Source organism: Hipposideros armiger, unplaced genomic scaffold (genome assembly GCF_001890085.2).
Source record: "Hipposideros armiger isolate ML-2016 unplaced genomic scaffold, ASM189008v1 scaffold_48, whole genome shotgun sequence".
Classification (NCBI taxonomy): Eukaryota; Metazoa; Chordata; class Mammalia; order Chiroptera; family Hipposideridae; genus Hipposideros; species Hipposideros armiger.
In genome coordinates this window covers 2,631,213-2,703,301 of record NW_017731398.1, presented here as the reverse complement: position 1 = coordinate 2,703,301, position 72,089 = coordinate 2,631,213, and the positions used below count along the sequence as shown (strand labels likewise).

General features: G+C 45.4%; 1 long non-coding RNA gene across 1 annotated transcript; it reads right to left on the bottom strand.

Annotated features, from left to right (window-relative positions):
• Positions 1-24,277: 24,277 nt before the first annotated feature.
• Positions 24,278-52,781, bottom strand: LOC109381449 (uncharacterized). Its single transcript, XR_002123750.1, has 3 exons — positions 52,711-52,781; positions 38,471-38,563; positions 24,278-24,358 (listed from the first exon to the last, which is right to left on the bottom strand). It is a non-coding gene; the product is annotated as an uncharacterized LOC109381449 (long non-coding RNA).
• Between the last annotated feature and the right edge of the window lie 19,308 nt (positions 52,782-72,089).

The window sequence follows — 72,089 nt, the reverse complement described above, 5'->3', positions numbered from 1 at the left end:
GCCCATCATTCTCTGACAACTCCCTTCAACCAGTAACATCAGGCACCAGGTGTGAGGGGCCCCCAGGCCCAGGCGGCTCATACTGATTTTCCCTGGCCCCTGGCCGGGAGTTGGCACAGCCTCTGCACCGTAACACTCCAGGGACCAGCTCCGAGGGAAGCTCTGGCTGGCTTTGCAGCTAATGGACAACAGCTGGCCAGATGCTGGCAGCAGTCTCACGGTCCTCATGGTTCATCCTGTCCCCGGTAAGCCATCCAGGCCAGCTCCCTCATGGCCTAGGGAACCTCCCAAAGTCCGAGCAGACAGACGGAGTCGGAGGCTTCTGAGGTGGCCAGAAATAGCCACTGCGCCCTGGGAGGGAGAAGTGAGCCTGGACCAGCAGCCTGCACAGCTGCTGTGGGAAGCCCTCAGTATGACCAGCATCACGCCTGGTGCTCTTGGCGGTTTAAGGCTGGAAGCCTTACCAAGGCTCAGAATCAGTCAGCCTGCTCACCTGCGTGGCCCCCAGTGGACCTGTGTTTGGATGAAATGCATACGAGTCTTGGTTCTCCAGCTTATGGGCTGGAACGCTGTGAGAATCTGTTTAGCCCCCTGCACTTCCCTCATCTGTGGAATGGAGGTAATGACCCCTACCTGGCTGGGTAGGTTGAGAACCTAATGAGCTACTACTTTAAGAGCATAACGTGATGCCCTCCCATGGTATTTTTATTATTAATTTTTTGTAATGCAGTGTGCCTCTGAGGCTGTTAAAAAATGCAAAATCTCTTTCCACATGCATGCTTGGGAAGGCTCTATAATTTACATGTTTATCACAGAATTCAGGTGACCTCACTGCCCGGTCCCTCTGCACTCCCATTGCTGCCACTGAAAAGTAAATGACCTTGACCACATCTCTAAAATGGAGGGGCTGGATGAGCTCAGTGGTTCTCACACTTTAGCATGCGTCACGGCCTGCATTTCTAAGGGGTTCTCGGGTGCTGCTGGTGAGGACCACACTGCGAGAACCGCTGGATCCTAAATGTCCCTCGCAGTTCAAATGTTTTATATTGTACATGTTTATATTTTAAATATTTATATTGGGTCGTCAGAAAAGTCATGACACATTTCTGCAATGAAAAACATAGAAAAAAACATGTCCTGACTTTTCCAACAACCCAATAATTTGTGCTTTTAGGATTTTATATGCTGAGTCCATCTGGGGTCTTGACTCGGTGGGTTTTCTAGGAAGGCAGTCAGCTTTTGAATCCTAGCCACTTATAGAGACGGTGTGTACGTGACCTTGAGAAGACTCTTTGCCCTGTTACGACAGTATTCTCATCTGTAGAACAGGGATAATAACAGCACACTACCCTACATAACTTGTGGTAATCATCCCCCTGAACCCTGCCTGCCACAGAACACAGGTTGTGTGCCCAGGCCCACGACGTGGGTCCTGACTGATCACAGCCAGTTACATTTCGCTTTATCAGCGACTGTTGGGGGTTACCTGACACAATTCTATAAAGTCTGTTGGGCCTTCTAGGGAAGCTGTTCACCCCTAATCGGTGATGAGAACTCATCAAAGGGAAAGTCCTTCTTCTCCCCTGTTCTTTTCTCCACTGCTTTCCTGCTTGGGATGCTGTCCTGTGGAGATATGCATAGTGCTAGAGCTGCAGCAATCACCTTGCAACCATGAGGCCATCCATCACTGACTCACCAAGGCGGGCAGAATGGGAAGACAGAAAGGACCTGGGTCATTAAGGGGACCTTTGAGCTGCTGAGCTAACCCTGGGTCCGTCGGCTTCCAGATTCTTGTTCACAAGAGGTCACGCTGCGGAGCAGTTACTACGTTTACGATATGCCAGATATGCTGTCATATCAGATGATACGTGCAGCACATTTTTGCTTAATGCCTGGGGCACAGTACACACTCAATAAATATTAGGTCTGGGCAATGATGCAAGTCCCAAATCTTTTCCTGTGCATAGCATCTTTTCTCATTTTCGGTAAAATTCCTGGGTCAAAGAAACATATGTCCTCCTCTCTCCAGCCCCTGTCAACCACAAATCTACATTCTACCTCTATGGATTTGTCTATTCGGGAACTTTCATATAAATGAAATCATACAATGTAGCCTTTTCTGTCTGGGTTCTTTCACTGAGCATCATATGCTTTAAAGCAGCAGTTCTCAACCTTCCTAATGCCGTGACGCCTCAATACAGTTCCTCATGTTGTGATGACCCCAACCATAAAATTATTTTCGTTGCTACTCTATAACTGTAATTTTGCTACTGTTATGAATCGTAATGTAAATATCTTTTTGTTTTCCGATGGTCTTAGGCGACCCCTGTGAAAGGGTCGTTCGACCCCCAAAGGGGTCGCGACCCACAGGTTGAGAATCGCTGCTTTAAAGGTTCATCCACATTATATAAATATATCAGTATTTCATTCCATTTTATTGTTGAATAATATTCCACTGTATGGACATGTCACATTTTATTTATCCATTCATCAGCTGATGGATATTTGGGTTATTTCTATTTGGGGGCTATGATGAATAATGCTGCTATGAACATTCAAACACACAAGCCTTTTAAAAATTACAGAAAAGGGTTCATTCTACTATTCCCCACAGTTCATTTTTCACTTAAAAATCCATTTTGGAGACCTTTACATATCAGCACATACAGACTGCTGGGTAGAAAAATAAGAGCATAAATGCAATGAGGAGAAGGAATTTATGTGGGGAAAAGCCACCACCTTTTATTTAGGCAAATTTATAGAAGAAAATAGCTATGAAGCAATGACTTTGCAAGCAACCAGAAAAGGGACAGGTGGGTTAGATGCTATTATCATGGTAAATACGGGAGCTTCACCTGACATCCCTAGCCTAATTTCTTACAACAACAACAAAAAAAAGGACAGACTGGATTGACAGGTGAGTCTGCTGGGCTCACGTGACCCTGGCCAGACCTGCCCACAGCACACCATCATTAGAGCTAGCAGCCAGCACCCACTCCCTCCTCCTCCTCTCTTCCCAGCCCAGCCCTGCACCCATCCTCCTAATCTCAGCTGATATAATGTAACCCCTTCAGGTGCCCCATGTCTGAATACCTCCCATTTTCTTTATGAATGAGGCTGTGTAGGTACCCTGCAGCAGCTGCATTTTAATTATAGGTGCAGCCTGGGATGCTCAGAGCCTCAAAAGGATGGGGAGGTGGTAAGAAATGGGAAGAGTGATCTCTACATTTTCCCCTTTGTTACTTGTTATTAAGGTAATGGAAACTGTAGCCTACTGCCTTGAACTGCTCACCCACCCCCAGGCAAACCTCATGCAAAACAATGCAGGATCTTGTCGCTCGTATTATGTTTTTCCTAAGTCAGAACAGGTTGCTATATTTGTAAGAATTCATTACTGAAATATTCCACCTGGCGACCAAATCAGACTGGCAACAGAGGAAGGCTGATTATACAGAAACCCATCTGTCCTCATTAATCTGGGTAATGATGTGCAGAGCCCCAGCCGGGGACCCTGGAAGTTGGCACTGAGGGCCTCTGTGCAGGCGATAGCAGGCGGTGACACGGCTGTACACTGCCTCCCTTTTTGATCTGCAGGAGCTACATCAGAGGTGATGACAGCCCGAGGTCTAAACACAGCCGTGGAGGCAAATCATTAGCTGGTGTCAGAGGAGATGGGACCCATTTTCTACAAAATTCAAGTCCTGTCCCACCTCCCAATGCACAGGGGACTTCATCACTCCCTCCTTCCCCAGCTCTGCCATTGCCACCCACCACCCTTTCTTAGACTTGAGAAAACAATGTATCTTTTTTTAAATGTGGTTTTATAACATTGTGGATGTTTGGAAGTAAAAAAATACAAATCTGCATGCTGCAAACTTTACTATCCCCCTTGCTCATATCCAGACTCTACATCCCGACATGCTGCCATGGGCTGGCAGTGCTGGGATCTGGCGGACATGCACACCTGCCATATGCTCACTTGCTGAGAGACCCCAGCTCCAACTGAGCTTGGAGCGCCCCCTTCCCAATAGCGAAAACGCTGCCTCATAGCTTGCCTGCACCACTTCATCTCATGCCCTGTCGAATCCCAACCCACACCTGGCACCATGAGGGGCAAACCCAAGTGGTTTCAGAGGGAGCAGCTATTCTGTAAAGTATGGATTTGTCCTAATCTCTGATGACCTAGGACCCAATGGACTCTCCTCTTGAATGTCTCATCGGGCCATCAACTCTGCCTGTCTACAGCTGAATTCATTTCCCCACCCCAACATCCGAATGAAGTTCTCCCAACACCCACATTATCTTCTGGCCCCACCATCTTCTCATTCACCTTCTCAGAACTGCAGCCTAACACTCTTCTCCTCCCTTTAAACCACCGTCGCCACTGGATCAGCTCCAAGCTCTGCCCATCATTGGGCCTGCTTCCATTTCCACATCAGCCATTCATTACATCCCATCAAATTAGTGCCCACACTTCTCACTAGGTGTCCATTTATCACTCGCTCCAACCTCCAATACAAGAAAACAAAAACAAGAAATGAGATATTAAAAGATACTAATATTGGAGAGAAAAAGACAAAAGTCATTGTTTTCATGATATGGTTGCTCACTCTAAGTGCAAGACAAGCCACTTAAAAGCTTTTAAGTTAGTAAGAGAGCTCAGTAACACATCAGCCACAAGATAAACAAAAATTGCATATCTGTCTCTACATGTACACATTAAATAGAAAATATAACAAAAAAGATTGCTTCTTCAAAAGAGACAAAAACAGCAATACTTAGGATTAACACTGAACTAGAAGCATGCAAGGCTTATATGGAAACTACAAGCCTTTACCGAAGAAACAAAAGGCTACTATATGTTCTTGGGTAGGAAGAATCATTGTCAAGATGGTAATTTATCCCCCAAAATCAATCCATAAGTTAAATTCAATCCAATAAAAATCACCACCAAAAGCTATCATAGAACCTGACAGTTATATAAAAGTCTATATAAATCTAAGATTCATGGTGAAGAAAAAATATACACAAATAAAGAAAGTTTTGAAAATAAGAATAATTTAGCAGAACTAGCTCTATGAAAATTCAAAATGTATTACAAAATTATAATAATGTATGTCTTTTTGTGTCAGCAGAAAAAGACAGAGAGATAAGGGGTACAAAAATTATGACTCCAGAATCGCTATATGGGAACTTAGGTTATGATCTTTTATGGACAGTGAGGGGGTTAGAGATAGGAAATGAAATAGTCAATAAATTACGGTGGTCTGGGCCAGAGATGACCAGGGTGATGACGGAAACAGAGAGACGTGGACAGGTTGGAGAGGGAGCTGGAGTGACGTTAACAGTTCATGGTCATGGACTCTCACAGGCCCAGGGGTGAGGGAGAGGTGGGAGATGTCCAGAATTACTGCTAGGTTGTGGGCTTGGGTAACTGGACGGGTGGTAGATCCATGCAGTGAGACGGGCAACAAGAGAAGAACCTGCTTGAGAAGAAAAGGTTCGTTGTTGGACATGTGAAATTAGGATAGGTTTGAGACTTCACTGGCAGTGTGTCTGAATTCCATGGGTCCTGGGTAAAGGGAAAATAGGGCAGCAACACAACAATGTGAAGATGTGGGGTCCAGGAGTGGAAGCCCATGAACAGGCACTACACCTTGACTTCAAGGAGTTTGCCCTCCATGGGGAAGAAAGATGCTCATTCGAGGAGTGATAACAGCTTGTTCCTCCACGTGGAGGTGCTTTGTTGGGCTCTCATGGAATCTGTGAGGTCACTGAATCATATAGGACCTATATGAGTCTGAGGTCAGAACCAGGCCACAAGGGTCCCAGGTCGTGTTAGCACAGAAATCAAGATGGTGGAATTACAAGTAACTATTACTATCTTCTTGTTGTTTATCACTTCTAAATTCTCTCTAATGAACTGATATTCTTTTATTAGGAGACTAAAGAATCAGTAGAGATGCATTTTAAAAATTATGCCTTACAGAGAAAGAAAAATGGAAAACTGAAGAGGGTAGATTTTTTTTCTTTCTCATTTCCTTTAACACAGTACTTTGAAGAGTAATAACATTTGGGAAGAAAAACAAGAACGGAGGAGAGCCTGGGGGTCCCTCCAGGACATGCTACAGCTCTGCGAGAGAAGGGAGGAGGGAACAGAAGCCCAGCAGGAAGCGGAGTGAGAAAATTCACTCCCATCCGCTTTCCAAACTTGTGACCAACTACAGGGGACTTCTCATCTCAAACCAAGAGAGCATGCTTTCTTAACGAAAACGTGTTTCAAAAAATTTCAACAACGCTCGTGTTTTGTTCATTAGACTCACCCAATGCAGTTTTCAATTTGGAGTCTTCAGTACTTATCAAGGTCATTGAAACAAACTTCTTCCTTTCCACACCAGTTCTCTCTCTCATTGTTTTTCTTTCCTACCTGTCCCTAATAATAAGGATGCTAAAAAAGAAAAAAATTGGTACTGACTGACTCTGACACCCTGGCCCTGTGGGGTTTGGGCAGGGCTGTCCTGAAGCCGCTGAGCACCCAGTCCCCTCTGGGTCGGGCTCTGTGCCTGTAGCACCTTTCTGAACTGTTCTGGTCCCTGAGCAATCCCTCTCGGTGCCTCTGAGCTGCATTTCAGGTGTGAGCGGCAGGTTCTCTGACACCTGCTTCCCAGGTTTGAGTCCAGTGCCTCACCTCCATGTCCAGCCACCTGAAAGTAGACAACATCACTGGGGAGACATTCAACCCAAGCAAAGCCATCCACACAGCAACACGGACCCAGGCTTTCAAGCTAACATTCCTGGAGACATCATCCCTCCTGGACCAAAAGTGGGGAGGACGGCCTTGGGAAATCAACCACCACATCCATGAATAGCGTGCCATCCTTCCCCAAAAGGGAACCTGGGACCTTTCTTACATGGAAGTTCTCTCCCAAGTCCCTAGAGCCTAAATAAAGCATGTTCAAATCTGGGTTGAGAGACCCGAATGTTTTACAGCAGCACAAAACACAATCCGTGCAGCTGCATTAGCACCTTCCCTCTGATTAGAAATTACCAGAAAGCAACTAATTGTAACACCATTAGAATCATTCCTTCTCTGACCCACATAAACGACACATACAGATATGATTATGTATATACGTATATGCAGCTACAGAGATAAACATTTATCAACAGACTAAAAAAAAAAAACTAAGGAAATTAGTCTCATTTGCTTTTTTCCCCTCTCTAATCAAGATGCATTTTTTGGAGTCTGCATTCAATTCCAATTAAGGGATGCTTTTATATCTTTTATAGAGGAACAACTATATTTAACACCACCATTCACTCTAAATAGTAATTGGATTTTATAAGGTATGAAGCTTTTAAAGCTACCCTGAGCCTTGAAACCTTTTTTTCTGCTGCTCATGAGCCAAGTTGGCACAGCTCAAAGCAGATGCACTGGTGGGAGCTGCCCAGGCCCCAGAAGACCCCTGCTCGCACCTCCCTGCGGGGAGGGCTGAGCCGTACACAGAGAGACGGCAGACTTTCACATCCGGGAAGAGGGCAATTCCTTTTAAAAATGGTAAGTTAATTTGCAGGAATTGGACAACTGTTTTTTTGTTTTTTTTTTAAGAATTCAGAATCAGGCTTTAAACATGATGACTGTAAAGGAGAGACAGGAGAAATATGCAAAAATAACATTATACTGTGGGGAAACTATCAGCCTGGGGGGAAAACTGAGGACTTTTGCAATATCCATGGAGATTCATCATGGTCTCACTTCCCTGTCTGCTTTTGTGGCAACAAGCCAGAATTTCTCCAATGTCACACAGCAATTATCTGTGCAAAACTTCAAATAAGTCAGAATGAAACATCAATTGTGTCTATAGGATGAGTTTTATAAAAAAATCTTTTAAAAAGAACTTTAGGCATCCTCTTCTGGAATGCATGAGCCCACCCTTGTGACAGCCTAGGCATCTGCTACCACCCCCACCACTTTCCTCCACATGGTATTCAAGAGGTGATGGACAAAAACACATCAAAACAGACTTGCTGGATCCTGGGATGATGGCGGAGTGGGAAGCATAGGAAATCTGTCTTCCCACCTAGACAACAACTGCACTGGCAGAATCTAACGGGTGTAATTATTTTGGAGCTCTGGAGTTTATGGAAGACTTGCAACTTCCAGGGGAAGGCTTGGAAGGTAAATTGCCTTTAATTTCTGTCATGTTCAGCTCTTAGCTGACCAGCAGTCATCCATCCTCACGCCAGCCCCATGGCAGGCAGCTGAGCCCCTGTTCCTAGAGCAGCTGGCATGAAGTTATTGGGAGCCAGGGTGGGCAGTAAGGGCCTTGTATCTACATTCTGATTACTGACTGCTGCTTCTGGTCATGAAGGTGCAAACACAGAATCAGGCAGCCATTGTTACATCATTGTAAGTGTTCCCCCCCTCCCCCATCCAGCTTAAGTGACTTCCAGGGGATTTAAAGTGCTGACACATTTTCCCCCCATTCATTTTCCCCTTTTTTTTCCTTTAGGGAACCAGGTATTAAAGACTAAGTTGTTCAAAAACAACTGCATATACAGAGAAAAATTAGAAAGTCACAATCTATTACCAGGGAAATGTTTAGGCTCAGAAAAGACCCAAGAAGACCTTATATGTACAGCTCAGGCTGATCCTCAGCATGGAGACAACCTACAATACATTTTTTTAAGGCAAAACAGAAACAAAAATCAGGAAACCCTGGGGAAGGGGAAGAATCTGACTTCCAGAGTTACCACATTATTAGATTCAAATTTCCAGCTTTCAGTAAAAAATCACAAGGTAACATAGTAACAGGAAAGGATAGCCCAGTCAAAAGAAAGAAAAAAATCAACAAAAACTGTCCCAGAAAAAGACCAGATGACTCACCAACTATAACAAGATATAAAACAGCTATCATAAAAATATTCTGAGACTTAAAGGAAGATGTGGAGAAAGTCAAGAAAAATTATGCATGAACAAAGTGGAAATATTAATAAAAAGATTTTAAAAACCTAAAAAGGGAACAAGAAAGAAATTCTAGAAAGTCTAGAACTGAAAAGTACAGTAATTAAAATGAAAACTTCACCAGAGGGATTCCAAGGCAGGTTTGAGCGGATGGAGGAAAGACTCAGCAAATGTAAAAACAGGACAATTGAAATTATTGAGTCTGAGGAACAAAAAGAAAAAACAACGAAGAAAAGTAAACAGACCCTAAGGGACTTATGGGGCACCATCAAGTGGACCAACAGATGCATTATAGGGGTCCCAGAAGGAGAAAAAAGAGAAAGTGGCAGAGAGATTATTTGAAGAAATAATGGATGAACACTTTCCAAGTTTCATGAAAAACATGAATATACACTTTCAAGAAGCTCAACAAACTCCAAGTATAACGAACTCAAAAGATCTACACTGAGACAAACAGTTGACTACTGAAAGCCAAAGACAAAGAGAGAATCTTGAAAGCAGCAGGAGAGAAGCAACTCGTTACATACAACACATCCTCAACAGGATTACTAGCAGATTCCTCATCAGAGATTTTGGAGGCCAGAAGGCAGTGAGCTGATATAGTCAAAGTCCTGAAAGTAAAACTGTCAACCAAGAATACTGTATCTGGCAAAACTGTTCTTCAAAAGTGAGGAAGTTAAGACATTCCCCCAAAATTCCCAGAAGCTGAGGGAATCTGTTACCACTAGATCTGCCCTGTAAGGAATAGTATCAAAAGAAGTCCTGCAATTTGAAATGAAAGGGCAACAGACAGTCACTTGCAGCCAAATGAAGAACTAAAGGTTGCAGTAAAGGTGAATACACCGGCAATTATAAAAGCTAGTATTACTGTAACAAGAATTATTTTTCTACATGACCTAAGAGACAAATACATAAAAAAGTATTAGTGTGTGTTTTTGGACACACAATGTATAAAGATGTAATTTTATGCATCAACAATTGAAAGGAATGAGGACGAAGCTGTAAAGGACTTTTTGTATGTTACCTCAGTTAAGCAGGTATAAACTCAAATTAGAGTTTTATAAGTTTAAAATATTAAATGTAAGCCCCATTGTATCACAAAGAAAATAGTTACAAAATATATTTAAAAATGAAATAAGGGAATTAAAATGTTTTACTATATGTAATCAACTAAAAGAAGACAGAAATGCAAGGGAAAAAGGAACAAAAAGTTATAAGGCATACAGAAAAGAAATAGAAAAATGATGTTACTTCTTTGTAATTACTTTAAATATAAATTGGATTCAACTTTTAATCAAAAGACAGAAATTGGCAGAATGAATTTAAAAACATCATCCAACTACATGCTGTCTGTAAGAGACTTGTTTTAGGTCTGAATACACAAATAGGTTGAAAATGACAGGATTGGGAAAGCATGTTCCACGCACATGAGAACCAAAAGATAGCAGAGGTGACACAAAATAGACTTTAAATAAAAAACGGTCACAAGAGACAAAGAAAGACATTTTATAGTAACGAAAGTTTCAATACAACAATTATACATATGTATATACCTAATAACAGACCATCAAAATATACTAAGTGAAAACTAACAGAATTGAAGGGAGAAATTGACAATTTTACAATAATAGTTGAAGACTTCAATACCCACTCTCACCAATGGACAGAACAGACATAAGATAAGGAAACAAAGAACTTGGACAACACAACACATCAACTGGATGTAACAGATACATACAGGACACTCTACCCAAGAACAACAAATATACAGTCTTCTCAAGGACACGCAGGGCAGTCTCCAGGATAGAACGTATTTTAGGCCACAGGTTAAGTCTCAATAGAGTTAAGAAAGGTATACATTACACAAAGTTTCTTCTCCAACCACAACAAGATGACGTTAGGAATCAATAACAGAAGGAAAACCGGAAAATTCACAAGTTCGTAGAAATTAAACACACTCTTAACCCGTGGATCAAAGAAGAAATCACAAGGGGAAGTAGAAGACTCAAAAAGTTAAAAAGTAGAACTACCATGTGATCCAGCAATTGCATTTTGGGGTAGTATACTCGTATACCTCAAAGGATTGAAATGTTTCAAAGAGGTATCTCTATACCCATGTTCATAGCATTATTCACAACAGCCAAGAGGCAGGAGCCACCCAAGTGTCCACCGACACACGACTAGATAAAATGTGGTGCATGCATACGATGGAATATTTCCAACCTAAAAAAGAAAGTAAATCCTGACACATGCTACAATATGGACGAGCCTTGAGGACATTATATGCTAATCAGTCACAAAAAGACAAATACTGTGTGATTCCACTTATATGAGGTACCTACGGGAGTCAAATTCATAGAGACAGGAAGTAGAACGGTGGCTGCCAGAGCCCGGGGAGAGGGGGCGATGGGGGCGCTGCTGTTTAATGGGGACAGAGTTTCAGCTGTACAAGATGAAGAGTTCTGAAGATGGTGGTGGTGATGGTTGCACAATAATATGAAATGCACTCGATTCCACTGAGCTGCACACTTAAAAATGGTTCAGGTGGGAAGTTTTGTTACATGTATTTTACTACAATAAAATAATGAAAAAAAAATAGAGTTGCTCATGTTGGGCTAAGCTCACAGAATTTAAGAACACAGTTCCATATCCTGCCCAAACACCACTGACCACTCATTTTCTTTGTTTAGTCTTGATCTGGATTTTATTACCTGGAAGTATCACACCTGAAGGGTATGTGCCCCCCGCCTCCCCATTCATTCTACCAAGGCCCGTTCTCTGTCGAGTATGTTGTTCAGTAGCTAAGAGGGCTGGCCCTTGGAGCTGGGCTGCCCGGCTCTGAATCGTAGCTCTGCAATGCACCAGCTGTGTGATGTTGGGTGACGTACGTACCCTGTGTCCTCAGTTTCCCTATGTGTACAATGGAGATGATAATAGTCCTGCTGTCACAGAACAGGTGTAAGGGTTAAATGTAAAATTGTATGTACAGGGCTGATCAGAATTCCCAGTGCATACTAGGTGCCCAATTATCCACGTTACCATCATTTCTTTAAAACAAGCAATTTCTAAGAAATCTAAGATTAGGTGCCAAAAACCATGAATTCTACGTTCTTCTGTTTTCCGTGGCATCCACCTTGGATTTCATAGTCTTTTAGGTGGTCTCCCTTGCTCCAGTTTGGCCCTTGGCAATCCATTACCTGCTTCCAAGCTAAGGGATCTTTCTGAAAGACAAACCTGACCAGCTCCTTCCCTGCCTAACACTGTTCAGTCACCACTGGCATGAGCAGGCCCAGCCGCTTCTTCAACCCTGTCTCTCGCTGTTTCTTCTCCAAGGCTTCCCCATACTCCAAATGCACTGAGCTGCGTGAGGCTCCCTGAGTCTACGTTTTCATTTCACGCCTCAGTGTTTGTCCACACGGCTCCCTGTCCTGGAAAGTCCTTCCACGCTTGGTCCACCTGGCAAACACCACCCATCCTTTACAGCACAGCTTGCCCGTCACTTTATCATGACGCGTTTCCTGGCCACCTTGGCATGCGCTCACAGCAGCCTGACACTTGAATGCACTTACTTGTCCCCATCTGGAAAGCCTGGTACTTTTCCACTTCATGTTCCAAGTGCCCAGCATGATCCCAGCTCAGAACAGACATCTAATGTGGGATGGATGGACCTACTGTGTGCCAGCAGACAAGGAGGCATAAATCATGGTGTCTGCTCTCAAGGAACTTGGAATTGAATTAAGGTTAGAGAATGATCCCAGCTAGCAGTTCAGAAGGGGATACAATCAATGTGTAGTTAAATGTCTCATAAGGGGTGCAGATATAGTGCAAACTTCAAAATGAGGATGTCATTTGGAATATTTTAGAAACATTAAAATAGCAGCCAGTATCTACTGAGCACACCTACTGGGTGTCAGGGACCATGCTAATTTTGTTAAAGTGATCACGCCGTTTAAGCCTCATTAATTGATTAAAACATCAGTGTGAGCAGACAGAAATCAGACACTAATATTGCACATAATTGCGTTTACACCCGGCAGTTCTTAGTTACCACGTTCATTTTCTCCTCATGTGTGCATGTGTCAATTTGTATTAATTGACCCTGTTACAGAAGAAATGCAGAGAGGCAGAGAGGCAGAGAGGGAGAGAGGGAGAGAGGGAGAGAGGGAGAAAACAAAAGTTATATAATCTTTGGTCCTACAGGAAGACAATGGATTTGAAAGGCAGGCTTCAGATACATGAAATGGGAGGGGAAAAGAATCTTAACTCCAAACGTTCCTTGTTTACCTATCAGAGGCAAGCCCGGGCCACGTGTAGATGATAGTTTACTGTAAACCATGGAACTCAGATATGCAGTCAGAGAAGCCTCTGCCATGAATAAAGGAGTGAATCCCACCCTTCTAGTCCGTGGAATGTCGGAAAGAGCAGGAGGGGGGTTAGACGTGCCAAGGCACACCAGCTGCCCAAGGGTGAAACCTGGGGGAGAGGCCAGGACTGTCCTGTGGGCTTGGAGGAGATCAGGCTGTAGCTGGTGTAGCCTGAGAAAGGCTACGTAGCCAAAGTCCTACATTTAGTCTGACACAGACCAAAATGAGAAGGCAGCTCTGAGCGAGCAAGGGCGGCAAGGCCTCTAAGTCCCCAGCCAGGCAGGGGACCTAGAAGTCCATGTACAACTGTGACTCTACACCCACTGCTGGCAGAAGAGAAAGTCACTACAGCTACTTTGGTAAGCAGGTTAGCAGCTCCTAGTGCAGTTAAACACGTTCGTCCGTATCCTGTGGCCCAGGCCTTCCTCTCCCAGGACTGTGTCCTGAGTAACCCTTACACAGAGGCGCCAGAAGATTATTTGTAGCAGCACTGTTTATAGCAGGGGTAGGCAGACTTTCTCTGTAAAGGGCCAAATAATAACTCTTATCCTTTGCAGGTCATCCAGCCACTGCTCAACTCTGCCCACGCAGCAGGGAAGCAGCCATTGGACAAAAATACATCAACAGATGAACATGGCTGTGTTCCAACAGAATTTTTTTATGGACACTGAAATTTGAATATCATATGTACAATGAAGAAAATGAATGAAATTCACACACCAACATGGATGAAACATAAAAAGAAAATGTTCAGCAAAACAAATAAGCGTGAGCGACTGCCTCACTCGGGAAGAGCGCAATGATAATACCAACATGGGCCAGTGAAGCGACGTCCTCCACAACTAGACTGAAGAACACAAGGACAGCAATTTGTCTATTCCCCTTCCCCCAATTCCCCAGCACTCTTCTCTCCCCCCGATTCCCCAATAAAATCTTAAAAAAAAGAGAGAAAGAAAGAAGCCAAACAGATTGCTATGTTAGCCCAAGTCTTCCAAGAGGCAGACACCACAATGGAATTAAACATGAAAGGATTTTAAATGGCTTATGGGGGGGTGAGGAGGGGAGTCTGGAAAAGCCACCAAGCCACAATGAGGGAGCCCCAGAGAAGGCTGCGGGGGAGCCATGCAGTCTGAGAAAGGTGCTCCAGGAAGTAAGTGCCTGAGCCCAGGCCTTCCACAAGGGGCTGGTCACCGGGATCAGGTCCCTTTGGTCCCTCCCCGCAGTGGGTCAATGTCAGTGAGTGGCAGGTGGAGTTAGCCTTGGCGCGAATACCCCCTGAATTTCGGAGTTTATCAGCGAAACCCTTGTTCACTTCTGCTCCCCACAGAAGGAAGTGTGAGGCACATTCTCGTGGTTGCCAAGATCACACAGGCTATGCATCCCATTTCTATCAAGTTCTAAACCAGGCAAAACTAAACATGGTTTTGTTTGTTGATGTATACATAGGTACTGAAACAGAAAATAAGCAAAAGAACGATAAACATCAGCTCAGGAGGGTGGTTTACTCTGCGGGGGAGGGTGGGGAAGTCACAGGAATTCTGCACCACAGCTCAGCACCCAGGCCCTGGAAATACCTTCCTAAGCTGGACAGAGGGCACTGGGTGCACATTTTCTTATTAGGCGCTAAGCTGCACGTGGAGGTTTCACGTACTCTTTTCTACCGATGGCACACTGCCCAGTAACTTTCACAAAAAAATATCTTGTGCATATCTAAGCAGTAGTGTGTGTAAATATTCCAGCATGCTACAGGTATAAAGGCTTTGTGTTTGGGTGATGCCAACGTTCCAGGTTGTATGTAAAGCCGCCTCATTGACGCTCAATAAAGAACAGCTCTCTTCCTCCTTTCCTTTCTGCAGAAGTCCTCAACACTAGTCTGCGTTTCTTCAAGTTGTTCTAGGAAGTGGTCCTGTTTTCACAGGGGAAGTCAGTCCACGCAATCACGCCATCACTGCTCGAAGGAGTCTCAGCACAGCCCCTCCAGCTTCCCCCTGCCTGCAGAGGTGGGCAGCATGCTGCCGTGTCAGTTTCTGCCACCCTCCAGGTCAGTGCCCACGGGAGGGAAGGGGCCCACCAGGGACAGCAGCCTCCAGTGGGAAAACACTCTGTGTGATTCTGTCCTTCCCGTCAACATTAGCTCCCTCTAAACTTCAGGAGCATGTGCTGTGCTCACAGCACTTCACATTCCCACCAGCATCAGTCACTGCAATTCTCATGAGGAGCTCTGCACTGGGCTAGTATTGTAGATAAGGCTTGAAAGAGAAACGGAGCTAGACACTTCATAATGCTGAGTAGGCATTTTCCACTTTCTAGTTCATTATTGTCCTTCAGTAATTGAATTTAAATTTTAACAAATGCCATTTTTGCTGCTATTGAGATTTTTCTTCTGACCTACGGATATCAAGTCATTATTGCATTCCTTGGCATGCTGTTATTTGGTCATGGTTTCACCTTTATTTACGGGAATGCTGGTCTCACTTTGCTAGTGTTATATTAGACTTTTTGCTTATTTTCATAACTCAAATGGGACTATAATTTTTTTTGTACAGAGGTAGGGCATCATGACAATTCTGTTACCAAGATTATTAATAAAAGAATATGGAAACTTTCCATATATTTCCTTACTCTGTCTCTGGTACATTTGAATGAACCTAACCAATAAAACCATCCATTCGGGACCCCATGTTCATTTTTAAGTGTAAATTTTGGAATCTGTGGAAATGGGTCCTTAGTTATTCTATCTTTCAAACATGTCCACTTCTAATGCAAATTTTTATAGATATATTTTCCTTAAAATTAGTCTATATTTTGAGATGTTCAATTTTATTTTCTTAATTACACAGGTTTCTACAGTTCCCTTTCTCCCGTCACTAGAAAAATTAAAGATTAATTTCTTTTTTTTTTAAGATTTTATTGGGGAATCGAGGAAGAGGAACAGATAAGTTGCTGTCCTTTTGTTCTTCAGTCTAGTTGTGGAGGACGTCGCTTCACTGGCCCATGTTGGTATTATCATTGTGCTCTTCCCAGCTGAGGCAGATCGCTCGCCGACCACTGGACGACCGCTCACAGCAGCTCATGCCCGCTGCCGACCAGCCCCACTGCAGCCTATGCCATAGCCGGCGACTCGCGGCAGCCCAGCTCCAGGTCGAGCTGTTGTTCACCATCTTAGCTATAGAGGGCATAGTGTAACTGGTCCTCATGTGGGATCCAAACCGGGGCCCTGCTGCTCAGAGGTGGCGTCCCAAGCCAACTCCTAACCAATGTGCCACTCAGCCGGCCCAAGATTAATTTATCATTTCCGTAGTTTATTGTATTTTAATATTATTCTCTCCTCCTACTTATATTAGATTTCATTTGCCTTTCCTTCTCTAACTTGGATTGAGCCTCTGATCAATTTCATTCATTTCTCGTTCCTATGATTTACTTACATTTTTTGAGCCATAGCTCTTCCTTTCATCACTGCCTTCATGGCAACTTTATATCTGAGACGGAGAACTCATTTTCACTGTTTTCTAAGATGTTTGAAACCACAAGTTTCGGGTTTTTTTTTAAAGGGGATTTCAATTTTTCCCCATGTGATTGAAGTTTGTGATCGCAGAAAATGGACTATATAATTTCTGCAATTTGAAATGTATTAAGGTTTTCTTTGTATCTAATTACATTTTATAGCTGTTCAATGAACTCTTACCAAAGGGTATTCAACTGTTTGTAAGGTACAAATTCCAATTTGGTCTATTTAATTAAACTTAGTGATGTTATTATCCAGGTTCTCTATATTCTCCCTTAGTTTTGGCTCCTTGATCTTTCAGAGATGTAGGACAATGTGCTGTTAGTCTTTTTCTTCTTCTGGGCTTGAAAATGTTTTCTTCCTGTGCAACCCATACAAAAGTATTTTCTTGTATATGTCAATGACATGTTAGTTATTGCATGTATAATATATCCATATGTCTGCAGGGTGCCTTGTACTTACTGTTAAAATAAAATGACCTCCCATCAATTTTAATGCTTTCACACTTTTAATTCTTAATTATATTTTACTAATTTCACAGTCATTTATTTGAGATATTTGCTTTTTTATTTGTTTGTTTACTTGCACATATTAGCCCAACAATTTGGTTTTGATCTTTGATCTTGGTTTACTTTTTTCTTCTTTCCTTCTGAGATAGTTCTTTACAAGTAACACAAGATTTGTTGGCTTTTTTTTTTTTATCCCAGGGTAAGGTTAATTTTCTATTTAAATATCCTTATTTATATTTACTGTCATGAGCAATATATTCGATCTTATTTATGTTCCTTTTGTTTCATGTTGGGGGGGGTTTGGGAGAATTTTTCTTTGTTGTTTTTCATGTTTTCTTACTGTTTCACCCCATGTTTCATTTATTTTGTCTTCTGTGGTGATATTAAAATTAGCAATTTTAAAAATTTATACGAGTAACTACCCTTAAGCTTACAAAATCATACTTGAAAATGTATTTCTCTAATGATCAAACTCAAAAATAAACTATCTTGGGCCAGCCGAGTGGCACGATGGTTAAGAGCTGGCTTGGGACGCCAGAGGGCCCTGGTTCGGATCCCATATATGAGGGCCAGTGACACTGCCCTCCACAGCTAAGATGCTGAACAACAGCTCAACCTGGAGCTGGGCTGCCGTGAGTCGCCGGCAACGGCGTAGGCTGCAGTCCCTCTGGCAGTGGGTTGCCATGGGCTGCCGTGTGTAGCCAGCAGCCAGCGTGAGCGGCAAGCAGCCGTCCAGAAGCCGGCGACTGATCTGTCTCACCCGGGAAGAGCGCAATGATGGTACCAACTTGGGCCAGTGAAGCAACGTCCTCCACAACTAGACTGAAGAACAAAGGACAGCAACTTGTCTGTTCCCTTTCCCCCAATTCCCCAGCGCTGTTCCCACCCCCCAATTCCCCAATAAAAATCTTTAAAAAAATAAAAAATAAAAAAAAAATAAAACTACCTTTTACTACTCCTCTGTGAGATGACATATTTAGTTTGCTCTTAGCTCAATGTGACTCTTGCCTACCCTCTTCCCAGTTTTTTTAAATAACATTTAGGATTTTTGGAAACATGTTATTATAATGAAATTATAATTTTTACATTATATGTTCTGCTTTTTGCACTGTTTCCAGAGTATATGTAAGACATTAATTCTATGTAACTAGTTTAGCTAATTTCACTCTCCAAGTCAGTACTTCCTTACCCTAACAACCCCAATTTTACTTATTTTGATTCATCTCTTGACCAACTTAACTGTTTTATGGAGTAATATTTCTCAAAGAGAGTTTATAGGTATTTATTTTTACATTCTGGAAACTTCAGTCTTGCTCCCTCCTCCGTGTGGTTTGAAATGATAAGGTCTCACAGATGCCCTTCACCTACAAACAATTTTGCTAATATAAATTTGGAGGCTAAAAGACTTTTCTTTTAAAATTGTATTTTGGAAAAGTCTACTACAAACCTGAATATAAATAAAACAAACTGCTCTCTGTTTTTTTACGATCTACTTAGATGGTAGGAAAAAATATATACATATGTATCTTTTTAAAAAGGCTACCAAACAGGATGCTCCTGGTCATCCCTCCCTTCCACATCTTTTCCCATTTGGATTCCAACAAGTTTGGGGGTTTTTCCCCCTATGTCTTTATTATTCTTTCTTTCTTTTCCTCTGTCTGATCTCTTCTCCAGGTATTCTCTTATCTACCTGTAGTTTCAATAGGACCCTGTGCTCCAAGAGCTTTTCTCCATTTGATTCAGTGTCAGGAGTTTTCAATTGGATTTAGCCATGGGAACCAAGTTCAGACAAACTCACAGATGCTGAAATTACAAAGAATTTTTTCTTTTTAAAGGATCCGCTGCTCTGGTTGAAGTGGGGCTAAGGAGAGGCCCACTCCCTAACACCTGGTCACCCCTTCCTAGCCCCTGAGGCACCCCCTGGGGCTCCAGGGTGCTCAGTTTGAGAACCACTGCTCTACTTTCCCCACTACATTTTCTGCAGTGTTAACCTGCTTCTTTACCTTAAGCTGCAACTTCTGTTGATTTTGATTTGATGATTTCATATTCAACGTAAAATACTATAGTTGGTTTATTAGACCCTTTCTAAAATTCCTAAAGCTGTATACCTAATTCCTCTCTACACCTGTAACTTTACAAAGCTTAAACTCTACATTTAATTGGCAACGCAGGCCAAAACTTTTTAAAGAAGTCAGGTTTATTAACATTTGGAGTAGTTTTAATAGCGCACTTGGCATTCATTGATGGTTGGTCTCTTTGAAAAGCCAAAATAGGAAAGAAGGACTTAATTTTCTTTTCACTAAAAAAAGGCTAAATATACATTTTAAAAATAAATTTTGAACTACTGAAAACATCTGTCCAAAGGTGGGAGGGGTGCAGGATGTGGAATCGGCTTTGGTAACCGTATAAATTGAAAAGGAATGCAGTATTCTGTGCATTTTTGTAGGTTTTTGAGTCCAGATCTGTTATCAACCATTAAAAAATAAGTCATTAAATTTCAGTTTCCTTAAAAGCTTTCCTTATCGCAATCATCTCCCTTTTCATCAAAGTCTACTGTGTTTTCATCTCATCCTTGGCTTCCTGAAGTTTATTGAGCTCAAGTTAGATATTTTCTAAAAATTTTCTGCTCTTTCCACTCATAATTTTTTTTCCCCCCAAAGGACACTGTTCCTCGGCCTCTTGAGTCCCATGCTCTCTCTCTTCCATGTTCAATCCTTTGATCAGGCAGAGATCTTAGCCTTGATATCTGCTCATTAAAAAGTGTGTGGTTTTGTTTTGGTCTCCATCCTGCTCTATCTGCTTCCTGTTGAGCTTCATGTCTCTGCCCATCTCCAGCCAAGCTGCCAGTGGTTTTCAATTTACTTAACCCAAGGAAGAATCTGCCTGGTCAATAATCTAGCCTGAAGGGTTGTGTATTTATTGCCTTGTTAAAAATGCTGAATAAAAAACAGTCTCCTGTTTACACAAATTCTGCAGTTTTTCCAGTTGCCAAATTCTCATTTCTCCATTAGCATATAGGGAAGTATATAGCCCAGGAGTCAGGTGGAGAGAGACAGACAGACAAGCCTATAATGGGGAAAGAATTTCCTATGACCTCTTTTTCCCTACATAGCCTTACTTGGTTCCTTTGGAGCTTCTCCTAAGTTTATAAAGTAGAAATTCCTCCTGGCTTCCAGTAAGTTATTAAACAATATTTCTGGTTTCCATCTTTGTTGGAAATCTGAATCCTCTTCTATATTTTCATAATTATGTCAGTGGGAAGGTGGAGGGGGGGGGAGTAAATTTAGAGTCTGTAGTTTCCTGCTGTCATAACCCACAAACTAGTATGGTCATTTAAGTACATGAGGCCACTGATCAGACCTGCAATCATACTTGAAATGATTCAGAACGACTGGTAGGACTGAGAGTGAAATTCGTCCCTTGAGTATGCAGACCACAGCAGAGGACTTGTGTGTTACACGTGAGCATATGTGTGCGCCTATGCATGGAATGCGGGCATTGTGGTAAAATAATCAAAAGATGAACAGACAAGAAATTTCATAGCATTTAAACTTGGAGACTTTGTATACTCATTTCTGGAGTGCTCTTCATGGCAACAGTTAAAGGACACTTATTTTGTCTCCCCTCCGGACTCTGATTGGTAGATGGCACTGCAGGGGCTTTCTGATGGTTAGCTACTCAGCACCCACTGCTCTCTTCTCCCACCTTAACAATACCCAACTTTAGCTCAGCTCCTCGACGTCTTTACAAAGCTCCTGTGCTTTGGGGAAAGTGGACCCAGCTCTCCGTGCTCTGGTAGATCCTGCCTGATCCACCCATGGTTGAACCATATCCCCTGTCACAGGGTTGATTCAGGGCACTGACCTAAGCCAATCAGTGCATGGCTTTCCCAGCCTCAGGGACTGATCTTAAATAAGCAGGTGACCAGTGAGATGTGACAGGAGGTTTGCTCAGAAATTCTGGGAAAGAAAGAGACAGCACACTGAAAGAGATGCTTTCTCTTGAGTTCTACGGCATCCCGACACCAAACCTGCAGCTGGGACAACAATTATGCTACTGTGAGGGGAAGTCACCCTAAGGCTGAAGGTGAGCAGAAATGAGAAAAGGGGACTGAGTCCTTGAGAAACTGTCCAGTGACTGAGTCACTCCCATCCTCAGGTCACCCTACCTCTGGAATTTTCTGCTCATGAACCATAAGCTGTGGCTTTTTGTAGTTTAAGCCAGTTTGAGTTGGTTTTCCTGTGATCTCCAAACAAAGAATCCCAACTAACTCAGCGATCAGGGATGATGTTCACCTCTCTATCTTGTACCTTAAACATGACATTAGCTGTTTTGTACCATCAGTTTCCAAAGTGGTCAATGTTTAAGGAAATAGAAGCCAAAATGGTCCAGAGAAGCCAGCAATGGACGTCCGAGCCGGCTGATGGGCCATCTCTGCTAGGACTAAACCATGCCAACTTCCTCCATCAGAGGACAGCCTAGGACCAATTAAATCACAATGGGTTTTCATGGCACAAATAGCACCGTCAGCTAAGACCATGGTCACTCCCAAAGCAAAAGCACCTTCTTCATCTTTGACAGTTCCCTCCAGGGCCTCCGTGGTGGGGAACTGGACCTTCTCACAGAATAGGAGATGACAGGTGCTATAAGCCAAGGCTGTCTCTGATGGGATGAGGGCAGCTGCCTACGTGATCCATCTCTGCGTCCCAGTGCTGAACCCGGGCCCAAGTCACAGACTGTGCCCCAAATGTCTTGCGATAGTGGCACAGGGAACATGGCTGTCTGGAAAATTAATGAACTCTGCCTAACTATACAAATATCCCTTCTTCCCAATGCCCGCAGTTACCCAATAATGAAAGTTAACTGTCCCCGAAGTGTAGGATTTGCTGCACAGGTGTGAGAAGAAAGGAAGAAGAAATGACCACCCAATCAGAACTCACAAATACTGGGAAAGGGGCTAGACTGGTGGCCTCATGACAGGCCCCAGGAGACACGGGGCAGGGTGCCTGGCTCAGGCCCCCATCTTTCCATTTACTAGCTATGTGATTGTGAGTGATAACAATTCTTATCCTTCCACCACACAGGAGTTTCCAAAGAACCCGATGGGATTGTGGATAAGAGAGAAAGTTTCAGCAGCAGGATGAGTTAGATATGATTCTGGGCTCTGGGGGCAGACAAGGTGGCTAAGGCCCTCATGGGAGCTCTCATTCCAAAGAAATGACCATTCATAAAACTCCTTGTGATACAGGAATTTGAGTGAACAGCTTTATCCTGTTCCATATACCTTGCCCAGCCAGATTCCTGCTAAAGTAACATACTGCAGAAAGTACTGGAAATAAGTATCGTTATGCACACATGATGTAACAGCCAAAGAATCTACAGATAAGCAGCAAAAAAACCTGTATGCAGAAAATGATAAAATGTCACTGAGAGGAATTTTTCAAAGACCCAGATAATTACAGGAATGCACCATCTCCATGGAGTTGAAGACTTGACATTATAGAGAGGTCAGTTTACCCAAATTTATCTATAAATCCAATATAATCTTAATCAAATTCTAGCCAATCTTCTTATAAAAACTGACACGCTGATTCTAAAATTTATATTAAAATGCAAAGGGATCAACAACAATGCAAAAGGATCGATACTTAAAAACAAGCTCGAAGACAACGAACAAGTTCAAATGGTGTACGCTTCCAGATGTGACAACTTACTATACAGCTCCAGTGATTAAGACGGTGTGGTGCTGGCACAGGGCTACACAAACGATTCAACGGGACTGAACTGAGAGTCCAGAAATAGACACGACATATATCCGCATGAATTATGACCAAGACAATATTGTAGCACATTGGGGGAAGGATAATCCTTCCAATGAATGGTGCTGGGTCAATTTGATACCCATATAAATAGAGACATCTGAATCACACCATGTCTTACCATAAACAAAAATCAACTCCACATTGACCATAGACAGTGAAGCACTAAATATAATAGGTGAAGCATGAAAGCTTCTAGGCAGAAACACAGGAGAACACAAGGTCGCCATGACCTTGGGGTAGGCTAACAGTTCTTTAAAAAGATACTACCTTCCCATCCACCAAAAGCAGAAATGTAAAGGAAAAGAATGATAAATTGAACTTCATTAAATTAAGAATTCCTAGTTACCAAAGGACAGCATTACAAGAGTGAAAGGCAGGCCAATGAGTAGGAGAGAAATTTTACCCAGTGTTTAGAAAGAACCCTTACATATCAGTTTAAAAGGAGAGAGAGAACAGGTACCTGGTCAACCCTAGGCAACAGTCTGCACAGCAGCTTGGCAAAGAGCATACTGACATGGCTAATAAATACATGAAAAGGTTCTCAACATTATCAGTCATCAGGGAGATACATACTAAAAACAATGAGACACCACTGTACGATTGCTAGAACACTTTTTTAAACTGAAAGAGACACTGGGCAACTGGAACCTGACGGGTGTACAGACGGATACGATCATGTCAGGAAACTGTCAGCATGCTCTAAAGCTACAATTTATTGCTGTAGCTATGATTTATGCATACGTATGGCCCATTAGCTCTATTTATATATATACTCACACCCAAAAGAACTGCACACATATATGCACCAAAATACATTATAAGAGTATTTCTAGTACCATTACGTTAATAGCCCAAAACTGGAAAGTGAAATGTTCATCTGCAGCATATTAGATAAACAGTGGTATCAATGTTCGATGGAATACTATGCTGCAATTAAAAATGACACACAGCAAGATGGATGACTCGCAGAAGCATAACAGTAAGCAAAAGAAGGTGCAAAAGAGTGCGTACTTACGGTTCCATTTGTAGCAAGTCTGAAAATGTGCAAAACAAATGTACAGTGAGAGAAGTCTGAGTGGTGTTTACCTTGAGTGGCACAGGTCTCAGTGAAGGCCCGCGGAAGCATCTGGGGTGCTGGTAACGCTCTGCTTTTTGATCTGGGTGTTGGTGACACAAAGGCTCGCCACGCTGACCTAGGAAGTGGAAGAAGAATTTCAGACCCAAGTAGATCTGACTTGAACGTCCTGTCAATTACACTGCGTTACTAAGTGCGTGTATGTGGTGGGGATAAGGAGGTCCATTTTAACCTGGGTACGAGGAGGGAAATGTTCAAATGACCTCTCCTCTAATCATCCATTTGGTGACCGGAATCGCAGAACCACGACTGAGAAACCACTGCCACCTAATTGCAGGATCAGATATTTCAGACACGACAACTTCTAGTTGTGCCTACTGCCAATTCAAGATAGCAGCATGACAAAAAAACCTCGTTCAGTCCCCGCCCACACATCCAGTATTTCTTTCTCAAGCAACTGTCTATAAGAAGTCACTTTTCCTTCAGATGGCTTCATCCCAGTGATGTAGTCACTCTTTATCCTGTACTCATAAAATAAGAATGTTACCTACCAGTCACTGAACAGTTACTACACGCCAGACACTGTATTAATCTCTCTGCACAGATGATGTCACTTACTTGGCATAACAATTCCACGAGGTGTCTACCACTCTGATACCCACTTTAAAACGAGAACAGTGAGACATGCTGAGATTTCTCAAGGTCAGCACAGGTATGTGAGTGATCAAGTTGGGATTTTAAGCCAGGTCTGCAGGATTCCAGATGTCCTGCTCTCCTATTTTCCAGGCATGGAAGTTGGACATTTTCTCCCCATAGCAGGGAATTCAGAGATCTGAGTGCCAGGGCTAGTGGTGCCAAGGACTGGCTGTGGATGGCGACTGAACCACTTTACTTCTCAGGGCCTCGGTTTTCTTATCTGCAAACTAAAAAGCTTACCCGGATGATCTCCGAGGCTGCTTCCCACCCCATCGCCTAATAACTCCTAAACTCAGGAGAAAGGCATTAATCTAAGTCACTTGCAATATGTTTTTGTGGTTTGGCACAGCTATTTTTAGACCATCACAGCATAAGAGCTCATTTTATGGAGCCAGTCACAAATTTCCCACAATCTTTAGGGGAAGTCCAGGCTTGAGGGATTCTGGTGCTTAATGAGATGATGTAATGCAGGAAAGTATAGAGCTGGAAGAAAATTTTATTAGTGTGAGTATATGTACATTTTCAAGTGAATTACAAGACCTTAAGAAGTAAATGTATGTGCCCCACGGGAAAATCACCTAAGACTTTTAAAACAGAGCAGGCAGTGTTTGTTTTCAGGCATTCTGAGAACCTCTGCAGATGTGAGGAAAAAGGCAAATCGTGCAGGACCTTTAACCCTGGAAAGAAAAACAAATGACCTCAGGAAAATATCTTCAATTAAACAAGCTGAGGACACCCTCTGACAGGTGCAATTGTCAGGTAAAGGAGCCTTATAAGGCAACCTGAGTTACTATGTTCATTCAGCAGGAGTGCACTTATGTCAATCCGCTGATGTGAAACGTGCAGGATTAGCAGCACTTAAGAATAAGATGTGAAACTGGTCTGGCATTCACATAAGTGAAGCATGTACCTTCCAGTTCAAAATGCCCATTTTTCCAAAAAACTAAACAAACAAACAAACAAACAAACAAACAAACAAACGAACAAAAAACCCCCCAACACGTTGGCTTATACAGAAACAAGTAGTAATAATCTGGGTCACATCAATTTCCTGAGGTGTTTCTAAGTTGTCGCATACCCACATTTGATACGTGCATCCCAGCAAATTTGAATCCGGCGATGTCAATTTCAGAATTTACAACTATGACAGGCTGTGAGTGGCTGGGAAGTTGTATTATTTCAAGAGCTGACCTTAAGTGAATAAAACAATGGAAGTTGAGTCACTGCACAATGAGAAAGACGTTGCAGAGAGACGCTCTTTGGTCCTGTGTGACCTGTCCTGGCTCTGCAGAGGCGTCCCTGTTCCAGTCATTCCACAAGAACTTATCAGCATGTAGGCTGAGGATCAATTCAGAGTGTAGGCATCTCAGGGAACCCCACTCACTGATGCTTTCCAAGCCAACACAGCACGAGAAGGAATCAAGGGACCACAGCCTCGGGAGCACGAAGGCCACAAACACACCCACAAACACACCCCAATCCAGTTTGCAGCGTGCAAAGGGCCATGTGGACACAGTCGCCAGCAGGAAGCACAGAGAGAAGGCACCACTGAGCCTGCATCCGCCAGACCCGCAGGCTGGTGCCTCCTTGGATGGCCTGCGACTCCTCTGAAAAAACGCTGCTCTGCCCCTTTTGGTCTGGTTGCTGCTATTCACACCCCCTCAGGTGTCCTCTAGCTCCCCGGGGATGCTAAGCCTCCTCAGTGCTTGCTCTGACCTTAGAAGGCATCTCTCTCCCTTGCCCAACAGTGATCCATAAACCCATGGAAGCTACAGTAAGGATGGGCCTTCAAGGCCCCTAGCCCTTTGTCTTCACGTTGCTTCAATCCAACAAAAAAGTACATCCTGCCTGACATGTAATAGATACTCAAGTTGCAGTTAGAGAGATATGCAAATTGTTCCCATTTGCAAGATGAACAAGATCCACTGGCTTTCTCTGAATTCATAGCCCAGCTGAGAAGCTGGGGTGTGTTCAGAAGTAATTAAAAAATGAGAACCACGGCTATTCAGGGAGGCCTGTGGAAGGAGGCGGCATTTCAGAAGGGAAAGATTCTAAAGAAAATGCTTCCCCTTTTCTTTAGAATCTTTCCCTTCAACTTTCCTTGCTCACATTCTTCTGGGAACTTCAGCCACACGTGCTTTTTCTTATTTTGACCCTCCAAACAGACAGGCTCATGTACCATCCCCACTGAGTGTGGGGACAGGTGGATGGATGGAAAAAGCTCCACAGTGTCGGCCATACTGGGCTTCAGCTAAGCTTGACCGGCTCAGCTGCCCAAACGCATGTCGCAGTTTAACCCTCACTGGTCCAGTCAGTGTCCTAACCACCTGGTAAAAACCTTTCTAGACCCATCTTGGCACTCGCCTATAGGGTTCTTCAGCTGTAAAACGGCCTGTTTCCCTCCTCAGACTCTCCAATCTCCTTCCAGTTCCATCAGGAAGTCATTCTGGCAATAGTAGCCCACAGGGATCCCGCCTTTCTCTGACTTTCTGCAGAATTTGCAACGGGAACAACACCGTTTGTCACACACACAACGCCTGGAATCCACCCTATTTGAGATGAAGTCAGAGTATCCTACAAGAGACTGATCTTCATGCACAAGAAACATTCTGCACTTACGACGTGTCCATGTTTCTGTCCTCCCCTGGACACCTTGCACAGATGTTGACGTACAAGCTGCTGAGCCAGGCCTGGGGCGAGGGGGAGGCTGAACACATGGAGACTGGGCTGAGTTTGAATCCAAGCTCCCTCAGTGGCCAGTCTTTCATTTCTCTGAGATACCACCTCCTCATCTACGAAAGAAAATGAGGCCAAGATACCTCTACCACAAACACGGTATGACAATTTAACGAGACAACTTAGGTGACTGCACCTAGTATGGCACATAGCAAACTTCAGGCCTTCAACAAATGCTTGATTCTCTCTTCTACTGGAAACTCTAACATGCAGAAGCGGGAGGGGAGGCAAAATAGCCCCCTCCCTCCAAGGGTTAAGGATATGAAATTCTGAAACTAACAGCCGGATATCTAAATAACTGTTGGAGGATGCCTTTGGAAAAGTCAAGCTTTAAATCGGAAATCTCTGTTTTGCAGGACCGATCCTCAGGACACAAAGCCCTGTGACTCAGGAGAGAACAGGACAGTGCTCTGTGCAGGCAATGTGAACGTGCCACAATGCCTGAGTCAGGGACTTATCAAAACAGTGCAATGCCCGACCCCACACACCAAGGTCCCTGACAGCTACACTGCTCCTCTATAATTATCTGTGAAGTGCCTGCACATCATAAGGTGCTTCATTCTTCCCTGTGCCAATGGCAGCATTTCCCGGCCATCTGGGGTCTTCCCTTGCAGCTGACAACAGCAGCCAACAGGACAATGCGTAAGCTTCCAGGGTCTTAAATCAGAGGACTCAAGAGTCTGCATTTATATAATGAGCGGGCTAGACAACATGGGGCACGTAGTCCCTTCAGCATCCCAACTGTATCCACTTCCTGTGGCTGCTGTTAACAGTTACCACAAACACACACACCGTAGGTAGGAGGAGGAATGGGTCTCACTGGGCTGGCAGGGCTGTGCTCCTTCAGGAGGCCCTGGGGGAGAACATGGCCTTGCCTCTTACAGCTTCTAGGAGCCGCCAACATTCCTTGCCTGTCTTCCTTCTCCATTTCTATGGACTTCTGTCATTACACTGGGCTCACCCAGCTGATCCGAGATCATCTAGCCATCTTAAAGTCAAATGATCCCCTTAAGGTCACCTTACTTTTATCTGCAACCTAATTCCCCTTTTGCCACTTAACCTGAGTCAGAGATTGTAGGGATTTGGACAGACATGGCGAGGGGACACTATTCTGCCCCCCACACTAATAACACAAAATCCTGCTTCTATACTAATCACGCATGCCGATCCCCTACCCTTCACCTACCTAGGGCCCAAAGGGTGACTGCCATTGCAACAAAGAACACAAACGTTGACTTCTGAACTTCCTGACATTGGGAAAGGAGAGCAAGCGGACATTAATGAAGCGTATCAGCTACCGTGTGGCAGGCTTCATCTCCAGCATCTCAGCCGTTGCCATCTGCATAGGGGAAAACTAAACTTCAGGCCGCTTAATTCACAGGACTGGGGCATGCAAATCCACGTGCATCCGAACAGCTTTGGAGCTTGTTCTTTTTTTTTTTTTAAAGATTTTATTGGGGAATTGGGAGAGGGGACAGTGTTGGGGAATTGGGGAAGGGGAGCAGACAAGTTGCTGTTCTTTGATTCTTAAGTCTAGTTGTGGAGGATGTCGCTTCACTGGCCCATGTTGGTATTATCATTGTGCTCTTTTCGGGTGAGGCAGATCGGTTGCTGGCCACTGAACGGCCACTCACGGCGGCTCTTGGCAGCTCACACCGGCTGCCTGACGCTCACGCTGGCTGCCGGCCACACACGGTAGCCCATGACAACCCACTGCAACAGAGGCTGCAGCCTACGCCGTTGCCGGCGACTCACAGCAGCCCAGCTCCAGGTTGAGCTGTTGTTCACCATCTTAGCTGTAGAGGGCAGCATCACTGGCCCTCATATGGGATCTGAACCGGGGTCCTGCTGCACAAAGCTGGCATCCCAAGCCAACTCCTAACCAACGCACCACTCGGCCGGCCCCGGAGCTTGTTCTTTCGCGCACGTCAGTCCTGTACCCGCTGACAGTCCCCTGATTGGCTCGTATGCATGCACCCGGTGAATTTTGAAAATGTAAATAACAAAACAATGTGGCCGAATGTACTCCATTCAAAAGGCTGTCCTGTAGGCTAAGCTTTTGTCCTTCCTGGGTTTGGATTTTAAAACAAGTTTTAGTTTATAGAACACTGGGGGCAGAGAATGAGGGTGGCTGGCGTCACACAGACCTGGTCTTGCCTCTCAGCGCCGCTGCCCACTGCCTGGGCAGCTGACCAGCCTGGAGCCTGCACATCTTGGTAAGACGAGGGAACAAGGCCTACCTTGCAGAGCTGTTTCCGAGACTGATAACGCCCAGGGCCCGCTCGGTGCTGTTGATGTCAACTCTCTCATTCCACCGCCTCTGCGATGCCAGCCCATCCCTTGGCTCCATCTATCGATCACTTCTTTGCAAATGACTCCAGCATTGGTGTTCCCAGGCCTCCCTCCTCCCGGTCCTACGAGTCCCACGGCTTGCTAAACACCTCTGCCCTTGTGCCTTGGCAGTGCCTCCACAGCTGAACCCTCCCCTACCCCAAAGTCTGCTTTCTGTCCCATTTCCTTTGTTTCTATTTAGTGATACACGCCCAGTATCCAGTCGCCCCAGTCGGCCAGTAACTGGGGTCTTCTTTGATTCGCTGCTCCCCTAAGCTAACAGTCCCTGCCCCAGTATCACCTCCTCCCACAAGCTGCCTTTCCCAGCTCTGGCTACCAGCATATCAGTGCCCATATGCACCACTCCTGGTGCTCCCCTGCCCCCCCCCCAGTTGTCCCCCCTGACTTACTATTTTAGAGGTGTCATCACTCCCCTCCCTGTCCAAAGCCTTGAATAGTTTCCAAAAGCCTCGATAACCCAGGCTTCTTCGCCTGCTTCCCAGGATCCTCTGCAATCTCCCACCCGCTTCCCTGTGCTTCAGTCCTTCCTGCCACTCCCTCCATGCGTCCCAGGCTCCAGCCAAGTGATCAAAGACCCACTTCTGGCCTCAGCTCCCCTGCTGGTGCTTACGCTCTTCTTCCACAAGACGGCCTCCCATCTTAAGACCTCTCCCAGGACACCCCACCCCCCGGCCATGCCTGGAGGGAGATGCACCTGTAACAAGGCTTGTCTCTCTCTTTAGCTAATGAACTGCCCAGTTAGCAGCTGGGGTCTCTAGGTCTTGAATATAAAGCTGGATGAATAGGATGCAGTACTTCAAATACTTATTTGAACTATAAGCATGGAGATTGGCTTCTAGTTACGTTTTCATAAAGAACAAGCAGCCATGTGTGCCTAGGCAACCACAATCCCTGGCCCTCCTGGACAAGAGTTAGGGCTGCACCTGCCGACTCTGTAAGACAGGAGGCCCGGGGGCTCTCAGTGGCAGCTACTTTTCGGGCACACACCGAGATCTAGTGACAAAAGGATCACCTCTTACTGACTCGATGACAAAGCCAGAATCAGGGACGACAGGAGACACAGTGAGCTGTTCCCACAGTTACAGCCCCACCTTGGGAGTCTGTGTGCTCTCTAGGAACCCACTGGTTTAGAGGACAAAGAAGCAACTTCAAGCTCTACTCCTGAACCTAGAAACCGAGTCCTTAATGAGATGGCTAATCCTTGCCTTCCCCCGCCCCACGTGCTCACAAGCCCCACATCCATCAGGCTCTAGGGCCACGAGGTTGGGGAAGACTTTTCTAAGCCCCATCTCTTCGCTGCTCTCCTGTTGTCCATGTCCACGGTCTTACATCATGGTCGTTCCTTGTCCCAGTTTTGCATCAGAATTATCCCACTGAGCCAGCTCTGCAAGCACTGAAATTCTGGGTCCTGTCCCTGACATACTCAATCCTAACCTCCAGGGGGCAGGAGCAGGTATCTGTACTTTTTATATGTAATTGGGGCTTCCTGACTTACAGTCTGGCATGAGGAGAATGGACCCCAGCACCCCCCACCCCCCATCCCTAACACTGATACTCCTGGCCCTGGAATACTCCACGTCCTCCTAATCTCCACAGGCCCAGCCCTCTCCTGAGCTGCCTCACCAGGCATCTTGACGAGCGGCTCCACTGGTGATTACAGCCTCGCTCAGCTCAGCTTCCTTCCAGCTTGGGGCTTTCCCTGACTCCCTGCGGGGAGCGGGGCCATGTTACCATCCTGATAACCCCCCCACACACACACAAATGAGCAATTGCAATGAATTCTGCTCTACCTTGAGAACTAAGTTGAAAGTGAGAAATTAATTCTTGAAGCCAAATTCAAACAACTAAATCCATAAATTTAAAAAAAAAGAACTTTTAGATCCTTTCATTATACCTTTAGCAAGTTATGTCTTTACTACTGCATTTCTGATTCCTACTGCTGAGCCCCCTCCTTCACTGCAGATGAACCTGTTCATTTTTTAAGTCTACCTGCTTGTAGTAAACGCCGGGAATGATGGATCCAAACCAGCACCAATGATATATGCATGCTGTCCTGTCATTCATTTCTAGCATGGAGTCGGCTATAAATTTAGTTTGCTTCAGGCCCACGGTTCAGTTCAGCTACCGCCAATTTTCCTGATGTCAACACTTCGTGAAAAAAATTAAAGCAGTCTGAAATCCTTTGCTACTTGAGTTTAGTATTACTACATCTCGTCAAAGAGTCGCCAATAGTTACTCTTCATTCTCCAGTGCGATTATATTTTGTCCTGGGAACAAAGCACTTCCCGGGGAACATACACTGTGGGGCCACATGCAGGCACCTGATTTACACAGCACACATCCGGCTTCAGCGGGTGGCCGCAACCACGAGGGACAGTCACAGCGGTGGTTCCCTCACCTCATCTTTACCTTGTTGCTTCATAAACACTGGGGAAGAGCAAACCAAGTATTTTAGGACTCTGGCTAAGCATTGGCAGGACACTCCTGGGCACCATGGGGAAGGAAGCCGGCCCATTTTGCAGTTCAGGGGGTAGGATGGTCACTTGGTATCATTAACGCAGGGGCATGTGGCCCATCCAAGCAGGGCACCAGGAAAACGTGGCCAAAACAGAAGGACTCAAATTCCTTGAGCGCCTATGATTGGCAGGGCACATCCCGCTTAACCTACCAACACTAAGAGAGAAGCACAGGGGCTGATGCTGCCAAGGGCACTGTGTGAGAGTCCCTAAAAACTTAATTTCAAACTTGCAGTTTACAAAAAGAACTGTCACCAAAGTCTGTGACAAAGGACAGCCCTTACTCTCCCAAGACCACTGTCGTTACCCTGTAAAGTGTAGGTGAGGCCGGATGTGATGGAGGTCACTGAGGGTGCTGAAGGGGCAGAGGTGAGGCCAGACCACAGGAGGGAGGGGCTGGGAGGGAGGGGTGTGCGTGGACGATGCATCCCTGCGTGAGCCACCCCCACACCAAGTGACTGCAACAGTAAGCGGAAGTGGCAGAGCCAGGTGGTTCTGGCTCAGGCTTCTTACAAGGTTGCAGCCAAGGTGCCAGCAGGGATAGCCGTTGCCTGAAGGCCTGACTAGATTCCCAGGCTCACTCAGGTGCTGATGGCAGGAGGCCTCAGCTGTCCATGGCTCCCTGAGTGCCCCTTAGGACACGGTGGCTGACTTTGTCCAGAACAAATGATCCAAAAGACAAAGCAAGAAGGAAGTCCTAATGCCACAGAGGACCTAACCTCCAAAATCGATACCATTGTTTCCACTTTATTCTTTCTCTGCGAAGTGAGTCACTAAAGTCTGGTACATACTCAAGGTGTGGGGGGGGGGGGGATTAGGCCTGCCTCCTAAAGGAAGGCGTATCCACAAATTCGTGTGTTTTAAAACTACCAGAAAATGGGTTGGGGTTCAGGGATGGAGTGAGGGCAGAGAATTTTGTTGTGCACATTACTTGGCAATAAAAACACCATTTTTACATTCTAATACAGTTGCTTCCAAACACTCATGTCAAATATCCACTCCATCAGACGTATTTACAATCACTTGCAACTCAGGCAACCTATGATTCTGCATTTAGTGCCCATCTTGCAAATCACCTCATATTTGGGTGCTCAAGCCGGTAAGCAATTGTATCACCTTATTAGGAAGGTCATGAGCCTTTTGGGGGGCCCAGGGCTAAGCTCACTGCCCTCAGGCTGACCCCCAGACTGCGCTGACTGCAGCAAATTAAACAGAATGTGTCAAACCATTCTGTGTATTAAATTCATGTGATTTTGTATCAAGACAGAGCTTTGTCCCAGCAAAGGCTCCCTCCATCTCAGATAAAAATAAGCAAAGCTGCTTTTAGAAGCTTTGTACACTTTTTCCCCTTCTGACAGCCTTCAAGTGGCAACATATGATTTGGTCCCTGAGACATACAAAGTGTTTTAATTAAAGGTTGTCTAAAAATACAAAAACGTTTCCACAGCCACATGTGCCATTAACTCTTCTGACATTCCGGCGGCGTGAAGTCCTAGAAAATTCTTTACATCTTGAAAAGAATCCACGTGGGCCTGTGCCCTGTTGGCTGTTTGCACAGACTAAACCAACAGTATGTTTACAGTGGGTGACCACCATAATTAGAGGCCCGGGCGGGGGAGGGGGCTGCAATTTGTTCTTACAACTTGAACACACTTCGAGACTTTGTGGCATTTGGCTGAATGCCTTTATTTAAACATCCTGTGAGAAGGACTGAATGGTATATGTGCTCACAAGACCAATCTGGGGAGCTGGCTTTTCATCCTAGTTGATCAACTACTCCTGTGACCCTGAGCAATTCAATTAGCCCCTATGAGCCTCAGTTTTCAGTCTATAACAACTACTACTGAGCAATGACAACATGCCAAGGACACCACATGCTTTTCCATTGATGACAGCACCTGGTCCTCACTTCATCCCAGTGAGATGGGTCCTATTATTATGCTCGCTTTATACATCTCAGTCCTCTCGTGTGTTTTATGCCTCATGTGTTTTATGCCTCGTGTGATGGTAAAGAAAGCTTCCCTCTGAGAGGCCGTGTAAAGTGCGAGTAAACAGCATATACTGGAGAGTGTATGCCCAGATTCAAATGCTGGCTCTGTCATCTGCTAGCTGTGTGACCTCGGGCTAACTACTTAACCTCTCTGTGCCTCAGGTTTTCCCATCAGTAAAACGTGGGTCATGATAGGTCCACCTCATAGTCTTGTTAACACAAAGGAAGCTCATGTTTGTAAAGGACTTAGGACAGCGCTTGGTCAAATAACAATAAATCTGGTGTGATCCTGGACCTGGCTTTTCCTGAACAGATGAGGTAGGTTGGGGAATTAGATTCCTGCTGAGCCAGGGGAGAGAGAAAAATGTGCTTTCATGAATGGCCTCTGTCCAGAGGAGCCTCTAGAGCAGCGGTTCTCAACCTTCCTAATGCCGCGACCCCTTAATACAGTGCCTCATGTTGTGGTGACCCCCAACCATAAAATTATTTGCGTTGCTACTCTATAACTGTAATTTTGCTACTGTTATGAATCGTAATGTAAATTTTGTTTTGTTTTCCGATGGTCTTAGGCGACCCCTGTGAAAGGGTCTTTCGACCTCCAAAGGGGTCGCGACCCACAGGTTGAGAACCGCTGCTCTAGAGCCTCCCACCAGAGGGCAGAAGAGGGCGGAGAGCCTCAGGGGTGTCCCCCAGGCAAGGCCACTGGCCTTTGGAGACACGTCAATGAATGGTGAGTCTGCCAAATGCTCTTAAGTCGAGAGCCATGTGAGCCGGAGGGCAGAATTCGGAGCTCCTGGTACCAGTGAGGCCCCATCATGAGGCCCCCTTCCTCTCTCTGTAATCCCAACAGCAGCGCTGGGAATAATCCAGCAAGACTCACAAGCCTCAATCCCGTTTTTGCTCCTGCCCCCTCGGCCAGCAGTGGACAGCAGTGGAGCATAAACAAAACCTCTGTTCTTTCACCCTTTCTTCACCCCAAACACCCTTCCCTGCAAACGAGAGGCTGCCACACCAATTCCCAAGGCTGCTGTGGGTCGCACAGGAGCTCCGGTCTTTGCAATAATAGGCTGAAGGTCCCCATACTCAGGAATTCACTTTCTATATCTTTGCAGAGATAACCAAAGATAAAGCTTTCATTCATCAGAACTTAGGGTGTGAAATGAGAAGTGTGGGTTATTGAGAGAAAAGCAGTGTAAATGGAAGATGAGGTAAGGGGCTTCTGGCAGCTGGAGGGGCCGTGAGTCTGAAGTAGATCGGCAGTGAACAGGGCACTCGCCCTTCGGGGGGAATAAGACGGAGGAGAGCAAGGAGAGAGACAGGATGTCCAGGAGAATTTGGGGCTGAGCAGTGTTTTATGGGAACAGCTGCAGTCCATGTGGGGGATACTGAGACAGGGAACATGGGAAGGGAAGACTGTTAAGAAGTGTTGCTATGCATTAAGAATGCCCTTCTCCCCCGCCTCCTGTCTTCCCCTTGGAGACTTTTCAAGAGGCTCAGGAAAAACTGGCAGTGTTTTCAATTCTATTATTTCAAGGGACTTTTCATTTTTCACTGATACTATACAAAGATGGGGCCATGTGGGGCCCCAGTTAGAGTTAGGTTAAATACACACAACACTGGCTTCAACAAAACCTCAACCCTGGTGTTCCACGGTTGTAAGAACACAATGTCCAGGCAAATGTTATTTGAGCACAAGGTTTGTGCCGTGCCCTCATAAGGAAAATGTGCCTTTCCATCTCTGGGGCTCCTACAACCAACATTAGGGATTGGCTGCAAGGTAGATGCACAAGTAGAAGACATGCACGCATCTCCTAGGGGTCCCCACATCTGTCAGGAAGGAGTGGGGTTTCCAACAAAAACCACGCAGGCCCAGAACCAGCTTTCTCTCCTTGGTTACTATTATTCAAAATCTCCCATACTCCTAGGCCAGGAAAAGACAACTACTCGTCAGAATTCTTCAGCTGTAAGACAATGTCACTTATAAGACACAAGACCACACCGTTACTTTAAAAATAACTGGGGGACTGAGCCTGGGACCATGATCTTCTCCCACTCCGGGCTGGACTGAGTGAGGTGTCCTTCCCCTCCGTCACAGCAGCTCATCTTCCCTTCTCTCTCAAACCCATAGCGTTGTTCACGAGCCCATCATTCCAACGCTGATGCCAGCAGGCACGATGGATATTACTGAGCCCTCATCTAACAAGGCTTTGCAGCAGCCTGGGAGCTAGTGACATGTCCCCGTCTGAGACAGTCACCCCTCTGCCTTGGCTTCTGTGAGGTCCCACTGCCTTCCATAGATGTCCCAATCCTCCAGCTGTGCCTCCCTTACCCTGTAAACAGCAGGCTTCCATTCCTCTGCATACCCACTTTATTTTTCCTCAAGGACTCAATCCTAGGCACTCACCTTATTGTCCCACATCCCTTCCCTGAGTGGTCTCATCCGTGCACAAGACTTCATTACCATCCCAGATGCCAAAGCAGTTTTCGGAGCTCAGAAGAGCCTCTCTCGCTATACACTGCCAATCTCCCCTTGGCTATCTCAAAGACAACTCACATCCAGTGTCCCCAAAACTCAGCATGTTGTCTACCCTTCAAACCTGGTTCTCTTCCAGTATCCCTCCTCTCCGTAAGTATCAAAAGTAGTAAGAAGGAGAGCAGGCATACACTCGTCGCTTACCATGCCCCCAGCTCTGTGCTACACACATGACAAGTGACTACTACAAGCGTCTTACTTTGCACAAGAATTCTAAGGGTTGGCACTTTACTAGCATCGCTTTACAAATAAAGGAACCAAGAAGTTAGATTGTTCCCCTGTTAGTAAGCGGTGGATCCACAGTCCACATAGGTATCAAGCCAGAGACCAGGAGGAAACCACGGACATCCCCACCCAGGTAACCTCCTCACAACTCATTCCCTAGTTTGGTCCATTTTTGCTTCTAAGTAGATGTTTATTCTCTCTGCTCTCTATCCCTAACACGACTCCCTTTTCTACCACCCATCATTTCTTGCCGATATGTCTGTAACATCCTATCCATTTTCCTACTTCCCTCTTGTTCATTTATAACACATTCCCCACACTACAGTCAACATGTGAGTCTGATCACTTAAGCCTTTTAATATCTTCCCATTGCTTTTAGGATCAAGACCAAATTCCTACTGATAGCCTACAGCTCTTCTCAGGGTCCTCCTCCCTGCCTCCCAAAATGGTGTGTTCTTTCCTTCACGGCACTAATCTCACTCAGGCACTTGTTTCACCATTTGTTTGATGTTTGTATCCCTTGCTGGTAGGTAAGTTCCTTGAAGGGACCAACCATGTCTATTTTGTTCACCACTGCATCATGCTTTAACCAGTCCAAAGCCTGGCAAATAATTGGCATTCATTGATGTCTGTTCAATGGGTGGGTGAATAGATGATGGATGGATGGATGGATGGATGGATGATGGATGGATGATGGATGGATGGATGGATGGATGGATGGATGGATGGATGGATGGATGATGGATGGATGGATGGATGGATAATGGATGGATGGATGGATGGATGGATGGACGGGTGGCTGGATGGATGGATGGACAATGGATGGATGGACGGACAGATGGACGGGTGGCTGGATAGATGGATGGATGATGGATGGACGGATGGACAGACAGATGGACGAGTGGCTGGATAGATGGATGGATGATGGATGGATGGATGACTGAAAGGAGGAGGACAATCACAAGCCCAACCTACTTGCCCATTTTCATTCTGCAAATTTATCTAAAACACGTTCTTTTTTCTTTTTTGCACACTTAGCCAGCCATGCCTTCAGAATGTTGCGTGGGTGTTAAGCACCAGAAGTCAAGTGATTCCTATAAAGCTAAGAAGAGGCCGGCTGCTGGGCTCATGATAGCACTGAGTAAAGCTGGAGAAAACCGAAACAGTCCAAGGAGCACTAACCTGACGTCTGGCAACGTGCTTCCAGTCACAGCGTCGTCACCCATCAGCCATGTGACCCTGAGGTTCTCGTTGCTTTCTTAGTGTCTTCAAATGCTATTAAAAGAAAAAAAGTTGAAGATACAATGCCGTCTGCACCTTTAAGAATCCTTACGTGCTTATTAATGAGTTTCAGTTTATTTCAATTATAGTATTTGAATTCTTCACACAGAAGATTTCACTTAGGATACAAAAGGGAGGTTTAAAATTAGACAATTCATATAAGAAATAAATATGGCTTTTAAATTTCATTTGGCGTTGTTGTTAGATCAGATACTAGTGTTTTGCTGCATTTAAAAATAGCAATTTAAATGTTCTGCTCCTTTAATTCACAGTGGTCATTTATTTGCTGCTCTCTAGACATTTAATGAACATAAAAAAAGCCAGGGTTATTTCATTATTAGAATTATTAATTTCTCTTTATCATAAATGCTGCTGAGGAAAGTAATTTTGTGCACTGCAGTTCATGGCTGCACCATATCGTCTATGTGCCAATCATCAAAACACATTTAAAAAAAAAGTTAATAAACTATCAGCACCATAAATTGAGCTTCATCTTCATTTTGTTATCACTGAATTCTATTTGTGCACTGTCCAGAAATTACCTCTGAAAGGGAAGAAAAACTTCAGATCTGTTCTGAGTCTAATTATGGGAAGCATAGTGGATGACTTGGAGTAAGACCCAGACCACCAGGAAACCTGGGTTCATTTCCTGTCCGAGTGTAAACAAACACATCCACTTCGCTGCTAATAAAAGCCATGGCAGGGCACTCAAGAGCTGGGCTGACATGAATAAAGATGGAGTTATGAATACTGAAACGACAAAATGCCCCAGTGAGGAGACACAGACATGCGAATTTCCACCGGTGAGGGAAGGACCTGTGCGTCTCCCAGTAATGCTGAGCTTCCCATGTGGGGGAGACCCATAAACTCATTCTCAGCCGAGACTTTTGGGTGCGTTTTTTCGATTTGGTGTTTTAAATGCGGGAGGGAAGCGATGCTCATGAATGGCGCATTCAGTGCTCCTTTGTTGGGGAGTGGGTGAATATGGTTGGAGGGGAGCCACGTTACAGGGTCAGAGAAACGCGGTCCTCTTATATAAGGGTTAACTCCAAAAGCACAACTTCTAAAACCTGTGTAAAAGGGCTCGTATCCAGAAAATAAACACAGGACTGTATCCCGGGGGAAGGAGAAAAGAGATGCAGGTAGTAGTAACCACACTTTCTTGAGGGCTCAGGCAAAGCCTGCAGCTTGGAGAACAGATTGATATGCCTCAGCTGGGAGATCTCGCTCAAGTCCTTTTTCCTGCTCTAGGTTCAGTGTTCCTGGCTAAACACTTTAAGATGGAAGTCCTCCAAATTCTCTGTTGCTGGAATATTCCAGGGTGCTGTAAAGATAGGTTTCATAATTTCACGGAGGCGTGAAATTTTTTTTTTTGCCTCTGCATTTACACACGTGAAAACAGGCCTTCTTATTTGCGCAGGTGCACCCTGTGTTGGGCGTCGAAAGTCATCCCTATACGGCCGCATTCACTCATTAATTCAACCAGCTAAAAACCAAGCCCTGAACGTGTCTCTGAGGAGGCTCTCTCTGTGCAGGAGATACTCCCTACAGCTGTCTTTATTTCAGTGTTTTCTAACTGTATTGACGTTTTCAGTCTTCACCTACGTAACGAACATTTTACATCTATCTATGCCTTTTTTTACGACGCTAGACAAGGAAGGTTTTTCAACAAATTTAGAGAGCATGCAACACATAACGACACTTGCGTCAACGGCGGACCACACGTATGACATTGGTCCCACAGGATTATAATGGAGCTGAAAATCTCCTAAGGCCTGGTGAGGCGGCCCAGTCCGACCGGTCCCAGCAACGCGCCGCCATTTTGTGCCACCTCAGCCCATGGATGGAAACGCCCGGGGGCAGTGAGTCACCTCCCCATTCCAAACCAAAGGGACTATCAGTGGTTATTATGACTACAAGATGCCCTTCGGCCGTTACCGTGAAGAAACTTTGAAGAAAAAAGTTCTTACTCACAGGCCCGGAGCGAACAAGGCAGGCGAAGCGACGCAGAGCACGAGAGAGCACAGAGCAAAGACGCGCGTGCCCAGGCCAACTGCGCAGGCGCCCACACAGCCACGGGCCCACGCACGCACGCACGCTTCTCAGACTCTAATTTGTGAAATGAAAAACAGCCAGATTGGGGGAGGCGGGTTATCACTTGGTGAGGGGTGTAAATGTCAATTACATTGTTTTGTACACCTGAAACTAATTAAAAAAAAAAAAAGGCCTTGTTGAACACAGAAGGGCCCAATCAACGCTTATGTCAGGCACCTGCCTTTCAAAAAAAAAGGAAAAGCCACTGTCAGCGCTCACAGGGCACTGACTCAGGTGCCTGTGGCCACGCTGGGGTGAACAAGCCGGCCGCCACGCGGCCGGTCGTATGAGGTATTGCTCGTACAGTTACAACAGCAGGCTTGGCTGTACCATCTAGGTTTGTGCGAGCGCATGCGAGGACGTTCCCGCAACCACAAACTCGCCTAACGGCGCACGTCTCAGGATATATCCCCCGTCATTAAGTGGCACATGACTACCTCAAAAAAAAAATTTGTTTTTAATGGCAGGAATGAAGACAATGATAGAACTATATGTGCAGAGAGACAGAAGGCTACCTAAAAAAAAGGAACTAAGTCAGACTGGCTTCTGTCTTCTCTGCCACTTTAAAGGCCACAAGTCGATGGAAGAATAGCTACGGAGTTTTAAGGATAAATGGGGTGACCCAAGAACGGTATTGGTCAGGTTTCAAGGCAACAGAAAACCACCTAAGATGTTCATGGTCTCAAAAAAGATACCGCCTTAAATACAACCTCAAAGGTATTTTCCAACTGACCAAGAAATGGGTATCATTCAAAGCCAAGAAAATGGGATAGCTGTGTTATAAATGAAACGCAGTGAACCCTGAAACCACTTAAACTGAGACGAGATTAACTATCATAAAAAGAAAGGCACATAATAAAAACGACCCTTGCAGAGGAAATAGTATATAAAAAGTAATAATTTAATATAAATCAAGATCTAAAATTTCAGGTAATGGAAACAAAGATTAAGAAGTGGGAATAGGATACAGTTTTTACATTTGTGTTTCTGAAATCAAATAATATTACTTCATTCTTAGGTCTGATGATTGTTGAAATATAGGTTAAAAGCTTTTTAAAAAATTAAATGTAATCATAGAAATAAAAATTATAGTTCTATAGACATATATACTTTTTTCAAATGATATAAAAGATAACAACGAAGTCATTTAATAACAAAAAAAAGGAAAGCTTAAAAACAGAGCATGAAAGTAAGGCCAGCTATTATAAATTATGATACCTGAAATTAGGCCAAACTCATTTTTTAAGTGGGAAAGACCCTCGATTGGGGATTTAAACGTGCTGTTTATAAAAAGCATGCCTCAAATACACTGGAAAAGATTAAAAGTGAAAGGGCAGGCGAAAGTATATCAAGCCAAAACAAATAAAGCCAAGATATCAATTTAGACAAAATAAAGTTCAAGATAATAAAAAAGTATTAAAGAGTACAAAGATGGTTATTTTATCCTGATAAAGAACACAATTGAGCACAATGAAAAAGTCACCAAAATGGATATCTCTGGGTTTCAAGGCCTTGCATCCACTCACCTATAGACGTGCATAAAGTAAAAAAAAGACATGAATATCAACAGAAAAAAATGAAAAGCAAGTCTCAGGTATGACAGATTAGGAAGGTAAAAACTTATGAGGGTATAGAAATATGAATACAGCAGGTCTCAAATAATGTCATTTCATTCCACATCATTTCGTATCAGTGTTGATGAGGGGAAAAAAACAACAAAAAACAAAGAACAATTCCCGGCAGGGCCACTGTCTGTGTGAAGCATGTCTGCAAGGGTTTTCTCCCGGGTCTGCAGCTCCCTCCCACACCCCAAAGATGTGCAGTTAGGTGAATGGTGTGCCTACATCGTTCCCATCTGAGTGAGTGGGAGTGGGTGTGAGTGGCCCTGTGACGGAAGGGATGTCCCTAACGGGGGTCCCACCTGCTGCCTTGATCTGCCAGGAGAGGGCCCAGTGGGGCCCTGTGACCCTGAACTGGAATAAGCAGATTGGAAAATCATTATCTTGTTTTTCTTCATCTTTCCTAAGTGTATGTAAGGTCACATTTCCTAAGCTCACATTTATTTCAAGATTTAATAATATTGTGTTTTGGGTCTTTATTTAGAAGTTGGTGATGTTTTTGTTACCAAAAATATGCTTGAGGGAATTACCTCTTGTTAACATCAATTAGCCTAGGGTAAAATTGGTTTCGTTAAACATCATTTTGTTTAAACTCACAATTTCCAAGAACCTATCGACAATGTTAAGTGAGGACTTACTGTACAATTTTCAAATTCGAGTATAAAGGAACAAAATGATTTGATATTTAGACTACATCTAAAATTCATGAAACAAAAATGATCATATAAGTGTCCAATAAAATAAGTTTGATAAATTTCAAACAGCAGACATTACATGGGCCAGAATTACATATAAAGCTTCCTTGAAATTAAAAATTAATTTTAAAAAAGGGAAAATTTTGATTTAGTGCCATATTTTAAAAATGAATATCAAGGTATCATTAAAACAAAAAATCAAGAATGGCTTCTATATTAGAAAATCTATTGATATAATTCATAGTACTAGTAGCTTACAAACAAAAATCAATCTCTTATTTTTTAAATACATACCAAAATGTAATTTGATAAAAATCAAAGTTACTGTCAGCAGATTTCTCAACTGAAACTTAGCAGGCAAGAAGGGAGTGGCAGGAAATATTCAAAGTGATGAAAAGCAGCGACACACAACCAAGATTGCTCTACCCAGCAAGGCTGTCATTTAGAATCAAAGGGCAGATAAGGAGCTTCCCAGATAAGAAAGAGCTGAAGGAGTTCATCAGCACCAAACCAGTATCACAAGGAATCTTAGAGGGATTTCTTTAAAATGGGAGGGGGGTTAAGGATGGGTGAAAGGGGAAGGGATTAAGAAGAACAAATTGGTTGTTACGCAGTAGTCATGGGGATGTAGGGTATAGCATAAGGAATAGAGTCAATAATATTGTAATAACTACGTATGGTGCCAGATAGATCTATTAGGGTAATAAAAGGGAATGGGGTTGGGGGCAGGGTGAAAAAGGTGAAGGCACTAAGAAATACAAATTGGTAGTTAACACAGTGCGGGGAATATAACCAACAATGTTGTAAAGATCACATAAGCTGCCAGACGGGGGGATCACCTCATAGGCTGTGTAGATGCCTGACCAATGCGTTATACACCTGTAGCTGAAGCAGAATAATACTGAATGTCAACTATAACTAAATATCCAGGTATATATAGTCACAGGGTGTGGAGTACAACATAGGGAAGGGAGTTGATGGTATTGTAACAGCTATATAAGATGTCAGAGGGGTAGTAGCTTGGAGAGTGGGTTATCACTTCACGAGGGGCTTAAACTAGTATGTTGCTTTGTACATCTGAAACTAATAAAAATAAATTTTTAAAAATCAAAGTCATTCCGTGCTATCCCCGTAACTTCTCACGTTCACCTTGATCGCCTGGCTGAGGGCGTGTTTGTCAGGTTTCTCTAGCCTAAGTTCCTTTTTCCCTGATTCCGTAATCTGGGGAAGACAGGCGCTGAACGCAGCCACACGTGAGGACTGAGAAGTTAACTTGTGGACAGAGTCTCCTCGTAATTCACCTACCTGGAACTCTTCTGCATGGGAGATTTCTCTCTCCTCCTCCCCTTATTTAGTCCGTCATTACTGATATCATATGGACTCGTGGGTGTTCGTTTTATACTTTGGGTTATAATCTAAACACCATTTAGTCAAGTATTACTGATATCATATGGACTTGTGGGTGTTCGTTTTATACTTTGGGTTATAAACTAAACAGTATAATCTTAAACAGTTGCTGAAACTGTCCCAGCTTTGCCCTCTGGGCATTCTTCAGGTGGCTCCTGCGATCCTCTGACGGCCCCATCATCTACTTTTTTTGTTCAGTTCCTTACTTTGGGGCCCTGGGAGATGCCCCAGTCTCATTCTGTATATTTTCTACCCCATACCGACAATCAGTCCCTTGTCCAAGGGCCCTGCTTCCTTTATTTGGAGCATGGTATTATTGTAGAAGCCAAGATCTAGGTGCTTCGTGTTAAATGGCTTTTTACTTTTTAAAAAATTTTCTTTAGCTGACCCATCCTGCCACCTGTTGGCAGCTCAGCAGCAGCTCAGCTCGGGCTGGGAATAGAACCACTGTTGCTCAGAGCTCACACCCTTGAGCGAGCTCTTAACCAACTGAGCCACTTGGCCAGCCCTTAAATGGCTTTTTAAAAAAGCTGATATGGTGCATGCAATGTGACAAGGATGGGTTAAAACTGATTGTTATCTATTACTGATGAAGAAGTACATGATAGATTTTTTTTCCAGGAAAGCAAATTTTCTGTGTGTATAGAGCCTTAAGACTTTTTATACAAATTTTGATGTTGTATTCTTACTTCCAACACTCTAAAAAGATTTTTGCCGTATTACTTATAATAGCACAATAGTAAAAAAGCCAAACAATATGGAAGTGGTTAAATAAAACAATAAGAGCCATTAAAAAGTAAGGTTAAGCCACCTTAAATTATTTGTTATATAAGATGAGGAAATATAGAGAGACATAAATGTATGGGTGCCTTCAGGAAATGAATGGCTCTTTTGTGAATGAGAAACAATTACATGTGCGTGTTGATATTGAAATATGTATTATAATTTGTTTATGTGGAAACATCTTTAAAATTAGAAGAAAAAAATTCAAAGTTAATAGCGATGGCCTCTCTGGATGACAGAATTATGTAACTTTTATTCTGTTTCTTCATATTTCTGTTGTTCAAATATTCTTTAAAAGCTGGTACTTACAATCACAAAAAAACTAAACACAGAGTAATTTTATCATTTTCAATAGCTATGTAAAGCAGACATCTAAATGAGCATTGTTGGCTATTTGTGTTGCCTGGAGGGCCAATTTACCTACTGACTGAATGACACCGTGATTTCTTGGCAGTGAGCTCCTCGCCTGCAACAGATGGGGTGGGGAGGAGGAGAATGCAGAGGAGGGCTTAACAAGGAGATGGATCTACGCTCCCTAGATCACACAGCAAATTGGTGGCAATAATTGAACTCAACAGAGCATTTGACACCAGAAAGAGCAATGGACTAAAAAGGGTGGCAATCACACTGCTCTCTGTTGATCTGCCTCTGTCTCTTCTCTTCTCCTGGACTCCCTAACGCCTTAGAAAAGATGCACCTTCCTTGGTCACTGGGGGTGGGGAGTGGGGGTGGAGGGGACGGCAGAAAGGAGGAGGGAGGATCTCAAAATATCACATGTCGAAATTACAAAGTCAAACAAACTTCGCTTGCCAGTGATGGCACGGTGGGTAATTAATTCACATGGGACTCTGAGTTCTGGATTTGTTTTTCCCCTGAGTTCTGGGTTTGTTTTGGTGGAGAAGTAAGTTATAATTTTGTGTCATCTTCCCCAGCGACAGAGCCAGATCACATGACCCAAAGTTTTACCAAAAGCAGCACTTTTATTCTGTAAAGTTGCCAAGGCAACACCAGCTGCTGATGACATCATGTGACTGAGGGGACACAGACGGATTTCAGAAGCCTAAAATTATCACTCAATCTGCTCACCAAAATTCTGAAACAGCCAAGACAGCCCCAAGCCCAAGGAAAAGCTTCCGAATACTGTGCTGTGGAAAGGCCGATGGTAATGAATTCTGGATTATTCTCTGGAGTCTGGTACCACAGCCCCAGATCACATACTAAAAACATACTCAACATCAACATGCAATGGGCAGGTAGGACACACCTGCTAATCTGCTTCAATTAAAGCGTTTCTGATACCATGATGGATAAAAATAATTTTTAGCTTTTGTTAACGCTCTTTAAAAATTCAAATCTTTTTTTTATTTAAGTCAAATTATATCTCAAATTGTTGTAATTCAAGATATGTTGAAAACGAACAGGAATGATACTTTCCTATTACAATACATAATTGTATCAATATTTTTATAATAGTAATAGTCCGTGGATCATGGTAAAATCCTAAATTTTAGGGTTTCTCAGAGGAAATTAATTACATAGACAGATTCAAGCGAATGATAACGTAATTCTAAGTTGATCATTTGTCAGGTATTCAGAAGCACAGAAAGCTGTCCCAACCTCATGCTGTCCCATCTTAGCGAACAAATCAACTGCAAAGTGCAAACACGGACCAGGGGGCTTCATGGAAGAGATGCTATTTTGAACGGAGCTTGAGAAGCGGCGTGGACAGTGAGAGCAGGCCACGGAGCACAGCACGGGCAAGGCTGGAGGGAGGGTAGGGGCGCGCTCCAGCGGGAAGCAGAGAGGGAAAGGTATTTGGGAAATTGTTTGATGGGAGGATAAGGGGGATAGATTGGGACCAGGTCCCAGGAGAAACTGAATGTCATTCTGAGACACTTGGGCTTGATTCTGAGAATCAAAGCAAATGACTGAAGACTTTGGGGCAGAAGTGACATGTACTCTGAGCAGATGAACTTGGGGACTGTCCTGTCCACTGAACAGAGGCTCCAACAGAGGAGCGGCAGCCCTGGCAAGGGTCTCAGGAAACCAAGTAGGTGAGACGGTGAGATAGGGACCGGGTAAGTGGACAAGCAGCAAGTGGACATGAGGTGGACATGCAGGAGAACCACGGGACACGGCGGCCAGCTGCAGGAGTGGGGGTGGAAGGGGTACTGCATGAGAATAAAAGTGCTCCGATCCCCAGGCCAGCTAAAGGATTCTGGCTTTGTCCACTGAACTTTCCCCCTTTCCCCGCTTTCCAAGGAGTGGTGTGTGTGAGTTCAGGTGTCTATATGCTCCGTATGGGAAGGGGGAAAAGAGGAGAAACAGACTTGATAAAGCTGCAGGAGAGGTCATCCGGGGATCTAGAAGACGGAATCCAGGATAAGGAACCTCAGAGAACTGAGGACAGAAAGTGAATACAAAAGTGGGGGTTCTCAACCGTGAGCCCCTTGATGCATGACAGAGCAAAGAATCAGACTCATCTGAAATAATTTTTCTCCAATGGATGCTTAATTCTAGAGGCCACGGTCCAGAAATGAAAGACAAGGGTCACCACTTCAAAAGGGTTATCTGCTAACATGAACTGTGGTTTGGTTCGATTTGGTTCGGCTCTGAGGATGGTCAGAAAGGGAGAGGTTTTCAGTTTAATTTGGATTTTCCACCGTGACACTTTGGCCTCAGGTGGGGCTGACTACCTGGATGAGAACCAGCATGGCATGGAGACATGCCTGAATTTACAGAGGAGTCACCCACTGACATACCCTGCTGATTCCTTAGGGGGAACATGGACGACCCTAGGACAACAGGACACATCTGATGCTCATCCATGGCGCTGCCCACAACTACAGCACATTCATTTTTATCACTGTAGAACGGTGGTCCTCTGTCTTTAACGTGCTCTAGCATCGTATGGGGGGCTTGTTACAACAGCCCTGGTCTCACCTCCAGAGTTCCTGGGTCACCAGGTCTGCAGTGGGACCTGACACATTCCCAGGCAACGCTGATGCTGATGCTTTGAGAACACCCGCTGTCGAGCATTCCACACATGGCTAACACCACAATTTAGTTATGCTTTCTACAGGTGATGGACATCCAGACTGTTTTCATTTGAGGCTACTAGGAATAATGATTCTGTGAATACGCTTGTGTATGTCGTTTATTATGTGACGCATTACTGGTGGGTTCCCAGGAACTGTTGGGTCAGCCTGCAGTAGATACTGCTAATGGGTTTCCCAAAGGCACTTAACCAATGTCCACTCTCATATGCAATGCAAGTCCTGCAATGCGCAGTCTCCCCACCAACATTTAGGCGTGTGGGGCTTTTTCAGTTTCTGCCAATCTGGTGACTGTATGTGTGGTTTTCATTGTGGTTTTAATTTTCATTTCCCTGATGACTAATGAGGTGGAGGCCTTTTAATATGTTTATTGGACATTAGGACTTCTTTTTCTATGAAGTTCCTCTTCAAGTTTTTGCCCATTTTTCTAATTGATTTGAATGAGTTCTTTATACGTTTGAGATACTAGGTCTTTGTCAGTTGTGTGTGTTGCAAACATTTTCTTCCATTGTGCAGTTTGTCTTTTCATTTTTCTCTAGTGCCTTTTTTGTGAATAGCATTTCTTGATTTTAATGGAGTCTATTTTAGTGTTTCTCGAAACTATCTGTGGTGAAGGACCTTCCTCCCTGAGTAAACTGGGACGGGTACTTTTGAAAAACAATAATAAAGTGACCAAACACAAACATGAAATTTTTAAAAAGGCATTCAAAAAACGTTAAGCATTTTCTTATCAAGTAAGGTAAGCTAGAGTCCCCTCCCCCATCAGGAAGCCACACTCAGTTTTCTGAAGGTACTGCCCTCAAGAATGAAGTGAAACTCAGGAATCAGAGTGGAGAGTTTGACATTTATACTTATCAATTCACCCTTAAGCAAAACAACATTCAACTGCTAAGTATTTTTTTTTATTACTGAATAAAGGTCATAGTGGACCTTCTTATCTTATTCCCCTTTACTCTTTAATATCCTTTCAGCCCATTCTTCGCCTTCTCTCCATTTCTCACCCCATTCCTGAGCCTCCAATGTCCTTGAGGCACAGGGATGGTTAAGGCCCTGGGTGTGGTGAGTCATCTGTAAACACGATATGCAACAATAAAGAAAAAATCTATTACAGCTTTAAAAGCATGTCAAAATGTCCCCAGAATTAAAAAAAAAAAATCTGAGTCAAAATGTCACATAGACTAGGTAAATGGCATAGTGCAGCTTGATGTTCAGCAAAGTATTTGATAATTACAGACAAAATGTGCACTGAGAGCAGGAAGATTGCACTGTTGGGTCACAGAAAGGGACTGTTTGAACAATTTTATTGTATAAAAAGAATTTCCGTGTGGTGACATTTAATGGATGTGACTCCTCGTTTCTTCTCTGGGAAGAGGACTTCACAATGCCTGTGGGATTCAGAGCTGTAGCTGTGTCTGTCTCTCCCTGATTGCAAATGCTATGAGGGCAGGAATTCTTGATCTTCGCAGTACATCTTTGCAGATAATCTCTAACTGGTTAAGGAAGTTAAGTTCCCTTCTCTTCCTCCTTTGTTAAAAGTTTACCATGAATGAATGTATAATTTTTTTATCTGTTTTTTCCTGCATCTATTCAAATGACCGCAGGGTTTTCTGCTTTCATCAGTGAATGCGGCAGGACAATGAATAGATTTGCTAATGTTAAACTATTCTTACATTCCTGGGATAAATCCGCTTTGGTCATGATGTAATTGTCACTTCCATGCATTGCTGGATTCAGCTTTCTAATTTTTTGTTCATTAGTTCATGTTGGAAACACGCCTGAGGTTTTCATTTTTCTTACCGTCTTTGTCTAGTTTTGATATCAATGTTATACTTGCTTCATTAAATGAGTGGGAGGAAATTCCTTTCTTTCCTATTTTATGGAATAGTTTGTGTGAGACCAGAACTATATGTCCATTGATTGTTTGTAAGAACTCACTTATAAAGACTCTAGACTTAAATATTTCTTTTGGGGAAAGCTTTTAACTACTGATTCCTTTCCTTAATGGTTACAGGACATTTTATGTTTTCCATTTTTCTTGAGTCAGTTTCGATAAGTTATATTTTTCTAGGAATTTGTTCCTTTTTACCAAAGTTTTTAAAAATGGGACACAAAGTTATTCATAATAGTATCTCATTATTCATATATATTTAAAATTTATTGGGGTGACAATGGTTAGTAAAATTACATAGGTTTCAAGTGTACCGTTCTATAATACATCATCTATATAGCACATTGAGTGTTTACCACCCAGAGTCAGTTTTCCTTCCATCACCATATATTTGGGTATCTCATTATATTTTAATCTCTGCAGTAGTCATGTGGCCTTTTTCTTTCTAATATTGCTTCTCTCAGCTTTTTAATTTTCTTGATCAATATTGCCAAAGGTTTATCAATATTATTAATCTTTTCAAACAACAAACTTTGACTTTATCTTCTCTATTGTCCTTCATCTTCTAGTTAAATAATTTTTATCTTACCTTTAACTATTTTCTTTTGCGGAGGTTATTTTGTCTTCATTTTTATAATATACTTAGAATTACTTAGGCCATTAATTTTAAGCCTTTCTTCTTTTCTTTTCTTTTTTTAAAAAATATTTTATTGGGGAATTGGGGGGCGGGAACAGACAAGTTGCTGTCCTTTTGTTCTTCAGTCTAGTTGTGGAGGACGTCGCTTCACTGGCCCATGTTGGTATTATCATTGCGCTCTTCCCGGGTGAGGCAGATCAGTTGCTGGCCACTGTACAGCCGCTCAAGGTGGCTCTTGGTAGCTCATGCTGGCTGCGGGCCACACACGGTAGCTTACGGCAGCCCACTGCAGCAGGGGCTGCAGCCTACGCGGTTGCCGGCGACTCCCAGCAGCCCAGCTCCAGGTCGAGCTGTTGTTCACCATCTTAGCTGTAGAGGTCAGTGTCACTGGCCCTCATGTCGGATCCGAACTGGGGCTCTGCTGCTCAGAGCTGGCATCCCAAGCCAACTCTTAACCAACGTGCCACTCGGCGAGCCCACCTTTCTTCTTTTCTTGTATAAGCATTTAAGGCTTGAAATGTCCCTCTACCAAATTTAGCTGTAATACAAGTTCTGATGTTTCCTTGTTATTTCAAATACACTTGAGTTTCATTATGATGTCCTCTTTGACTTCTGAATTATTTACAAGTGCTTTTAATTTCCAAATGGATGAGATTTTTTTCAGTTATCTTTTGACCTTGATATTTGAACTTAGTTTTTATTATTGTCAGAAAATGTGACCTCATGGTACCCAAATACCCATGCCGAAACCCCAAATCTCCTTTCACTGACCCCTGCCTTCCCCTTCTCTCCTACCTGTCAGTCAGTCATCATGTGCCCTTGACTTTACCTCTTGAGTTTATTTTTCCTCTGCTGTCCATCCCAACTACCTGCCACTGTCTTAGTTCTCACAATCATTATCTTTATGTTACCAATCTCTTCTCTGGCCTCTCTGCCTCTCAACCTGTCCTCCAGAAATGCACGTTCCACGGACTTGAAAGTCATGTACTTAAAATCTAAATCTGAAAAGCACTTCCCTACTTAAAACCATCTGAAGCCCTCACTCACTTCTTCACATGACCTTCATGCCAGATGCCTCTTGACCCAGCCCCCAGCTCTCAATCGATCCTGGATCATCCTTGCTATTCCTGCCACCCCTTTCCCACACGCTTAGCGTCTCAGCTCTGCTCTGTAGAATGTGAGGGCTGTGAAAGTGATCTTGCAAACAGTATCTCAGTCCTCAAAACAATGAGTGAAAGGGGTATAAAAGACCACATGCTACTACTATTCTCGCTTTACTAACTGAAGAGCTGAAGTTCAAAAAGTTAGGTCACTGCTGGAAGTCATATACCCGGAAGGAAGTGGAAGAGGACAAGACCCCCCATCCTCTGAGCCCATGGGTCACCCCCTTATTCAATGCTTTACAGTCAACAGCAGAGGGGAGATCCTACCAGTAGGAACATGAAGACAGGGGGTGAGGGGTGGCTGAATGAAAAAGAGGAGAGAATAACATGCTGAAAAAAAAGTCCTGAAATGCTGTGATTATTTCCTTCCTGTCCAATTATAAATGTCTGCTCTCCCTTGCCTGCTGTCCAAACCTCCAGATGTCGTGAAAGACAGATGCTTCATTCGGCACGTCAAACTTTTGGCCCCTTTAAAATGACAATTTATGGTCCCTGAAACACTCAATGAATTACCAAGCATAACTGTCCTGTACTGACTACATCTGCAGCGATGCAGCAAGCCCAGGGGTGAGGCAGGCGGGTAGATGCCATGCAACAAGAATCATTACAACAGGTGCGCTACAGCACGCTCTTCCTGGAATAGCCTCTGCTAGAGAATACACACTCCTGTTTCCTACCCTGATCTCAAGATGAAAAGTAGAGCACATTCACGAACGGTATGATCGTATAAGAACAAATACATGTATTTTATGATTTGGCCCAATGCCCCGTCCGAGTTCCCAAGACAGCTCTTGTTCACCTGTGCAATTCCAGGGCGTTCCGTCTGTTTTCAGCCGTCACGGGCTCCTCTCCAAGGCTTCCCCTCTTCCTTCTTCCTCTCTCCTGCCACACCCACAGTCTACAACTCTCATTCTTTAAAAACAAACAAACAAACAAACAAAAAACGGTGGCCTCAGACTGACAAATATTCTGTTCTAGACCTCCTATGCATCCGTTCTTCAGTGTGGCCATGTGACTGTCCTCAGTCCCCTCACATCTCATCTCCCAGAAAGGAGGTCCTGACCCTGATGCTCCAGGGCCACTCCAGAGCCTCTGGCTCCAGGCTTCAGCGGTGGACCGACCTTCCTCTCCCCGCCCTCTAAGCCCCCCACAGCCCCAGAGGCCATCTGTCCCCGGCCCACCCCTGACCCCTGACCCGAGCAGGCCCCTTCCTTCCCTGGTCTCTCCCAGTTTCCTGGCTCCCCTGTGCTGACAGCTGCAGGGACCTCACCTCCCAGGTTCACACCTCAGAGGCATTAGGAGCGCTGGAAGAGCTGGGGAAGAAGGCTGAACCATGGCCACCTCCACGTCTACTGTGCGATCCTGCGCCCTCCTCAGCAACCCCCTAAAGAACAGTGTCCTGCCCACACCTTGATTTGAGTCCCAGAAGACCCATTTTCAGACTTTTGACCGCCACAATAAGATAACGCTTTTTTGTTGTGTTCAGCCACTGTTTGCGTAATGTTACAGCAGCAGTAGGAAACTTAACACTCTGCGTCCCTCCTCAGCTGATCTGCAGACTCCTCTTTTTCTCTTTCAAATGCCCACCGCCATCTTCCCCAAATGGACTGCCTCCCCTGAGGTCTCCTCCAGCCCCCCACTGCCCGCTGGAATCTGTGCCTCTCTCAGTTTGCAGCACGGATCCCCTCCGCCTCCTGAGGATTCAACACGCACGTGAGGGCCTCCTCCCCTCACTTCTCCAGGGTGGATGTATCCCTCTGAGACTGTCCTGGCCTTCGAGGTCAGCTGTCCTGTCTTTCTCCTGTGTGCCTTCTCCTGGGCGGGCCCCTACTCCTGGTGCCCTCTGCGTGGATGGTGAGTATGGGCACTGAAATGTCTTAAGCGTCCCTGAATGGAGACTGTTACCAGAAAGACCCAAATCCTCCCTTTGTTATTTGCTGGGTCCCATGGGAGAGCCTGGGGGAGGTGTCCCCAGGCATCTCCCTTCAGCCGAAGACACCTGGCTGCCTCATGGATTTTCCTTGGCAGTGCTGGCCCGGCTCGGCCCACGTCCCTTTCACACGTATCTTTCTTGGCATCTAGTTTTCTCAGCTTGGCTGACATATGATGCTACCACATCTCTATTTTTCCCCCGATTTGAGCTCCATTCTGAGAGACAAAGAGTCCTGACTCCAACTCTTCCTTGAAGGAGACGCAGCAGCTGAAACTGCCCTTCACCCCATGCCCACATTCTCCAGGATGGCCTCCTGGGGGTGGGGTGTGGGCTGGCATGCAGCAGCTGGCCACACAGGGGAGGCCATGCTCTGTGCTGACCCGTCACTCTGGGTCCTCTTCCTGGGACCTCTTCCCTTTTTCTTCCTTAGGGATAAGCTCACATATTGCAGCCATTACAACCTCCTCCCCCTCTCCCCCCCCAAGAGGCCTGATAGGATTGACAAAGAACAACCACCATTAAACAAGAGCAGGCTTTAGAATATTAAATATATAAGATTGCCAACATCTGTTTTTAAATTTTCAATAGAAGGGCAAGAAGATAAACACGAGGAACTCTACTAGAAGTATGCGTCGAATCTAGACGATCAAACAAAGCATAAATTCCGGAAAGATTCATTGGAACGGGCAGAACCCTGTTTTAAAAATGAAAGAAAATTTCCCCCAGCTAAAGGGAAACATTGACCTTCCAATGAAAAGGCCCCACCACGCGCTGGGGCAGGATGACGGAGACTTGACCCATACCCAGACCCATTGCTGCCAAGTTTCAGAACATCAAGAACAAAGCAGACACTCCGCAAAATGCCTAGACTCCATAGCAGCGGTTCTCAACCTTTCACAGGGGTCACCTAAGACCATCGGAAAACACATATTTTTGATGGTCTTAGGAACCGAGACACCGCTCCTCTATCCGTCTCCAGGCCCACATGCAGATACGCCCACATACGAGTACCCGGCAACCCCTATGAAAGGGACGTTCGACCCCCAAAGGGGTCGCGGCCCACAGGGTGAGAACCGCTGATCTATAGACAAAGGAGCAGGTCACTTAACAAGAAATAAGCATTAAACATAAGATTCTCATCAGTGATCCGCGATGACAGGTGACAATAGAGCACCCCGTGTTTTTTTTTTTGATGGAGCAGTACCCTCAGGAGCTTAGATGGCTGATTGGCTGGAAGAAATGAGATTCAGGAAAACGGTAGCTCCAACCCCACAGAGAAAACAGGGGCTGTCCCATTATGACAGTAATGCAGCAGGCCTAGAAAAAAGGCAGTGCAGACAGCAGGAGGCCGGCTGCAATAAACCATTATAAATGCAGTGGCCTCGTGTTCTGTCCACACACATCTCCTGCATACCTATTCCGCGGCAGGCACGGACGATGCGGAGATGGGAGAAACTGGCCCTGCACTCCTGGAGCCTGGAGCCTAGCCCTGGTCGGGGGTCCCAGCCTCCTTTCCAGAGACACTGTTCTCTGGCGCCACCCAGGGCTGCTTGGGGAAGCCATATGCCTGTCACTCAGCTGCTCTCCGCTGCTGGCATTCAGTGGGAAAAGGGACTCCAAGGGTGGCATTCCCCATCTGTCCCATGGCCTATCCTTCCTCTTTCCAAACCAGGATGTGTTTCCTTGTATTCTCTGCACTCCCTCGGTACACCCCCCCCTCCCCCCGCCCCCAGAAGAGAAGCTACAGTCCACTCTGTACTGGGCTGGGCAGAAAATCCTCCAAAGTATATATGGCCTGTGGATGGCCTCTTCCCTGAAGCCAACTTTCCCCTAGTTTACATCCTCTTTGCTTGTCAATCAAAACAGGATGGAGGCGGGGTAAAATGGAGATAGTAATTCCATATGTGTGTGTGTGTGTGTGTGTGTATCTATATCTATCTATCTATCTATCTATCTATATATATATATATATATGAGAAAGCTGCCATTTTACCCAGAATTAGAATGAGCTGGGAGATTAAGGAGAGAAAGAAAGAAAATTAGAAGTTAATTGCTACTTAATAGCAGAATGAGGAACTGAGAATGGCTTGCTTTACTTATTAGCAGGCCTCCCTGAATTACAAAATAAACAGGATAAAAACTTAGTATTTCCTCAAAGTAGACTAAAGTGTGACATTAAGAGGCTCTGGTAATTAAATTTAATTGGAACCAGATTTCCAAAACAGACTGTGATCCGTTGAGGACAAGGCCTGTGTCTCATTTACCTTCCTCTTCAAGTAAGAGCTGGTGATTATTGTCAATGTTGGTGCTGTTATCTAATTATTATGTGGAACAGAATTTAGAAATAATCGCCTCAGAGGATCATCAAAACGGGGCTTTACTTTTATGGATAATTATGAGATTTTTCTAAGCTAAATCGGGGCTGAACAAAAAGAACATGTAACTCGTTGCAAGGGATAGCTGTCTACGGCAGGAATTATATTGAAACGTGAGGACTAATATTTTTTGTTAAGGATCTTACCAGACTTAGTCATAAAAAAGCTGTTTCTCGTCCTCTGTCAACCGCACAGCCAGCACGCTGCACATCTATGAGACATAAAACTGCTTTTCTCAAAACACATTCATCTGCCCCTATTTCAGACTCACCCCCACCAGGTGAATCAGCTGCCCGCCTGGTGAGGAAAGCTAGGAGCGGTCCACAAGTTAAAACAGCCGGCACAGCAAGGAGATGCAATGGCTGCAGGGAAGTGCAGATCGCAAGTAAGGAAGGGGACAGACCTGTGGTGACAGAATGAGAGTCAGGATGGGAACAACAAAAGGAAAAGAAGAAGGTAGTTGGTGGACAGGTGGTGGCGGCAGAAAGCTGAGCAGGAAGCAAGTGAGGGACAAAGCTGGCCGAGGGGAGGGGTTGCTGCAGAAGGACTTCCTGTCCAGGCTCGGGTTAGAGAAAACAAAAGATGGAGGAGGAGGAGGCAGGTGGGAAGGGGCACGAACGCTCGGTTTTCCGGTTCCAGGTCTCCCTGAATGCAGAGCTAGTGTCAGAAATGAAAAAGGTGTCACTTGCGTAGCAGGCACTGTCAATGTCCATGTAGGAAGGCTAAGAATTCTGCAAGTAGCGTTCATTGAGCAGCTATCATGGCCGACGCCCGCTACGAGGCACGCTGTTCATGCTGTTCCTTTGGATCCTCATAACTAGCTCGTGAGACAGAGTGTGTATCCATGAGAAAATAAGTCTGGAGGAGATTAAGCCATTTTCTTCACGGCTGAACACAGATAGCGTGATGTTGGTGTGTGTCTAGAAAGTCCTCGAGAGCGAGACTGAAAGAATTCCACAGTCTGAAATCTTCCACACAATTCTTACATCATTTGTTTTAAACACTCACCTAATAAAACAGGCAGGTCATTTATGAATACCCTGGAGGGACGCCGCCTGGAGAAAGCGCCAGAATTAGGGCCGACTCCCTAACCAAGGGTTTTCCAAACTCCAGGTGAACAGGAACGAGGTGGGATCTACGAATGGAAGCGAGGGCGATTCTGCCAGGAGCCCAGAATCAACAGGGAACAGGAAACGAAAACGGACATTTTTCCTTGGATATTGTATTCGTTGAGGTAACACTGGCTGCCGCACCAGACAAACCCTCACATCTCAGCAGAGTAACCAACAGGATTATTTGTCACGTCATGCCCAAAACAGGTGCCCTAGATCATCAGGTGACTTTCTCCTATGTGGTGACCCAGTATTCTGGGGTCCTTCTACCCTGCAGTTCTGTGGCTTATAGGGCTGCCATGAAACAGGAGCGAGAATTGCGTGTGGAGGGTGTTATGGGGCAGGGAGAGGTGCCGATCACTTTCACCCATGTTCTCTGGGCTTAAAATCCAGACATGCCTATGGGCAAGACACCCTGGGAATTAGTGTAGCTGTAAGTCCAGAAAAAGAGGGAACAGGCGCGCCGAACAACCCCAGTGTCAGCCATAGTCCGCCTTCCTGGGCACAGAATATCTGTGTCTCCCTTCTCGGTACATGCAAAACACACTTGTGCTCGCATGTCCCCAGCAGAGGCAACCCACATCCCTCCAGGGACTGCATCCAGCCCCCTGTCCAGGCCCTCTGGGTGTGAACAGGTCCAGATGTGGTCCCACATGGTGCAGCAAACAATGAACTACAGAGGACAGAGTATCTGCACATCCACACCTACACACACACCAAGGAAGCCATGGCAGAGCCAGGACAGGAAACCACAAGGAAAAGTCCCATTTGGAAACTGGGAGAATGGGAGACCCACAGCATCACTGGTCCAAAGCAACGAGGAAAGCCTACCTGGCCCCTTTCCCTGGTTCCTTACTGGAATCTGATCCTGACCTCTGACAGTGTCCCCTCCTCCACTCTTCCATGGCCCCTGACTCAGCCCTCAGAGAGGGGTCTACTCGCCCATCACCCTCCATGGTCACAGTGGAAGGAGGGGCTGGTATGTCCTCCAGGGGGCCTGTCCTGCTTTTGCAGACCACATCCCACTTGTGAAAGTTTTAGGGGTTGTTTTCAGGTTCAGTCAAAAACTTTTTAAATATAGGTTCCTTGGCAAAATCCAATGTGCTCTAAAACTTAGCAGGTTTCTAATATCTTTTCTCCAGGTGGATTCATGTGCCAGTAACCATACCTCAAATCCTTTTTTTAGACATAATTGCCAACTCTGGTTTTTCTATTTGCTTCCTCACCTTCTTTCTCTCTCTCTACTTCTCTCCACTACCTTGAGGCCATCTCACACCATAGGTGCTAAGGCCACCCCGTGAATCTGATCTTTAGCACAGGCCTGAACCTTTATGCTTAACTGGCCCATCTGACTTCTTGTATGTGGTATCTAAAAGCACCAGCTTTTCCTTCTGTCCTCTTCCATTTATGCTTGCAAATTGCCTCCTCAGTGTATCTGCATCTCGTAATACAAAAATCCCAAAGTAAAAGCCAACACATTTTCCCTAGAGTCACAGTCTCATTAGGCAGATAGCCTGCTTTTAAAATAACCAAAGGTAACAATTTGACCAACTGTCCTGCCACTGCATCGCACTGGTCTCCATCTTTCTAGCATCTGATAGCAGTGATTAAGTAAGCCAAGGCCATATATTTTAGGTTTTCGTTGTAACAGCACCTCACTTAAAGATACCACGTACCAATTTCTGAATTAGGTAACACCAGTGGCAACACAGCAGATAAACAACAGAATCTCAGTGGCATAACATGATAGTAGGTTATTTCTGACTCTAGAAATCCAAAATTGGTGTTTCTGACCCACAGAGTGCTCTCCTTCAGTGATAATCCAGGAACCCAATGTTGGAGGAGATCAAGAAGGATGTGTGGGAGACTGAATATTGAACAAATCCTTTTTGCTCACATTTCAATGGCTAGAACTCAATCACATCACCACATTCATTGCAAAGGAGGCTGGGAAATGTAACCCAGCTATGTGCCCAGGAAGAGGAGAAAAGGTATGTGGTTATCAGCTAGCTCGGTCACATACACTCAGTTCCCAAGTTTTAATTTGGCATGCTGCTTTGGTTTCTAAATATAGAAACAGACAAAATAATTATGGGCTGTTTAAAGCAATTTTGCCTCAAACATTTATTGCACATACGTATACTGTACGTAAGTGAGTGGGCTAGACAGGATACGAAATCTTCTTAGAACAATGGCTGTCAGTGGTAGCGTCTCAGTAAAAACTTTTGCGTTATTTGTGACTGCCTTCTTTCCAAAAGTGCCGTGAGACTTATTTCAGGAGAAAAGATAGAAGCAATCCTTTTGATGGAAGTCAACTTTGAGGAGTAGAAAGGACACTCTGGCTAGATGCTCCCCTGACAGTTTCAGCTTCTGAGGGAACCTCTGCCCACTGCAGAAATTCCAGGCTCCCTCTATGCACTGCTGTCTGCCTATACCCACCCCTCCTGGCCTCACTAAAAACTCAACGCCTCCCAAGATGGCTTCCTTGAGCCACATCACATCGGATGCCCCAGACCTGGGTCACTGACACAGAAAACTCCAGAGCTTGCCAGAGCAACATCTGGCAACTGTAACCTAGGCATTCTTTGCCCACCCAATAGGCTGGAGCCAATGGAAAGGGTTACATGCCCCAATCCCTTCCTCCAAGTTCCAGATGGTCCCCCTTGTCCCAGAACCAGCCAACCCCCAATCTCCCCACTTCCTTCAGACACCACATCTCAGAACTGATCCACTCATCCCATATGAAGAACGCCTCACATATGATCAATGTCATGTCCAAAGCCAGACAAGCCCACAACACGTTCTAAATCATTCACAGACCTTCCCTTCCGGGTAGCTCCTTAGAGACTCCCAGCAGGGCAGTCCAGGGAAGACCATGTCAAAGCAGACAGGGACTGCTGATGTCATGATGACACTCCGCATTTGCTGCTGCTCCGCATTTGCTGCCGCGTGGCTCCTTTGGCGATGGACTGAGCCCATCCGTGTGCTTCTGGGCCTGGTTTTGGCCTTGAAGCACCTCCCCCCTCTGGAGCCACCTTTGCCTCAATGATGAGAGAACAATCAGAACTGGAGCTGTGGGAGCAAAGGACCATCGCAGTCAGCAGTCAGCCTCCCCGCCCAGCCCTGTGTGTCCCCGTGAGAGAAACCCTGCGGTCTCCGGAGGCAGGCCGGCAGAGAGTCCACTGCTGGAGCCCAGCAGGGCTCCGACGTGCAGAGAGGTCTTTACCCGCTAATTAATTAACAGATTCATCTGATCAGTCTACAAACATATGCTGATGCCTTCTCTCTGCCAGTCCCTGTGCTGGGCGATGGGGAAAGGATGACTCACGCCTCCTTTCCTCCAAGACCTCATCCCAGGGGACTTTCCTACAGCGAGACTCTTGGTCCATTCTGACATAACCCCTTTGCTAAAACATAGTCTGTAGGGCCTCTTCACAGTGCACTGGGCACCAGCCAGACAGTAAAATTTTCATGGATTTTTTTTCCCCCCCCAGAGGTACGGGTGAAGGGATTAAATAAAAACAATCCCCTTCAAGCGAAATAGCTTTGAACTCTGAACTCAAACTTTCTTTGTGAATCACGGGTTCACCTCAACTCCTTCCAGGGATCTCAGGAGATGGGTTCTGCTCCCTGCTTGGGGACTGCTAGGAGGAAAGGAGGGTGAGGTGGCACTTAGAGGAAGGGCTGTAAACCCATATCTCCTGCTCAGTCACATTTCCACATGGCCTGGTGACCATGCTGGCTCTTCACATTGCAGATGGCTGAGTCAAAGGTCGGGCCCCAGCGCACACGCACACACACACGCAGACACGCCACGGACATTCCTAGAACCTCTTCTGTCCACCCAGTGCCCACAGAAATCTCTGTCCCACATAACAGTGAGGCTCCTACTGAGGCACTGACCTCCACTTTCCAGATAAGGCCCTGGTTCCACCCTCTTCTCCTGGGCAAGGGTGTCCCTCTAAGGTCAGCTATTCTGAGCTTCCTCCCAGAACACCTGCTCCTGGGGCCAGTCCTGCTGGCAATCGGGAGTGGGGGATGGGTGGCAGAGTCAAAGGCCTCTGGTGGGGCGGCTGGAGGGAGAGGACAAAGTAACTCGCTTCCTTGATTTCTCTCCCGGAGTCCACGGGCCTTATCCTGTCTCATCGTAGCAGCGGGGGCTTCCTTTTCTTCCTTCCAAGCCTCCTGTTTTTTTGCATCCCGTCCACTTGTTTTTCCAGCCAGTGCAGCTGCTGTCTGCTCACCCAACTGCTCTTGCAGGACTGGACATGTTTCTTCCTCTGCCTTCTCCTCTCTCTTGGCTGCAGGCCAAGTGACAGCGGCCACCAGTAGTAACCACTTCACCAGGGTCACTGCCTGGGGCGTTTCCTTCTGCTCCACCTCAGGGACAAGCGCTGCTATTTCAGATTCTTGTCTCATCCTCAGGAGTTCCACTGGAACAGACGAGGGCTCTTGTGTTAGAGACCAATGCTGGTCTCTCCCGGAAGTTCAAAGGCAATGGGGGACCTCAGTGAGTAAAAACGTGGTCTCCACTTCCCATCCCACCGCCTCCTCCAGCAGGTTGGCCTTGAGGGAGACCCTTCCTCAGCTCCCCACTGGGCTTCCCTGGCCTTGGCGGGGCTCTGTTTGGAGGATCCGGCCAAGAATATCTTTCCTCTACCACTAGTGGAAATCCCCGAGGTTTCTGCATCCCCTTCCTGGTCGACAACCTAAGGCAGATTCTCAACCAGGAACGTTTGCTCCCCAAGGAACACTTGGCAATGTCTGGGGACACTTTTGGTTGTCAAGCGAGGGCGGAGGCACACTACTGGCATCTAGTGGGTAGAGGCCAGGGATGCTGCCAAACAGCCCATGATGCACAGGACAGCCCCCTCCACAAAGATCACCTCCCCCCAAATGTCAACAGGAGTGAGGTGGACAAACCTTACCATAAGAGTTTTGGTCTCCACCGCGCTCTATGAAACCTCATCAACCTCTCCCACCCAGAGGCCTACCCTCCCCTGACTTCAAGTTCTGGACCCCAAAAGAAAACATATTTTATATATATATATATATATATATATATATATATATATATATATATATATATATATATATATATATATAAAATAGCATATTCTGTGCATTTTGTGTTTGTGGCGTACCTATCCATGTATGTATTTATCTGTTTTTATTTTAGCATTCATTTGTTGAATGTCAGATGAAGCTGTTCATCAGGACTTGGAAAAAATTTTTGCACAACACCTTCATAATGCAGTTTTATCTCAACAGAGGAATATGAGATTTTCCTTAGTAATTTTGTAGTTCAAGCAGAAGGAATACTGACCTCTTTAAAAGCAAGGCATTTTACATCAGCAAATGTATTTAAGGAAGGAGGGTGAATCTTATCTTTCTGTGAAGGCTTTTACCCGATTTCCTGATACGGAGGTGTTCTCCCTCCCCTTGACAATGTTACAGCACGTTATCTATAGACTTGAAAGTAATGAAATTGCCTTTCTCTAAACATTTGCCTTTCAAGGCAAAGTTCTTGAATTCAGATTAGCCTCTGGAGTGAAAGTCAAAGAACCGACATCTATTGTGTCTGAAAACGAAGTCGTGGGCCAACTCCTCCGCCAAAAGCAGGGCCCAGGGAACTCAAAGGAAAGAGGTGTGAAGGTGTGCCTGTGTGACTTGAGGTGGCGTCACACCTGAGCTGGGTGAGCTGAGGAAAGCGGCCAGAAGAGTGAAAGGACAAGCGTTAGGATGAGGCAGGGGACAGGAAGGCAGACGAGAGGATGGACAAGGGACATGGGGCACAGAGGGGAAAGTGCTGAGGGGCCAGGAGACATGTGGGAAGAGCGAAAGGTACCAGGGTACCAGTGCTGAGCGAGCAAGTCCACATTCTCCAGTGAGGCAAAGCCAAACGTTTTGAGTAAGAAAAGTACGAATTTCTTCCTTGACAGTGTCTTGATTCCTGAGTGTGGAGTGGATGGGAAGACGAGGCTGGGGCCAGGGTGGGAGAGCCGCCCAAGCACGTCTTCTGGCCCAAGCCCATCCTTGCGGCAGCAGTTAGGACCCTGGCTCCCCCGAAACACAGTGCCTTCAGGGCTCTGGGTTTTGTTTGAGGTGCCATGCAGTCTTTCCTGACGCCCTCCCATGAACTTCCAGTTTTCTTCTGAGCCCACACTGAAGTCACATCCACTCAGCCCCTAAGCTCTTAATACGGCTGCAACACTGTCATCTCGCCCACTCCCCAGCACAGACCCCGATGCTCGGCACCTGTTCCCCATCATGTGTGTCCCTGCATTCCCTCTGGGGCGCACCACCTCGGCCTCCACAAGCACCAGCCGTTGCAGGCTCTTGTTCCCTCTTAAAGTGGAGGAGGGTAGGGTCCCATCAGCCCCTTTCCCACTGGGCTCTGAGCCTTCCCGGCACGTCACCTTTTGAAAATTCTTCCCTGGGCCACAGAATTCACATCAGAGCAGTGAGCGCCCCCAGAAGAGGTTCCTGCAGCTGAGCCCAGGCGGCACGGCCAGCCCTGACGGCGGCTCAGGGGCGTGCTGGGAAATAACCTTCAAAGTGGAAGGCACGGTGGGCCTCTTTGGGTCCACACCTAGGAATACTGCGCTGGTCCACAGACAGGTGACTGGAGGCTGACGGCGTCAGGAGCCAGAGCAGAAAAGAGCTCGCTGCAGCCCTGCCACGTGGGTCTGACAGTTGGGAGGCCCTCTGGTGTTGGAGGTGTGTGTGGTGGCAGAAGTGCAGTGTGAAGGTCATTAGAAAGGCCCACTGGAAAAATCACAAGCCCGTCTCTGGGGTACTGGATAGAGGCCACACCCCCTATAGGCAAGACTTGGATGGCTTTTGGGAAATAGCTCCTGATGAGTTCTTGTGCCCTGGTGGAGATGGATGCTTGATTACAGGGCACCAAAAGACCTGCACCCACAGTTGTCCATCGCGGGATGGGCTTGTAGCACTCCATCGGAAGATGGAAATGATACATCCGAGACTGGGTCTGAGCAGGACCACGGGGCACAAAAAAGCCACACGAATGGGTAGCTCAGAAGCCCAAGTTACCCACAACAGTTTTCTCTACTCATCTGGGCCATATGGGTCCCCGATCACCAACCGAAGGAGGAGAAACGCCTGAGCTTGGTTTACTGCGGGGGTCTGCTTGGTGTATGGGTACAAGCTGCAAAAGCACAGCAGCTGCATTCAGGGGGGCTTCTGAGAGACAAGGGAGAGGAAGGAAAAACTCCTGTGGAAGAGCTGTGTGGCACGCAGGATCGGCTTTGTGTGCAAGAGAAGTGGCTGAGAGGAAGACACGGGTTCCTGAGTGAGGGCCAACGGTCTACCTCACTAGTCAGGAACCCAACAGAAAGAGTCCTGGGAGGTTGGAGACAAGGCAGTCTGACGTAGAAGCATACAGATGAACCTGGGGTGCCAGCCACCCTAAGTGGCGGTTTTTTCCCACACACGTGAATGCCCACCAGGAAGCATCCACCACGGCAGAGGCGGTGGGCAATCAGCTAGACCACGTGACTAGGCCGGCTGACTTGAGGCAGCCCTTGTCCTCGCCACCCCAGGGCTGGCCCAGTGCGCACATGAATGAGATGGAGATGACACACGAGCCCAACAGCATGGACACCAGTGACTGTGGCCAGTCTAGCCACTGCCACCTCTGCAGGTCCAACCTGCATCAACAGAGGTTAATGAGGAGCCTTGGAAGCGACCTGTTCCTTGAAGAGACCAACAGGCCACAGAGTGGCCAGTTGACTATTTTGAGCCCCTCCCTCGTCTAAGGGATGCTGTTCGTCATCTCTCTGGCCTTCAGGCCTCATTCCTTGCCCAGCTCAGGCAGATCCTACTCAGCTCCCTGGCCGATGACATCAGCCTTGACCCTGACTTTGGCAGATTCCTAGCCCTTCCAGTTTTAACCCCTGAAGCCGTTCTACTGCTACTTGTCCAATATTTGCCCCCTTTCTTATTTTTTTAAACTTTACTGAGATAGCACTGATTTTGTTCAAGATGACACTGTGCCCCGCTAAAAATATTTGGTTTCCCAACCATATGAACATTTCTGACCAGTGGGAGGTAGTCCCTCAATGAAAAGGCAAAAGCTCCCCCCAGGAAAGCACCTCTTTGGGGTCCCTTTCACCCCTCCCCTGGGCATTTCACCCCTTCTTCCTGCTCGGACTGCAGACAAGAGGTCTGGGGGTACAGCAGCCTTCCTGTGGCCCTGAGGCACCAAGCACGTAACAGACGATAGAGCAGAAGGGAGGAAAGAACCGTAGTCCCTGGTTGTGTCTGAGCCACCACACCAGCCCCACTCCGGCTGCCTGCCCTGGGGATGCATGCATATAAATCCAGTCAAACTCTGCTTAAGCCACCGCAGGGAGTGTTACGGGTTGAACTGCATTCCCTAAAAATACATGTTGTATTCCTAAACCCCCATATCTCAGAACATGGTCTTATTTGGAGATAGGGTCCTTACAGAGATAATCAAGTAGACACGACATCGTTGGGGTGGGCCCTCCACCAGTATGACTGGTGTCCTTATAAAAGGGAGAAATTTGGACAGAGGCAGACAAGCACAGCGGAAAGATGACCTCTCGCCTCCGCAACGATGAGGCAGGGAACTTCTGTTGTTTAAGCCAATCCGTTTGTGGTACTTTGGCAGCCCTAGCAAAGGAACGCAGGAGGGTTTCTGGTATCTGAAACCGGATATATTCCTATAGGACAAGCTGGGCAGTCTCCCAGCTCTGCCGCCTCTCCCACACTCGCCCTAAATGTGACCTCCACAAACAACATTTGGAAAAATCTCCATGACTTCTGACTGTTCAGTGGGCTGCAGGGATGGATAGTCAGTAAATTGTATTTAATCTTAGTGAGCCATGAAGAGCGACTGAACAGGAGGAGGCTCTCCTACTTTGAGCTCTTAGCATGAGGCAGGAGGTTGGTTCTCTCCTCTCACCGGGGCCCAGGCCTTTCTTCACAGCGTCCACTGGCACGCAAGCCATCAGTGGCCACGGAGACCTGGCGGGACTCGGGTCAGGAGGAGCAGCACGCAGTGACGTGTGTGTGTGTGTGTGTGTGTGCACTCTCTGCATTGTCCTGCGCTCTAAGTCCTGCTTACTTCCCTCTCCTGAGAGGCTCCTAAGTTTGACTGACTGACTTCAGAGATTGGTTTGGATGTCGGAGCTGCAGTGTTCTCACCATGAAGGCAGGACTAATTGGGTGGCCCTGGAAGGGACTTCATTCTGGTTTCCAAATTTAATATATGGCCGAGTTCCACCTGGAAGAGCCTGGAAGCCTGGGCAGCTACGTGGCAGCCCCAGCCCTACTAAGCAGAGGGCACGACATTCTGGCAGCAAATTGAAAAATTCCACCACTTCCACCATTTAGTCAGCCGCACACGTCTCATCAATGTTTGAGTGAAATTTGAGGTGGCTTTTCTCCCTAAGTGGGAAATAACAGATTGGAGGTTTTCAATCATTTTTTTTATTTCTTCCTTGGAAGTGCTGGAATCTGATTGGCACGCAGTCAGAATGTATATGAATGAATACCCAGCCACTGAAATTAAACTTTTATGACAATAACACACTGACACTGTACGTGCTCACAGGAAGATTTCAAATACTGCTGCTCCCAATAAATGTGTCCTAAAAGCTTCCTAGTAACACCTGATGTTCTCGTTTGTTAATGATATTTCATTAACACGGGCAGGGATCAAGTGTAAGACACGCCGTTCAGCAAATCTTAATAGGTACTAATAAAATAATAATGCGTTTTTCTTCCTGTATGTCATTTAAATATACTTAGCCATCCTTTCTTCTACTCACACACACTTAGGGAGCCTGAGGGTCACATCTGTCCCCAGTACGTGCACAGTGCCACTTACCGGACAATTGTATATGAACCTGCGTACAAGTTACACTGAGAGTCTTATACTAAGAAGATGCCTCCGATGGAGCTTTAAATGAAGCTTCTCCACCATGCAGCATTTCGAGTATTAATCAACACGTTCTAACACTTATTCCCAGCATCTCCTATGTTAGGGCTCACAGATGTCACACATGTCCTGTTTGATGCCCTTCCTCTTAATTACGGCTTGCTGACTATTTGCATCTTGTATACCTGTTTGTTTAATCTCTCTTTCAACTCCCAATAGTTTTTCTCTTTCCTCTATGTTCTTTGCCTATCTTTCCTGCTCCATTCGAGGTCTCTTGTAAAGTGTCAGTATTATTTCTTCTCTGGGTTTCACAGTTTGGCTACACATCATCAAAATTTTAAGCACATTTGTAGAAGCTAGACTTTCAAACTTCTTAAAAATCTTTGACCTTTGTGGTGTTGAGAAATGCTCAGAAGCATGAGCTTTTCCTAAAAAACACTTCGCTGTAGTAGGTTCAAAGTAGGTGACAAAGGTTCAACCTTAAATGTCGTAGAATTTCCAAACTTGATTTCAAAATACATTAAAGGAATGAACCCTGAGAAATGCGCTCATCCCTATAAACAGAAATTAGGTACCTGTCACCTATTGGTATCAATATGAGTATAGTCAACAATAGAGATTTTCAGATCATCTACCTGTATCTTCATTGGCTAAAACGATTATGTAAAAACCACACCCAGGAGAAGGCTGGGAGATTGATAACCTACACACACACACACACACACACACACACACACACACACCACTTTGAAATTAGCTAGCGCACGGAGGCTCTCTCATGATATTCGCTTCTTCCTTATATGCCTGTCTTGTCTTTGCTTCCAAATGCACAGTTTTCCTAAAGCTTGGAAACAGACTTTTTAACATACATAATCAAGATAAACCTACAGGGAAGTGTTTCAAGTTGTGTACACACCGTCCCCAGACTTCCTATGGAACAGCAGCTCTTTTCTTATTGGAATCATCCGAACAGAGGAGATGCTCCCCCGGGCTCTCACCTGAGCTCTCAGGTGAGCCTGTGGGTAGACGTGGGCAGGTCTGGTTTCATGCTCAGTAGGCACATGTACGAAAGCGGCTCTTTCCCGGACCTGCTTTTGTCCTATCCACCTTCCCCTGGTGAGAAGGAAGTGATAAACAAGAATATAAAAAGGAGGGATATGACTTAGAACAGAATTCATATAGCAAGTAGAATAGTGGTTCCCAGAAGCTGGAGGGGAGGGGAGGGAGGAAATGGGGGGCACTGCTTCACGGGGTACAGGGTGTTGGTTTGGGAAGATGAAAAAGTTCCGGAGATGGATGATGGTGATGGTTACACAACAGTGTGAATGCACTTAATGCCACTGAACTGCACACTTAAAAATGGTTCAGGTGGGAAATTTTGTTATGTTTATTTTACCAGTTTTTTTTGTTTTTTGTTTCTAAAGTTTAAAACATAAAACAAGGAGGAACCCATTCATTGGGCGCTGCTCTGCTCAAAGGCCCAACCCCAACCACATCGCATACAAACGCTTTTCTCTGCCTTTCAGATCCTTGGTAACCCCTCACCCCACCTCAGCGAGTTCCTAAACTCTACTCCAGGCAGGCCCTTCTTTTGACCATTTCACCGTTCTTCCGGGATCTTTGCTTTTTAGAACAGCCAGCACACTTCCTAGGCAGAGGCAACAGTTCAGGGAAAGGCATGAGCATGGAGAAATACGAGATGGGATCAGGAAACAGCACAAAGTATTTGCTCTGAAATTCCATGGTCTAAAGTTTCATGACACGCCATTTAGTCATCACCTAGGACCTCTTCTTCCTCTATTTTTATGAACGGGAACCTCGCCACGGAGACTTCAAATCCCCAACCTGCCCTGTCCGTCCTCACTGCCCAGAGGGCCCTGTCCAGTCTATCAGGCTGAACCATAGGAAACTGCAGTGATGGTGGGCCCAAACGCTTCAAGACCAGCAATGTCACGTGATTTAGCCTAACAGAATGTTTTCAAGGCCTGTCCAATGCTCTCCTCCTCTCTCCTCATCCGGGACGCTCTCCTATCTAACGTCTCACCATTTGCAGAGCCACCTCACCAGCTCCCCGGCTCCAGCCTGTCCTGGCACTTTCCCCGCCCATCCAGCTCATGGTTACCTGAAAACGGTATGAAAACCGTGTCCCCTGCTGCTGGCAAGACACACCCAAAACCTCTCAATCCAGACTTCTAGGCTCTCTGTAATCCACATATGATCTGCTTTTGAAAACTTTTCTTCCCCTTGTCAGTGGAAAGGGACTCGGAACTCACCCAGCCCAGTGGTCCCAGCAGAGCTTTAATTTTCTCCATCAATCAACCCAGCCTTACGTTTGTTCATATTTAAATACACTATGCCTCACACTTAAACATTTCTGTTAATTAGCAGGCTTTATTTTTAGAGCAGTTTTAGGTTCACGCTACAGTTGAGCAGAAATTCACTAATAAATTCAGTAAAAGGTAAATATATGGGGGGAAAAATACATTGAGCAGAAACTACAGAGTTCACACATACCCACTCGCTTACACTCAGCCTCCCCACCCTCACACCCCATGTCAGGGTGGAACACACCGTTATCAACTAAAGAAAAATATTTTTCAATGGGTGATATACACGTTATTTTAGAAGACCCAAACACTACAAAAGGATGTAGAGCAAAAAGTAAGTCTGCCTCCAGCACCTGACCCCTGGTCCCCAGTCTCCCTCCTCAGAGGTATATTCTATGTACGCACAGTCATCCTTGTATGCATGTCTCCATACACAACTTTAATACAGGTAGAGGATGCTATGTACACTATAGTGTACCTTAATTTTTTTCCTCTTAATAACACATACGTATTCCAGATTGCTCAATATCAATACAAATCAAGCCACTGTACTCTTTTTAACTGCGTTCTGCAGTGCTGTCTAAAGTATATATTTATATCTTTACCTAACCATCCCCCATTGATGGGTATGGGGAGTCGTTTAAACTGCAGATATCCAGGCCTCTTCCCAACTGTACTGGCTGATTAAGGTTTTCCAAAGGTGGACCCAGGAATTTCCATTTTATACCTTTTTCAGGTTACTCTTGTATAGGCATCTCACAGTACCAGTTTACCAAGCAGACGAGTCCACCCTTCTAATATTCCAACTGAGGACATGGGAGATGAAGGATGTACTGGTTTTCCCAACGTCTCAGAGCAAAGAAGTTGGAGGCAAAATTAACCAGAATGACAGGGTTCCCTGACTAGGGCATGTGGAGGAATGAACCACCCAGGAGGCACACCATAAAAGCGTGGCTGTGACAAAAAAAACCCCGGATATCATAGTCCAGGTTATCAAGAGATTTTCAGCGATAACTTTCTTGCCGTTGAACTGCCTTCTGAGTCATCGAAGAAATATTCAGGCGATGCCATCATGAAAGCCTCTGAAACTTTTCTAGGCATAGAAAACGTTTCTCTTACAAACAGCATATCTTTGGCATTTTGCCTTTTCAGACATCAAGGTGATCCCTGTTTATTATAACATCTAGAATTGCACTGTGTGGGAGTAACTTAATAAACAAGTCCCCTACCAATGGGCATGTAGGTTATGTCCAGTAAAACAGCCTTTTTTCTTCACTAATTTTCCAAGCATGTGTTGAGTACCCCTGAGGGTTCTGTGGGGTGTTGGGGGCACAGAGATAGAAGGATGAGACCCCTGGCTTGGAGGCACTCTCAGCCTTGCGAGGAGAAAAGACAAGTAAACAAACCACTGTGGAATGCCCTGGCAGGTGCCATTGTAAAAGGAAGCACACAGTGTCCTGTAAGAGTCCCAAAGAGGGGCTAAGCATGTTCTGTAATCCCAGGAGGAAGCAAACCACACCTCTCTTTTCACAAGTGAGCAAAGTGAGGCACAAACCTGCCACGTGAGTCACCCACGCATTTCGTGAAAACATCTGCTCTTGTCGGAACCAGCACTAAATAAAGACTCATGGGACGGCCAGCGTCCTACAAGGTCTAACAAATGCCCTAAAAATGAAGTCAGTGGGAGAAAACATAAAAACCACCACACAAAGCGCTTGGCATGCTGGACACCGAATCACTGGTTCCATTTCACTTTCCAGTCAGGGTTTCGGCATCTTTTGGTGGCTTCATGTGACATTTTTATGGAGCTTTTTTTTTTTCCCCCCTTAAGAGAGAATGCTGTACTCATCTAATCCTCATCAAATGCTAATTGTTTTGGCCTACCTGGAAAGGAGACGTGTTACAGAATTCGCTTCCTGTTCATTGCTCGGCTGGTCACAAATCAGTCGAGAGGTAACAAGGCCTTGGAAACATGTCACAGAAGAGCCCCTGTTGCCCATCAGATGCTATCCCTGTCCTCGGTCGGCGCTGCTCAGCGGCGTTGGTGTGTAGCCTGCTGTCACTGCCGCTCCATTTTTTAAATCAATTACTTATCATTAAGAAAGGACCATCACTAGGGCCGATAGAGTGGCTCAGTTGGTTAAGAGTTGGCTTAAGAGCACGAGCTCTGAGCAACAGGGTTGCTGGTTCGATTCCCACATGGGCCAGTGAGCTGTGCCCAAGCTGCGCCCGAGCTGAGCTGCCAACAGGTGGCAGGATGGCTCAGCTGGTGTAACAACAAGATTGCCTGTTCAATGGTGGCTACGCCCACCTGCAACTAAGACGGAACTCGGCACCTTGAGCTGAGCTGCCACCGGATGGCTCAGTGGATTGAGCGTGCGTGCTTAACAACAAGGCTGCTGGTTCCACTCCCGCATGAAAAAGAAAAAAAAAAAAAAGGACCATCACTGCCACGGTTGACTACGTGGTGATGAAGCAATGCTCCCTTTTTCTGAAAATA